Source organism: Silene latifolia, chromosome 10 (assembly GCF_048544455.1).
Source record: "Silene latifolia isolate original U9 population chromosome 10, ASM4854445v1, whole genome shotgun sequence".
Classification (NCBI taxonomy): domain Eukaryota; kingdom Viridiplantae; phylum Streptophyta; class Magnoliopsida; order Caryophyllales; family Caryophyllaceae; genus Silene; species Silene latifolia.
In genome coordinates, this window is record NC_133535.1 from 14,439,213 (window position 1) to 14,507,333 (window position 68,121).

General features: G+C 34.8%; 3 protein-coding genes and 1 long non-coding RNA gene across 7 annotated transcripts; 3 read left to right on the forward strand and 1 right to left on the reverse strand.

Annotated features, from left to right (window-relative positions):
- Positions 1-7,719: 7,719 nt before the first annotated feature.
- Positions 7,720-12,314, reverse strand: LOC141607149 (uncharacterized). Its single transcript, XM_074426508.1, has 5 exons — positions 12,134-12,314; positions 10,662-10,785; positions 9,504-10,557; positions 8,088-8,159; positions 7,720-7,932 (listed from the first exon to the last, which is right to left on the reverse strand). Exons 3-5 carry the CDS (start codon positions 10,410-10,412, stop codon positions 7,720-7,722), a joined length of 1,194 nt encoding a protein of 397 aa, XP_074282609.1. The 5' UTR covers positions 10,413-10,557; positions 10,662-10,785; positions 12,134-12,314.
- Positions 12,315-25,266: 12,952 nt separating this feature from the next.
- LOC141607614 (uncharacterized) lies at positions 25,267-29,595 on the forward strand. The gene is made up of 7 exons (XR_012526934.1): positions 25,267-25,375; positions 25,611-25,727; positions 25,828-25,905; positions 26,180-26,276; positions 26,397-26,527; positions 28,104-28,154; positions 29,303-29,595. It is a non-coding gene; the product is annotated as an uncharacterized LOC141607614 (long non-coding RNA).
- A 2,522-nt stretch (positions 29,596-32,117) lies between these two features.
- LOC141605223 (E3 ubiquitin-protein ligase BRE1-like 1) lies at positions 32,118-49,560 on the forward strand. 4 transcript variants are annotated; one of them, XM_074423913.1, is made up of 16 exons: positions 32,118-32,455; positions 38,681-38,835; positions 39,943-40,134; positions 40,209-40,292; positions 40,419-40,538; positions 41,361-41,547; positions 41,675-41,835; positions 41,909-41,980; positions 42,623-42,699; positions 43,705-43,899; positions 45,949-46,021; positions 46,106-46,192; positions 47,503-47,640; positions 47,722-47,924; positions 48,053-48,215; positions 49,168-49,560. In XM_074423913.1, the coding sequence occupies exons 3-16, from the start codon at positions 40,048-40,050 to the stop codon at positions 49,300-49,302; spliced, it is 1,782 nt and encodes a 593-aa protein (XP_074280014.1). In that variant the 5' UTR covers positions 32,118-32,455; positions 38,681-38,835; positions 39,943-40,047; the 3' UTR covers positions 49,303-49,560. The 4 variants fall into 4 exon arrangements, with proteins under 4 accessions (XP_074280014.1, XP_074280013.1, XP_074280015.1 ...); XM_074423912.1 differs by lacking the exon at positions 32,118-32,455 and adding an exon at positions 35,182-35,753; XM_074423914.1 differs by lacking the exon at positions 32,118-32,455 and adding an exon at positions 36,506-36,933 and having other exon boundaries at positions 36,991-38,835.
- A 1,131-nt stretch (positions 49,561-50,691) lies between these two features.
- LOC141605224 (uncharacterized) lies at positions 50,692-53,307 on the forward strand. Its single transcript, XM_074423916.1, has 2 exons — positions 50,692-50,921; positions 51,224-53,307. Exon 2 carries the CDS (start codon positions 51,321-51,323, stop codon positions 52,680-52,682), a length of 1,362 nt encoding a protein of 453 aa, XP_074280017.1. The 5' UTR covers positions 50,692-50,921; positions 51,224-51,320; the 3' UTR covers positions 52,683-53,307.
- The last annotated feature ends 14,814 nt before the right edge of the window (positions 53,308-68,121 follow it).

Here is a 68,121-nt window from a genome sequence, read left to right on the forward strand (position 1 = left end):
ACTCATAATCAATTTTAACATGATTATTAAAATATAAGATGATCAACATCATTAATAAACCATTAATCACTCTAATATTCATGTGAACATAAAGTTATTGCATATTAATAATCACAACGAGAAACATGAGCAAAATTAAACCAAATGATCAAACAAACATACGGAGTATATGTTAACAAACATATTCAACATGATATACACCATTCATGTTTAATAATCAACTTTTATCCAAGTTTGAAACTAATACCCATCTCATTGAACATTCCTTAAATAAGTTACAAGGACTAACAACAATGAGATGAAAATGACATAGAATATGTCCCTTTACATGGGTGATTCTCCAACTTCTCCTATGATTAACCTAGGGTGTGTCAAGTCACCATGAACCGAAACTTGACACCACCGTAAATCGACACTATGCTAATCAGCCATACAAGATATTATATGATCCGCTCAACCCGCAGTCTCGTGTATTATACCAAGGATGATTTATTAGAGATATTTGCACCCATCTTGTACATTCTAATAGTAAACCCACTATTATATATTATAGTACACACATTTCACACTATCAATAGTAATAATACTATTGTAACATAATATGAAATGCAAATCAAACAAGAGAATTACCTCTCAATTATGTCATATTATCAAGAGACACAAATAAACAACCACTTAAAATATAAATTTAATCAGTCATGACACTAGTGTCGATACAAAAAAAACAAGCAATTTTCAATGCAGAAAATCAAGTGGCGATATCCAAAACTTCACCCGGCATTAAAATATATAGATGTATTGGATTTCTCCATAACCATCAAACGTAATTGTCAAAACTGAAACTAAGTAGTAGTATGATTTATATGCGTTAAAACGGATTTTATCATACTTCATTCAACAAAACCCACTAGATGAAGGTATATAACACAAAAAACCAATAGCAATCAGTGATGTGAAACAAAAGTACACATATCACCCAAATAATATTCCTGTATTTGTGGCAATCACATATTCACATGCAGGTTATATTTGTGATTCAGAGGAGTCTGACCACTATATCTTAATAAAACTAGTGCAAAAATATAGTAGAAAGACGGTCAATTCATCACTACCATCTCAATATAAATGCGTCACTATCGATCATAATCGATCATAATAGAGATGTTGTAACAGTGCATCAAAGTCCATAGAAATGAACCCACATGAAAACATTTATATAAAGAAAACAAGTGTTCAGGCATTAAATTCCACTGTTAATCACCATGCATGATGTATGAAAAAACGAAAATATGGTGATAATAGTACTTCACAAACCGTTTTAAGCAAAACAAATAGTACAAAGTAACATTTGCTTTTCTCGCAAAAGAATTAGGTACCCAAAACATCACACATCATACAATAGCATCAAACATATAAACAAACAATGAAAAATAGCGAACTTATCATATTTGTGGTATTTCAATGCATTGTTTCACCATTTCCATGGCAGCAGAGCAAACCCATTATAAAACATCATCATCCATAATGTACGTAGGCATCAAATAAATTAGTAACCTCGCATAATTATCACTTACACATTCGACATCACAAATCGGTTGCTTCCGACATCAATTTTGCTTGTCGACATTTGCCCAATTGCCCGTCTTAATATTTAAGACGGATACCTTGTCTTAAAGAAGATTTTGTGTAAGCAAATAAATCATTTGTAAACAGAATAATCAAATCAATTAGATCATCATACGAGTATCTGTGATGCTTACTAAGTTATGGATTAAGGAAATATTTAATGAATACTTATCCATGATATCAACAAAAGCCAATGTAATCAAATACCATCAGGAAAAAACATGGACAACATATAAGTACTCAACTACTCATGTACACAAATCAATATATAAAATAACACAAATTCTCATTGAAGACGCACCATATCCGTCACAAGTTGAAGACGGGTCAAATAGTAGGATATCCGTGTGATTTGGGCGGGTGGTTTGTCTAGTGGGTTGATTAAAATATTAATCAACCTCTCTTTTCTTGTGCGCAGGATACTTTTGTATTTTCATCCAACCCCACCCAAACCCAAGCCATCAAACTTTATGTGACATCTTACCCTCCCTATCACTCTACACAAACAACAATCACCATGTCCTTTCCGAAAAAAAATCATTCAAGCTCTCATGCATCTTCATCTTGAAGCTCTAATGTCTTGAAAAAAAATCACCATGTCTTGAAAAAAAATCACCATCTTTTTTTTTAAATCTTAATCACTAAGAAAAAATAATGGAGGAGGAAGATGCTCTGTTGGCTTTAGCGACGGTTGTAGAAGAATCTATGGGTGCTGTGGATAACGATGATAGTCTAGTTCCTATCGTTACTGACGAAGAAATAATAATGGAGGAGGACGATGCTCTGTTGGCCGTACCAACGGCTGTAGAAGAATCTATGGCTGCTGTTGATAACGATGATAATCTAGTTCCTATCGTTTCTGACGACGAATTTGTGACCATAATGATAAATAAAGGTTTGTTTTTTGCCCTTTTTATGAATGTAAGTCTTGTTATGTTTTATTTTTTGATAATATTTAGGGCAATATAACTCAATCTAGTGTAATATTTGTTGTTGTGAAATTTTTTTTTGGTTATTAAACCTTTTTCAATAACGAAATTTTGATTATGATGAAGCTGTGACGATGCTGATAATTCGCTTAACATTCACATATTTTAGATGTTGTGTTCTTCAAAAATCTGTTAAATGTTGTAGCTTTCTTTGAAATCTTCACATTTTCATGTTTTCTTTACTATAGAAATATTAGTTTCGTAATTATGTTGCTGAATGTGCCACGGTTCAGAAGTTATATAGTATCTGCATATTAACTTCCATATTAGGTTTTCTGAGCTTGTAGTATAAATGACTTTCGCACACTGTTATTATTCTAACCCAGTCAGACGGACTTGTCACAGGTACTGATTTATCCGGTTCTCTTCTTGGTATAAAAGCAGCGAAATGGGAGCATATTTACGCTTTATATATTAAACATTCGCAGCACATTGGATTTAGTGTCAAGAAATCGACATCTCGGCGGTGTAACAAGAAAGACAGACCGTTCATTGAGCGATACTTTAGATGTTCTTGCGAAGGAAATCACGGGAACAAGAGAAAAGGTAGTTTAAATGGTGATGTTGAAATTTTAAACAGCAATTTGAGGAAGGTTTCAATTACTCGTTGCGAGTGCAAAGCCTGTGTTAGGACGCAAGTAAATGACGAAGGTGTATGGGAGGTGCTGCAGCATGAGATCGAGCACAATCACCCGTTAACCCCCCCTCAGTGGCAGCATCACCATAGGTCTGAGCGCAAGGTTTCAGGAGCGGAGGGCGAGTTAATAAAGGCAATGACTGAAGCTCATGTGTCCCCTTCGGTTCAATTCACAGTTGCTGCGGCAGCTGCTGGTGGTGATGCATTCGTCGGGCACACAAAGCGAGATCATATCAACTATGTAAACAGATTGCGGATGAAAAAAATCGAAGGAGGTGATGCAGCAACACTGATAAACCTTCTGACCAGCAGGGTAGCGGAGGAGCCGGGGTTTTTCTTTCGCGTTCAGTTTAACGAAGAAGGAAGATTAAGTAACATATTTTGGCGGGACGCAATGATGAGAGAGGACTATTTGTTGTACCGAGACGTAACCATATTTGACACTACTTATCGTACAAATAGGTACAATCTTATTTGTGGAGCCTTTGTCGGTATCAACAATCATTGGTCGAATGTTATGTTTGGGTGTGCATTCCTGTCGAACGAGAATCAAGAATCATTTGAATGGTTATTCAAAGTTTTCAATGAATCCATGGGAGATGAAATCCGACCAGTCTCTATCTTTACCGACCAAGACCAAGCAATAGCAAATGCCATCAAAGAGGTTTGACATTATCTCATTAGAGTTGAAATCTGACCAGTCTCACATATATATTAACAGGGTCACATTTCTTCATAAACTGATCACATTTTCCAAATGTCACTATGCCTTTATATATATGTTATGAGTTATCAAAGGCAACCAAGTTTATTAATTTACCATCTAATACCCACATTGGTCACATGTTTCAGGTAACAAACATGGAAGGGTCACATTTATTAGTTAAAGTGGTCACATAGTGCAGATACAATGGTCACATATATAGTTTACCATCTTTTTGCAGATAAATTGAGCACATTGTCACCAGTTTTAGAGTTTCACACTTTGTATAAATCATCCTTGTACTGCTTACATTAAGCTTTAAACTATCAACATTTATGTTCTTAATGAACATGTTGCTATCTCAGCTCATATATGTCGCCAGCTGTGCTAATCTTTAAACTATCAACATTACTTTCTAAGAAACCAACTTTTTGTAATTCTAATATATGTCGCCACCTGTGCTGATATATGTTCCTCCTTGTATGGACCTGATATGTGGTTACATATTTAGCATTTTACACTAACATTGTACGAAATTTACCAGATGATACCATGTTCACTAATAAATGTTGTCTCAGATAAGATATTGACACATAGGGTTATCCAAAGTGTCCAAAATCTAAAACTGGTGCCAATGACAATTGAAATTTGAGAAACCTGGTAAAAGGAAGGACATTTATCAGTTTAGGTGGTGACAAAGTTATTTCAATTACAAATGTTGATAGCTTACACAACAATGTAATTCAATAATTTAGGGTTAAATTGATAACATATATATGCATCAATGTGATCAATTTATTTCAACAAAATGGTAACCTATATATGTGACCATTTTATCCCAATAAGTGACCACTTTAACTACTAAATGTAACCCGATATGTTTGTAACCTATAAAATGCCGAGTTTCTACATTACGATTATTTAACATGGTTACATTTACGTGAACCCATAACCAGATCAGATGTGACCATCTTATTTTTTATTTTTATGGTAACATTTTTCACTAGTAATGGTTACATGATCACAGGTTTATCCCACAGTAAGACATAGGCTATGTCAGTGGCACATTCAGCAAAACGCAATATCTCACTTTGGGAAATTAAAGGGTGATCGACCGTTCCAGAACTTATTCAACAAATGTCTCAATGGTTGTTTCAATGAATCAGAATTTGAGGAAACTTGGCGCAAAATGATGAAAGACTATGGGTTAGAAGGCCATCCATGGTTTAAGAGACTATATAAACATAGAGCTAAATGGAGCACTGCATTGAACAATGAATTCTTTTCTGCCGGGTTATTGTCGTCTCAGAGGAGCGAGAGCACAAACCATGCCATGGGTTTTCAAGCTTCGAAGACCACGTCGGTGGATCGCTTTCTTTGGTATATTTGAAACCATGGTGAGAAGATGGAGAAGTGAGGAGGAGCGGAAAGAATTCAACGGCATAAGATCCACGCCCACCTCCGTTTACCCTCTTGCTGACCTGTTGCTTCATGCATCTCAAGTTTATACTGTGGAGTTGTTTCGCATTTTCGAGAGAGAATTCGCTCTTGCAATGGGAACTCGTGCGACATACTTGCCAGTTGATGACCCTTTGTTGGTGTATCGCGTCCACCCTGCTGCTTCTGAGGAGGGGGCACATCATGTCACTTATGATTGCTCTAATCGCTTAATTGAATGCGATTCTTAAAGTTCCAGGTTATGGGTATGTTTTGCAGTCACATAATTCGGGTCCTCCACATGCATTCTGTTGGGTAGATACCCAACAGGTACATAATACGTAGATGGACTAAATTCTCCAAGAAAGCTGTTTGGGAGAGGCTTCTTCCAAGCGACGTTCGCAGAAGCGCTGCCAATGACGCCATAAATTGGCGTCGTTCAATGTTGATTGCTACAAACCATCTTATCAGTAAATGCCATAATGTTGCTGAAGCTAGACTTATTTTCGAGAAGTTGTGCGTGAAGGCCAATGAGGAAGTGCAGTTGTTGTTGTCCAAACTCAGTATGGACGAAGAGCAACGTAATGAAGATCTACCCAACGTACACCCGGCTGGGCCTCCAACTCTAGATCCAGTACGTTGTACGACAAAGGGTCGTAGTGCACGTAAAAAAAGGAATTTGGGGCCTAAGAAGAAGGCTAAAAAAGCGACTGAACAAGGCAGTACCATGTACACACCTGTTCCACGCCTGATTTGATCTACTTCGCCCCACATGACATAGCCGTGTCACATATTTTCGGGAAACTTTTTGGGTAATATGGATTGTTTGTTAGACCGGTTTATTTTGGGTGACGAGTGTTCTCATATAAGCTGTAACATATATGAAATCAGATTGAAATATCTGCGTTCATACATGTTACCATATTATGATGCTAGAAACTGGTCACAAATAGGAAACAAGGTGGTGACATTCTTAGTTATCTATCAATGTCACCATTTGTAGTCATAAACTAAGTATTTTGACTTTAAGTTTCAGTGTTATGTTGTTTGTTTTCTACCTGTGAACATGTATCTTTTTGTTGTAAATATGGGTTTCCTCTTAACAGTTCTGATGCCAACTTCTAAAAATGTTGCTACCTTAAGTATGAATGTCACCATTTTTAAGTTTTCAACATACACCTTCATATCATGCAAATATGGTCACATTTGTACGAACCACACGAATGTAATCATATTTGGGCTAATTGTCATCCTTTTTAATACACATCAAACAACATGCTCACATTTGAGGACTCAATATTTTCAGATATGTCATTTTCACTATTTTTTTCATACTCAAATATTTATACTTTTTCTTGAAAAATGTTGCTACCTTAAGTATGAATGTCACCATTTTTTAGTTGTCAACATACACCCTCATATCATGAAAATATGGTCACATGTATATAAACCATAAGAATGTAACCATATTTACGCTAATTGCCACCCTTCTTGTAATTTTTAACACACATCAAACAACATGCTCACATTTGAGGACTCAATATTGTGAGCCTTTTACCTTACTTAAATGGTTAAATATCAAATCTTCACATAAATGGTAACATATTTTATAAAGCACAAATGTTATCATTTTAAGGTATAATGTGAGCCTTTTACCTTACTTAAAAATGGTCACATATGGATTTACGATTGTTGCCATTGTGTATAATGTGACCATTTTATAAAGTTGTGTTTTTTACACACGTTTTGACACGTTATAAAGCACAGATGTTATCATTTTAAAATGTGACCCCTTTAACTTAAATAAAAATGGTAACATATGGCACTATGATTGTTGGCATTGTCTATAATGTGACCATTTCATAAAGTTTGTGTATTGTAATCAGGACCTATAATGTTTTTTAAAAAAGCTCTTACACATTTTATAAAGCAGAGATGTGTAGTCATTTTAAGGTAGAATGTTACCCTTTTACCTTATAAATCAGGAACTATAATGTTAGTTATAAATGGTAACATATGGCTTATGATTCCTGACATATGGAACTATGATTGTTGACATTGTCTATTATATGATAACACCTGTTAATAAAATTGGGACATAGTACTATAACTACATTACTATTAATAAGGTCACCACACGAGTCTTAACAGGTCATAGGACAGGTAGTCCAGTAGTTGCTTACAAAACAAGGACTGTTTTACAGTTCCTTCACACCCCGAAGCACAAAAAGTGCAGTCCCAAAATAACACATCCTTAACACTACGACAAACTAAAAAGTCTTCATTATTAACAACCGACAGTTACATTAACTTAACGCGACCCCACTTCATTTCTTCGGTTTACCGCCCCCAGGCTTTGGTACTGGACGGGGTTGGGCACGGCTGACATCCTTAGAGTTGGTGTTAACCAGACCTTGTGGACGATCTCTAGCACGAGTGTACCTGAGCTCGTACGAGCGGCCCGGAGCCTGTGTGCCAATGTCCTCTATCCCCAAGGAAAAAGAGGGCGGGAGAACCACCTTCTCTAAAGCCTGGTCCACCTGATCAAGCATGGCAATAAAGTCGGCATAGAATGCGGGGTCGCCATCCAATTTCTGCGTAAAGGTCTCTTCCACTTCACCCGCTGCTTCACCATCTTCGCTCTGCTTTGTCCCTTTCTTTGAGACAATGGAGGATCCGCCACCATTTCTCACACCGCCACTTCACGATGTAAGCGCGAAATCAACCTCTGGTTCCTCTTTGTCTGGTACCATTTCAGTACTCGCTCCTGTACATGGATAAATATGACTTTTTAAACACATTGAACATTGGCACAACATACCTAGCTTTTAATATCACTTTTTAAGACAGGTGGATATCACACCTACTATGCTCACATTTTAACATTGAATCAAAATGTAACCAACTTTAGACAGATTGTCACCATTTTAAATGCTCAACAAACACCTACATATCACATCTAATATGGTAACATGTCATCGGTCCACAGAATGTCAAATTTAGTCACTTTGTGACCATTTTGAGTTTTAAACACATACAACCTTCTGTACTTAATGAAACTACATATCACAACGACCGTTGGCACATTTTAACATCAATCATTATGGAACCATCATAAGTCGAAATGTAACCATTTTAAACAGATACCCACAGACAACTTTCTCCCCCATTTCATACTACAACACCTACATATCTGACCGATGATGGTCACATGCTCACAGTCCATAAGAATGGTTACATTCCTTATCAGAATGTCAACCTTCACTGTATTAAACAAACAGAACATGATGTCATATTTTAATCTAAAAGAACTACATATCAGAACTACCAGGGTCACATTTTGAAAGTAGATCAGAATGTAACCATCTTAAGTAAAAATGTGACCATTTATAGTTTAAAGACACACTACATGTCCTCACATTACATACTATAACACCTACATATAACAACTACCAGGGTCACATTTTGAAAGTAGATCAGAAAGTAACCATCTTAAGTCAAAATGTGACCATTTTTAGTTTAAAGACACACTACATGTTAATATTCCATAATAATGTAACCATGGTTTGCCAAAATATCACCCTTCATAGTAAAAAACAATCAGAACTTGATGTCATATTTTAATCTTAAAGTACTACATATCAGAACTACCAGGGTCACATTTTGAAAGGATATAAGAATGTAACCATCTTAAGTAAAAATGTTACCATTTATAGTTTAAAGACACACTACCTGTCCACACATTACATACTATAACACCTACATATCACAACTACCAGGGTCACATTTTCAAAGTTGATTAGAAAGTAACCATCTTAAGTAAAAATGTGACCATTTATACTTTAAAGACTCACTACATGTTAATATTCCATAATAATGTAACCATGTTTTGCCAAAATGTCACCCATTATAGAAAACAATACACAGAACTTGATGTGGCATTTCATTCTAACACAACTCCTACATATCAAAACTAAATTGGTCAAATTTCATAAGTAAACCAGAATGGGCGCAATTTTATCAAAAATGTGACAATTTCAAAGATTTCAAGACATAACATGCTATCAAGTTTCAGACTGCAACAAACATAAATGGATGTCGTCGGACTTACGTCATTGTACAGACGGCGCAGATCCTCATCTGAAGGAAGGTCATCTGGTAGTGCGAAAGACACAGTCCTACATCCCTCGGCCTCGGCAGTCGAACCTTTCTCCGGCGGAGGAGCTTCGTCCTGCCTGATATCTTCCGCTTCTTGGTCGTCAATCGTACTTTTCTCCGCCGGACGAGCCGCTTCCTGCCTGATAGGGTGGGGAACATGATCAAGTCCTTCAACCGGTAGTCTGTAGAATGATTTCTCCAGATGAAGGGATATATGATACGTGGTCAGGTCCAACACCCCTATCCCGAAGCCCTTATGGATGGTGTAAGCTTTGCACTCCTCTTTAACTCGCTTCTTCACTACCTCATACGGCCAATGTTGTATCAAGGGCAGTCTTCTGGCCTCAGGCTCACCCCTCCAAATCATTCGGTGAAAGTAGACTAACTGAAAGAACATTAAGCAGCCCCCAATACTTTTGGACTCGTTCCCTTTCCATGATTCAACAGAAAAGTCAAACCGATCCAGTATGTAAGAGCACCAGTCCAGCTTTGGTATGGCAGCAACATCCTCCACTGCCCCAAGCAACCTAGTGTCAACACGATTGTGAACGGTTGGGACCAAGAACGATCCCATCGCAAACAAGACAAACATTTTCTTAAATTCTGGTCCACCTTCCACCAATTGCAGCATCTCACCCCGAACCTTGTCCAACACTATTTCTTTGTTCGGTAAAGCACCGAACCTCTTTCTCCATCCGTGCAATAGCTCCTTATCGTCATTATTAGTTGGCACATCCTCACCCCCACATGGTAACATAAAGACATCATACACATCATGTTTACTGATTGAGAAACGATCAAACCTGTTGAATAACATCAACCTAGTGTGCGTATCGTAGCGCTCCAACAACCAATCAACCATGGTATGAATAAACTTAGACGCCTTCAGCTCTAGAAGACCTCCGAACCCAATATCTTCCACATCTTTCCTCTGAGCTGACGATAAATGCTGTATGACATAATGCAGGGACGCTGGTTATCCATGTCCCTCGACCGCCTTCACTTTCCTATGATAGGACACAAACAATTACTCGTTAAAGAAAAAAGATAACATGGGTAACATGAAGTGAAGACTGTAACATGAAGAGAAACAATTCGATGGTTAACATACGTTCCTTCCTTCCTCTGTCGCTTCTTTTTCTGAACCACTGCCCCCTCGGGTAACTTTCTCTTCGATCCCTGACCAACCTCCATCTTGTTCGGTCTTTCGACAACAGCTGCTACTTTTCGAGAATCTGGTGCAAAAAATTGGTCAAATTTGTAAATTTCAAAAACATGCCACCATACTGCCTAGTTATGTTACCATTTTAGCATGCAAATCTCCCCAAACACAAACATACATATTTACATGTAAGATGGTAACCACACAACATATTACAGATGTAACCATCTCTGAAGAATAATATAACCATTTTTGAATGTCTACTATAAGGCAAGATGGTTACAGCTTAATGCTAAAGTATATGTTACCATGTTAACATTTATGCAATATGGTCACATAATAAAGATTTTATAATATCACCATATGTTACCATGTTAAGATCTTTAGCCTTCACCAAGGTAGTCACATTTCTACGAAAAACTGGTCACATAATATAGATTTAATAATGTCACCATTTTTATTCATGTGTAATCATCTAATGTCTATTATGTTACCATGTTAACATATTTACAAATCACCAACATAGTCACATTTCTTAACAAAAGTGGTCACATCATATAGATTTAATAATGTCACCGTTTTTAATATAGATGTCACGATGTTAATTCATGTGTAATCATCTAATGTCTATTATATTACCATGTTAACATATTTACAAATCACCAACATAGTCACATTTCTTAACAAAAGTGGTCACATAATATAGATTTAATAATGTCACCACTTTAAATATAGATGTCATGATGTTAATTCATGTGTAATCATCTAATGTCTATTATATTACCATGTTAACATATTTACAAATCACCAACATAGTCACATTTCTGAACAAAAGTGGTCACATAATATAGATTTAATAATGTCACCACTTTAAATATAGATGTCATGATGTTAATTCATGTGTAATCATTTAGTGCCTATCATGTTACCATGTTAACATATTTACAAATCACCAACATAGTCACATTTCTTAACAAAAGTGGTCACATAATATAGATTTAATAATGTCACCACTTTAAATATAGATGTCATGATGTTAATTCATGTGTAATCATTTAGTGCCTATCATGTTACCATGTTAACATATTTACAAATCACCAACATAGTCACATTTCTTAACAAAAGTGGTCACATAATGTCGTCACACTTTAAAGATGACAAATATGTCACCTTGTGTTAGCATATCTGTTACCCTGTCAATATTAGTTCAGACCAGCCTAACAAACAGTTACATTTATTCATCACAACAAATGTGGATACATTCTACAACTGTCAAAATTGTGATAAGTCTTATGCATATCTGTTACCCTGTAAATATTACCTCAATTCACCCTCACAGAGCCACATAACGCTAACCAGGGCACATTTATCAATTCAATTGATCACATTCGTCAAATAAAATGGTCACATATGAAGCTTACCGTTTACCACGGATGATTCTTCCTGCGTCTTCTTCTTTACACCAAGAGCAGCGGCCATTTTGACGACTTTTTCAAGAGCGTCTGTCAAACCCCCATCCTCTGACTCCTTCACATGCTTATCTTCCTCATCACTTCCTTCTTCCTCCTGATCACTGTCTTCCATGTCCTCCTCCTGACCACCGCCTTCCTCCTCCTCACTTTGTTTTTCCGACTGCCTCGAAATCTCCTCTCGAACCATCAATCTCTTCATTTTCTTGCGTATCCACCGGATCTCTAAAGGAAATCCCCGATTTCTCTTTTTCTTTTCTCTTCAAGGTCGCAATCTTCCTTCCCTTTACCTTTCTTATCACCTACTCATCCATCAATAGTGGAAATATTAGATTTTGTAAAACACAATAAATTATTCAACCAAAAATTTACATGCATGCATTATTCAACAACAAAATAATTGTAAAACCCTAATCATTGTTTATTCATCAAAAAATATGTTAAACCATAATCGACAAAGTGTTTTAATCGACACTTCATAATACTCACATTTTAATCATCAACAACAATCATGATGAAGACGAAAATGTCATAATACTCACATTTTAATCAACAACAATCTGTTTATTCGGTTTATTAATAAAAACTAAACATTTGCTTTATTCAACAAAAAACATGATGAAGACGATGAATAATGATGAAGACGAAATTGTTTATTCGGTTTACTAAAAAAAAATCAACATCCCGAAACAAAAAACATACCATCCATTGCTTTCTTCGACGGTGTCCTTCTAGCCATTTGTTTCTTGCCCATTCTGATGAAAACGATGAATAATGATGATGAAGATATTGAATATATTTGCAGATCAGGGATGATGAAGACGATGAATGATGATGAAGATATTGAATATTTGGGTTTTTCTGGGGTTTCAAGAGAGAGGGTTTGGATGATTAGAAAATCTGATGAGAGAGGGAAGGAAATTATTTGACTGGGATTTTCAATGCGGTTTTGATGAGAGAGGGGATGAAAACCGTCAAACTTGGAAACCCAACCAACAACAAATTCTTTTTTTATTCAAAATGTCAAATCCCGCCTCTCTCTTAAATTTTTTGTCATTTCCAATGCTAGACGGGTCAATTTCGCCCATTTACAACAATATGGTATGAATTTAACCCGTCTCTCCGTTGTGACGGATACCTTCCGTCACAAGGGAGACTAATTGATAAAATAATGCACATTTAAAAGTGAGAAGCACTTATCTCATTATCCGTTTTCATGCACAATGTCCTTTTCCAACAATCGACAGAGCCCAATTCTTTGACCCGCAGCGGTCATATAACTCTATATTTCAATCCTATTGCCTTACTAATCCGGTATCAACCGCTTTGATTTATAATCGATCTCATAAACCACAACTGCACGCCTATTCTTATAATTAAACACAAATTGCTTTCAAAAAACCAAATTCAGAAGCTTTGCACACCACGTGATTCCATCGTCATTGCAAACCGTGAATATTCATTGTCATTTCCTTAGCATTCATCATCTTCAAAGATTTCGAAAATGTTCTATTAGATTGTTAGATATTGAGTATGCACGAAACCGGAATTGACAATAATAACACCGCACCGAATCGCTATGCTTTCCTAATAGAACAATTCGACCCTTACTTTAGTGCCTGGGTTGTATCGAACTTTCTATTGAGATAAGACGGTTGCCCTCTGTATTCGGCACATAATACAGAGATATAATTAAGAAGTATTTTTGAGTAGTTTGTGTTCTTCGTTCAGGAACACATAAGTTATATTTTTTCTGTATTTTCCTTCTGTCCCTCAAACTCTATTTATAGAGGAGAAGAATGGGAAAGCAGAGGGAAAGGGGAATGAATTCTGAAGGGTTGCAACCTTTCATATTTTCTGTTGGATTTAGAAAATTCCGACAGGCCCCCGCATAGTTATTCGAACGAAAACTATTCCGTAATCCCGTAAATAATTATGCAAGCGTACACTCCGTACTTCCCGAACTAGCATTTTATTATTTAGAAATTACCCATCCTTGAACCAATCTTTAATTACGTCAAATGAACCGGTAATTACACTTAAATCACCAACAATAACTTTGATCACGGACTCTGACAAAAAAAAAAAAAAAAAAAAAAAAAAAACTTTGATCACGGACATGAAAAATTCCCTTATATTTAAAGAACTTCAAAGTGAAGACAATGTAACCTGACTTACGGAAGTTTTAGCATAGTAAAAACGATGTCAATATTCAAATCTTAAATAACACTTTGTAGATTTCGCCTCAATACATCATACCCAAATATTCGTATGTGTTTTGCCACCTTAATAAGAACTCCATTAACTAACCTTCATTGCAATTCAAGTTACTTTGGGAGCTCACATAAACCTAACAGAACAACAAAATAATTATCCCGTATTATTTAGCTAATACTCCGTAAGTCGTACACATGATTGCTTCTTCTAAAAATATACTTGCAAATTTTTTTCATTGTTGTTTTCTTCTTTCTCTACCTTTTAATGCATTGAAAAGACGCTCAAGTCGAGTATTCCTCAATTTCTACCAAGCCCGTCTGCATGAGTACTGTGTAAGATTAAGTGTAATCTTCTTATTTTCAGTTATTGTCAGTTTTTAAACCAAATATCGTAATATATGCTAAAAAAACTCCAACAAAAATAAGGGAATTAGTGTTAATATTGCGTGTTGAAATCCATAAAAAGCATATTAAATTGAATAAAAGGTTAACAATTACCCCCATAATAGACGATTAGACTGTGAGAACTCTCTTGGCGGTGATTTACGTAAAATTTTCGATCAACCAATCACAATTCCTGGAAAACACAAGCCAAAAAATAAATATCAAAGCCAATTAAATTAAAAATTGCTATAATAATAAATAATAAGAATAAATAAATAATAAGAATAAGAAGAAAGTTAATATAAGAAGCAAATATGCAGCAAAAGAATTATTAGACGGGATATGCCATGCCTGTGTATATATACACAATGAACTAAGTTTGATCTTAGTATAATTTTATCTTGCATTGAACTCTATATAAGAAGAAAGTAAAAAGAAAATAGCTTTCAGGAATTAGAAATTTTATCTTGCATTGAACTCGTACTTGTTATCGTGCTAATTATATGATCGTAAATGTGAGAGTTTCTCCACCAATCGTTAAGTAATAAAGAAAATAGCTTTGTACCGAGATTATTATTGCAAATGAAATAAGTATTTTTCCTGGTTTAGTGCAAATAAAATAAGTGACCTTTTTTTTTTTTAATTTGCAAATCACGTATTAATTATTGTGACTGCGGATTTTATGTGACCTTAAATTATACTCTAGTCTCTAGTACATAGTATAGTATAGTCAATGTAATATTTTATGATGCTGAGAACTTTCAAAGCGATGTCTTGACAACACGATAAAGTTTTTACCATGTGATTGCTTACCAAATACCAACACACATGCGGGTTAACCAATAATACCAAATAAAGAGTCGGGTGATGACAAAATAAAATAAAAAACCATGATCAACATACATTAATAAGGGTATACTACAATGATGAACAAATAATGTTACGAAATAAAACAATTTTGAGCTTGTTGCTTATTTGAGAGTGGATTACTAAGCTTTTCTCCAAATTATCTACCGATGTATGTTGAAGTTCAAACCAAACGTCCTCATATGGCTCTGGAAATTTTCCAACTAAAAGACTTAAAACAACAACCGAATTAATGAGCGTATATATACAATCTCGTATACTGAGTAATAACTAACTTTATTATACATGAGTATTAAAACATACAGAAATTGTGTTGTATGGTGCCAATAAATAATAAATAACTAAATAAATATGTGAAACGTAAATTTTAGAAATACCTCTTAACTCATAGAGTTATAGTTGATACATAATTACAAAGTTATGCATGATCACCGCATCATCAAACTACGTTAAACCTGCAAATATTTGCAACGATTAAATTCAATTAATGATAAATCTAACCAAAAACACATTCAAAGATGGGGATATAACGCACACAAAACCATAACTGTACACACTACACAAATAATAAAAGAAAATAGTAAAAATAGTCTTGACAAATAAATATGCAGCTAGCAATTTGACGGAGTCGTATATATACACAATTTGTGGAGTCTTACGGTTATACACAATTTGTGGAGTCTTTGGGTTTGATTGTAGTTGTCGTGGTAGTAGAGTTTTACGTATTCTCCTCCTACAAACACAGTAATAATATTTTATTATATCTAATCACAAAGTTTTTTATCTTTGCTTTTAAAATTGGAGTAGTTTATAGATGTTGGAGACCCGAAAGTCTTCCGCGTACGTTGGACTCTCTGTAATCGCTCGAAAAAAGCTTTCTTTAATAATATAGATAGATAGATAGATATGGGCCTGTTGTACAATGCTACCGTACAACAGGTGGTAGAATCTTATTTGTGCATTTTCTACCCCCTAATTGTAAGTTGGCTGGCTTTATTTACACTAAAGCCCCTGTTTACAATGTTTTTTTTTTTTAAATAAGCGCATTATGTCACGGATAAGAATTATACCCGACTCTAACTTTATGGTTGACGTAAGAGATTATTATTTTTTATTCTTAGTTCTATTTTAAATTTTTAATTCTTTGGTGTACAATTTCAAATGATAAACACTAGTTATTACATGAGACTGTCTCGTCTAATACAGCCAATTGCACTAATGATAAGTTATTGTCATCCTCGAACGAGGACTACTAACACCTTTTATATATAACATTAATCTTGGTTGAATATTTGTTTTAGTAATCTTTAGGTGAATTAATTTACTAATTCGCTAATCTTGGCAATCTATTTTTATATGTAGTTTGTATTAATGTGATGATTACTTCAAATGCACCAAAGAGTGATTTAATAATTTAGTGTGAAATTATTATATGATACTCGCTAACCATTGCAATTTGGTTTGACATGAAATAGTATGTATTACTTTCTGGTGTCCATGGATTACTTTCGGCCAAACCTCAGAGATAATTGACACAAATACTATCTTACAACCAGTTGTATATTAGCATTGTACAACAGCCTCAAAATTGTTGAGTTCTTTACACAAAGTTGTCGAGCTATTTTATAAGTTATTGAGCTAATTTAAAAAGTTATTGAGTTTAATAATTATTCCTCTTAAGCTCAATAACTTTGTATTGTAACTCGACAATTTTGTTAGTAAAGCTCGACAACTTTATAACAAAACTCAACAACATTGAAAAGGTTGTACATAAACTACATACAACCAGTTGTATAATCTACTAATTGGATAATTGATAGAGGAAGATCGTGTAAGTCATTGCTAATAGCAAAAACTAATCTTTATTTTAATTTTTATAGCTTTATTTTTTTACGTAATTATTCATTCACAATACATGTTTTACAAATTTACTCTTTTGGTCTTTCACATGCGTTTCTTCATTAAATTTACATACCATAGTCGTGATAAAATCTTATACAATCTTATAAAATCTTATATTTTAAAATCTTATATACTTCCCCTCAACCGATAAATTATACTCCCTAAAACCTGATAAAATCTTATATTTTGTATTCTATTTTACTCTATTGTGTTCCATTATTTAAGGCTCTATTTGACAACATGTTCTAGGTAGATAATTTGATCAAAGTAACTTATTTAACAAAAAATTTAGTTACCTTATTTTTTTTTTTTTTTTGAAATGTCATTTAAGATAGCATTTGAGAAATAAGCTACCTGATCTTGTATTATATTCCTTTTTCAACCAATTAATCTATAATATTAAATAATTACTCCCTTTATATCAGACCAATGGTAATACTTACCTAATACGGCCGTACTGCACCAATGGTAACATTTCTTATTTGACCCGCAACATTACCAAATTATTCTTATACCCATTTGATATTTACACAAAATATCATTACATACCCCACCTACCAACCTACAATTACATACCCCACCTATTTTTTCCATGTTTACCCTTACTTTTACCCTCTTTTCTTAAAAACCCATTTTTTTACCATGTTACCATTGGTCTGTTATGGAGGGAGTATCATATACTTTTACGCCATTTCACCAAAAATCAACTACTTTTTCAACTAATTTGTCAAATATTATTTATATAATCAGTTACTTTATCAACTCTTAATTTCAGGTAGCTTATAAATTACATTTTCAAGTTTTGGTTAGTTTTTCAGTTTTAATTTACTTTTTCAGGTTTCAACTACCTTTTTAGTTAATTTTACCAAATAGAGCCTTAGTATCTATATGTAAGTTTAGCCAATTTATTTATTTCACCCGCATGATCTTATGTACCAGGTACTATTTTATCTAAGTGTTAATAATTACCATATATGTTCAATAAACCATTTGAAAAATGCATGACATGTAGCTTGTGCAACAAACGGAGGAATGTATGCCCTAATATGTTTGTTTACGGGGTGCCAATTTATATACGCAAGTATATATAGAACCAAGCTCAAACAACAATATGGCATGCCTCATGATCAAATTGAAGATTTTTGCGTCCATTTTTGGTGCCATGGATGTGCCTTATGTCAAGAATTTCGTGAGCTCCAACGACGCGGTCTCGAACCGACTCTAGGTACGTTTTCTGTGGTAAATGAAATAGTGCTAGCACGTATTATTGAGTTCAGTAGTCTACACTCTACCCTACCATAATGACATCACACTCACATTAAATTATTTTTTTTGAATGATTGACTATTTAATATGAAATAAACTTTGAATTGATTTTGTAAAACAGGATGGTATGGCAATGTAGATATGATGAACAAAGCTACTACTGCAGCTACTAATCCACCCGTGGTACCACGCGGTATGACCCGTTAGATAAATAATCATTTACTTCTGAAATTGGAGATTGATTTTTACCGGCCTTTATTATTCTTCTTTCCAATTATTTATTTACCTCGGTTAATGTAAATTTTATTATGCACATTGTGATATCCTATATGTAAAATATCATAATTGAATTATTGTTTGTTACGGAGTACTTATATGTCAGACAAACATTTTTCTTCCGTGCGTGATTATATTATCAGAAGTTATACTGCGAAAATGTGTGTTGTTGATTGTTTATATTTAATTTCCTTTGTAAATAAAATGAGAAATTATTTATATTGAGTTTTTGTAATATTGCTATAATATTGGTTTTTATTAATTTGGCTTATCAAGCATAAAGTAATTGATATTAGCTCATAATCTAAGTTTGTTCGGGTGTCTGATCATGTTATTCGCAACAACTCATCAATTTATCAAGATATTAGTAGGAAAATATATATGTGTCAGCGATCATTATCTCATGTAATAGTATGAGTAATAATCTTACATAACTAACGAGGTGAACCTTAATAAATACGATAAAAAAATATCACACCTAGATTTTGAAACATTTGATTCGTGACATTCTAATAAACCTAATAAACTCGACCTCATTCTGATGTTAAGGAAACTTTGTTTACCTTGATTGGGTCGGAGGGAGTAATAAATTAGGCGTGCTTAGTTCGGTTTTTGTTTATAACCTGACATTAACATATATGACTGCAAATTCTAAAGTTTTTATCTTAAATAGAAGTCCTGTAAATTTCAGAGATATTCGTTAATCGTTACAGATTGGTAGTGGTTGCGTGGAAACGGTTCCTTCAAATTAAAGATAGAGATCGATAAGATAATTTGCGATAAAACACTTTTTATTTACCATCATAGATAATTAGAGATTTAACATAAAATGACTAATAATTATGACAAGAATACTTAACAAGCAACTATTAAGTCTAGAATAATAACACTTTTCCTAATATCACCATGCACACTGGGTGATTTATTCAAATATAGTATCCTATAATATAAATTGCTAATTTTGATTATAAACTCAATTAATTCGATGCTTAAGAACTCGGAGCAGAAGCACCAGAGCAGTATTGTGAGACAAGCCTTTGGATAGGAGGGATCTTGACGTCCTTAAGAGCAGAGCAACAACCAGAACTCATCGAGTACTTGTGAGACGACAAGAACGTACGGAAATCATCCACGCACGGACTCAATTTACCGTGTGCGGGAACTTGAGGAGCGGACGTTGGCGACAGAGACGGGAAATGAGGGTGTGGAAAGTGAGGATGATGAAAATAAGGATGTGGCACGAAATAATCATCAAAAAACAGATGTAAAATTTAGTGTTTTTTGTCTAACACCACCTTATAAAGAATGTTTTTGCAAAACACCACCTTTAATAAAATTTCTGGCATTTTGATACCTTTAAAAAAAAACAAATTGTAAGACACCACTGAATGGCCGGAAACTGAGTATTATTGTAAAAACTCCGGCAGTTTCCCTCCATTTTCCCCCTTATATTCCCAACATAGTTTTCCCTCCATTTCCTCTTCACTATCTTCTGTCTTCTCTTCCTCTCTTCTCATTTGTCGCTTCACTTTTCACTTAACATACTCATTAATAATCAAATGTCGATGTGAGTATTCCAACACATTTGAAGACATCAATAAAAGAAGCAAAATACGGGAAGAAGTTATATGCTGAATGACGGAGATGAAAAACAATGAAGAGGAAACTGGAACTTCATCTTATAACAAATACTTAATCAAGCAATTGAAAGCGCATATGCTCTCCACCGGAAAAGGAAAGCATATTTACTCAATCACCAAGTGACCAAGCACATATCCTTAATCATTCCCAGTTTCCGGCCGGAATTAATACACATATATTTATTTTTCAGTGGGACTTTTCACACTTAATTTCTTTGAGGATGTGTTAAATTGCTTAAATGTAAATGCATTGAAAGCACATATGCGTAAGCAATCATAATCTAAGTTTCATTAAGAAGACTTGTTAATAAAGCAGGAGCTAGATGACGAATGATGGAGATGATAGAGTGAAGAGGGAAAGAGTGTGATGAAGGAGATGAAGAAAATAAGATGGAAGAAAGGAGATTAGCAGTGTGGTGTTGAGGAAGTTTGGGTTTTGATTTAAAATTGTTACAAATGACGCCTGAGAATGTTAATAAGACGAAGTCAATGCCGGATTTTTTTCAATTTGGTCAAACTCCGGTAGTTTGGTTGTGTTTTACAATTTTTATTTTTTAAAGGTACCAAAATGCCAGAATTTTTTTAAAAGGTGGTGTTTCACAAACGACCTTATATTAAAGGTGGTATTGGACAAAAAAACCTATTATATACTGTTAATATAAATTTTAATAAAAAGAAAAAAGAAAAATATAATACATCAACAAAAATACACATCATAACCATAAGTCCATAGAAATATAGAAAATAGGACTTGAGTTTGAGACGAACACAATTGCTTTTAAGATGGGTTTCTGCAAGCCAAGTAAATACGGAGTAGTTAATTACAAACATAATAACTAGCAGCAGAATTGCTAAATTATTGTACACAGGAGACTCAATTTCCTATCACACTTAAAACATAGTCCCTCCTATTCAGCCTATAAGTTCAACTTTCTCTGATATATGTGAAGTATTATAATAAAAGGGGAATAATAGGCTGAATAGGAAGGAGTATATTCTAGTGCAGTGTTTGGTTGGGCGGATTCCGGGGAATCTAATACCACAGGCGGCGGAACCGGACCTCGTGTTTTGGCCATCGAATTTATAAACTTTAGTAATAAAGTTCAATATAAAACCTCGAGGTGTACTACACTTATACATTCATATTTGGGGCCTCGTTTTTTGTGTTATGCACCAAGCCTCCATTTACTTTAAGACGCCCCTGAGCAGATTTTTTTTTTTGATAGGTTAAAGAAACTAAGTTGATAATAAACCAACATATACCATCCTCGCGGATGAGAAAGATAAACGAAATTCAAAGAATTTCAATTCAATTTATCAAGAACGAACCATAAAAAAAAAGGTACAAAGAAAGGGGATTAGATCTGATTATAAATTCAAAGAGGATTATAAATTTCAATACACATCCTTACTCTTTAAAAAGAGAGGAGTTGCGGTACTGTAGCAATGAATAGTATCTGTGCATTGTACATCGTCGATCTCTTGCCTTCAATCTCATCCGTCCATTCTAACTTAACCTATCTTTCAATCTTTCATTGCTTTTGCATGCTGCCGTTTCATCTTCCTCCTCACTCTCTAACTCACTCCACGGCTTCACCATCAACAATCTTCTTCTCAATCCGCGCGCCAATCAAAGCTTCATCTTCTTCGATCCTCACCCTTGCTTCAACACTTTACCTTGCTTTCTTTTGCTCCATTCTTCTAATTTTCATCCGTCTCTTGCTTTTCGGCCGCGATCCAGTTTCTTAATCAAGACCAAGGTATTAAATTCTGATCTTAAATCCTATTATTTGTTGATTTTTCAAACTAATCGGGTTACTTTCTCGTTTTAACTTATTGTTAAGTGGTAAACATCTTGCTGATAGTGCGCTGAAAATCCTGTATGCGTAGTTTTTATTGGAGCTTAGGATTTGTTTGACACGATTTGGAATGGAGTTGGGTTGATGTCTGTGATCGATGACTTCGGCGTACAGTTGTTTATAGTGTTGGTGCTGCTACTTTTGTGTTTGTTTGTGGTTATTAAAGGAGTATTATTAATGTTATTGTTGCTGTTGCTATGATTTTTATTTTTAATTTTTAGATTAGTAGGGTTGTTATTTTTGGTTCTTATTGTTTCCCGGCTTGTTTGTTGATATTACTTTAGTTGTTCTTATTGTTGTCGTGAGCAAAACATTCTGTTTTGGGTTTTTTGGTGCTCCTGTTTGTGTTTGACTGTACTTTCTTTAGTAGTAGTGCTGGTGTGTGCGATCATTTGTTTGTTGTGTTGGCCCTTTTGGGGGTGTTGATAGGGGTGGCCTGTCATTTGTCTGTGTTGCTTGAGCAAACGAGTTTTTAATAGGGTTATTTAATGGCAATACTACAAACTATGAGTGTCCTTCTCAAATTACTCTAAACTTTAATTTAACTAGCATTATACCGAACTATTACACCTATCGTCTCGTAATAAAATTGCATTTTTCTTAACCTGAAGCAGCAAGTTATTTCCCTTCCGCTCCCACTTACTTCCTTTAATCCTACTTTATCTTCCTCTTATTCCCTTAACCTGCAACTTTCCACCTCTTCATCTTATTTTTTTTCTCTTCTCTCCCCTTAAAATTTCCTCCATTGTCATATTAATTTATTTCAACCTTGGATTGCAATAGCTATGATGTCAGATTTCTAATATTTCCAACAAAAACATCATCTACTCCTCCAACTTCTTGTACACGATTTATCCCACAAAAAAACAAAAGAAGAAGCTTGTGTCAAATGATAAATCAAACGAATTAATCCAATGAACTTAAGGATTCACGGCTATACAAAATTATAGTCTCTAATTTAATTGAGGTTGTGATAGCTCACTACAACCCTTGATTACAAAATGAGCAGAATAGGATCAATTGTAATATTAACAATGGGTAAGATGTTCCTCAAATATAGTGTCCAAGATTTATGACTGTGGTTGTCAACGGTAATGGTGTATATATGGTTGTTAGGTTTATGACTGTGGTTGTCAACGGTGTCAAAATAATGGTGAAGAAATTGATGTGTCGTTAATGGTGAAGAAAGTGATAATAATGAGGTAGTTTTTATTTAGATGACCTGATCAACGGGTAGTAGGTCATCCAAGTCTATTACGAGAAGAGAGTTTAATAGTTGGTTTTATTCTGAAATTAAATAAAGTTGGGAGTATTTTGAGAAGACCACCCATAGTTTGGAGTATTCCTGTTAAATAACCCTTTTTAATAAGTTCATAGCCGTAGTTTTTTCAGTGTCCTTGGCTGATTTGGAGGTTTAGCCTTCGGTTTGCCCGACATGGTCATGTAGATTGCATATTGGAGCAGGTGTTTTACATTGATGTGTTCTCGTTGGTAGCTGTCCCTTGGGATAGTTTTACGGCTCACCAATTAAGATTTCGCCATATGGTCATTTAATTTTAAAATGATGCGCTGTCTGGTTGTCCTAATCTGCTTTTGTACTTTCAGGTACTCGTGAGATCAGCAAAATACTAAATTACTACTACAATTTTTGCAAATAAAACAAAGTTGCGCACCTTTTGAGTCATATCTACCAGCAATCTCTCTATCTCGAATTGCGTCTTTCCCAAACTCAGGTATTTCGTGACTACTATTTCTCATCAATTTAGGTTTCTCTGTCTTTCATTTTGAGGTTTTTGCTCTATGCTCGTTACACTTTAGCCAAATAAACCATTATACAATTTCCCCTCATATTTCTCGATTCTCATTTTGCTGGTCAAGTTCACAAGCTCTTGACGCCTACTTCACGTCTTCACCTTCAAAAAACCTCTTCTCACTCCGCCGCGCATCAATCGCAGCTTCATCTTCTTCAATTCCCATCTCCTGTTGTTGTTTATCATCTCTCTCTTTTTCATCTTTTCTTTAGGTCTTCTTTCAGTTATGTATTACTCTATTAGTACTAATCTGTTCTATTTATATTTCTCTTTTTCATTTTTATGCTTTGAGCTGCCAGCATTAGATTTTCTATTCAATTTGTTGTATTTTCCAATATATAACACTCCTTTCATTCTCCTTTTACTGTTTAATTTGCTTTATAGTTTTGGATCGTAATTAATTGTTTCATATAATTCCTCAAGAGTGAATGGAGTCATTGCCAGATTGCATTGTTCAGTACATTTTATCTTACCTAAACAATGCCAAATATGCGGTATGTTGTACTTTTGTTTCCAAACAATGAAAAGAGTCGATGCCATTCGTCAGAAACTTTTACTTCTCTAGAAACATGTTTGATTCTGCACTTAAAGACCATTTTGCTAACCCAGATCAACCCACCAGCTGAGCTTGAGAAGAGGAAGCACAAGCTCAAGCGCCTAATGGTGAGTTTTTTTTTTTTTTTTTTTTTTTTTTTTTTTTTTTTCCCATTTTTCTCCTTTGTTGTACATTTGTAAAGTTAAAGTAGTTTCGGAGTACATTCGATTTTTATTGTACTCCATTCGATTCCTGGCTATTGATTTGCTTCATTTTCTTCTTTCGTTGTTGATTTAGTAGTGTCCCTGGTCTGTTGTTGCAGGTGTTATTATGCTTGTTGTTGGACTATGTTGTTTACTGTGGCTTGATATCGCTTGCTGCCACTTCTGGGATAGTGCCCTGTCAATTTTCGAGTTGTGTCGCCGCATTTTACTACAGGTATTTTATTGTTTGTTCTAGATTTTTTACCCATTTGTTTAGCTTGCTCGATTGTTTAGTGGAGTATGTATTTCCGTTGCTGTTTACCCTCATTATTATTTATTATTATGTTATCCTTTACATTTAAGGTTTGTTAGTCCGTCGAATGGATCCGTGGAAATGCTCCCGAGGCTGGAATTGCTTCATTTTTTTCTTTCGTTGTTGATTTAGAAGTCTTCTTGGTCTGTTGTTACAGGTGTTATTCCGCTTGTTGTTGGGACTATGTTGTTGATTGTGGCTTGATATCGCTTGCTGCCACCTCTGGAATAGAGCCCTGTCAATTATAGAATCGTGTCGTCGCATTTTACTACAGGTATTTTCTGGTTTGTTATGATGGTATTGATCGAGCTAACGAGTGTACTGATGGTCCGTTTACCCTAATTATTGTTCGTTTTGTTGTCATTTAAGTGCAGGCCTTGTTAGTTCCGATCCTCAGGATGGAGTCGTGGAAATGCTTCTGAGGCTTGAATTCCTCAAAGTGCTCGTAAAAGGTTAGTGAACTCGCAAGCTGTTGCCAAATTTTTTGTTGTGTTTTTTTTCCGTTGGTACTGATTTTGAGGTTTTTCCTAACTTCAACTTTTCCCTTTTACTCTGTTAGTTATTACTTTGTACCCTGTTAAATTTCAAGGTTTTTCTAACTTCAACTTTTCCCTTTTACGCTGTTATTTCGAATTTATTTATTTAACTGCCGGCAGGTTTATTTTCCGTATACCCTGTTGAATTTTATGTTTTTGATCCTAACTCCAATTTTCCCCTTTTACATAGGTTTATTTTCAGTCTGACGAGGCCATCTTCGAGACTCATATGGTTGATTCTCTTCTACTTTATCCTTCTCTCTCTATTTCCGGATGATTATTCGGGGGTGAGTTTCCCGATTTTTTTTGTACTGTTTATTCAGTTCGATTCATATTTAGCACTTTATCCTTCTTTTGGCTTTTTATATCATGTTTTATTAATTTAATCTATTTACATTGTTGTTTAGTTTTAGGGGAGCTATTCAAATGGGTGGCTATTCGAGACGGCGACAAGGAAAAGGTTGGATTTATCAGGTTAAATAGGTGATTAATAGGTGGTTCTCAAATGGCCAGCCTCACCAAAAGGAACATTGAGGAGGTAATTAAACTGAAGTGTGTATCTTTGTTGGTTTAGTTTTGGTGTCACCGTATAAAATATTAGTACAGACCGTCTTAAGCTTAACAAGGCTTCTTTTTATGTGATGTGGTACATTGAATGCTAGCTTAAATGACTGTATTGTAAGCTTAAGACGGTCTTAAGCAACATTAACCCCTTTTGAATTTATTGTTTTATTATGTTTTGGCATCAAATTGTGGGATGCTACTTGGCAATTTTTGCCAATTATCTGGAAATGCTTCTTACGTTTAGTGGCCGATTGGGAGGTTAGGGGTTGGATGCACGACGTGTTACCCATGTGTTGTTTCTTATTGTTGGATGATGGTAAAATGCTATGCTAGAAGCAGTAGCAATTAGGATAACAATTTAATGTTGTTTCGTAATATTAAATCGAAAAAGAAATAGGGAATCTTAGACTGCGAACCTGCTTTCATGTTGTTACATGGTAAAAAATATTTCTTCGACCTCCATTATCCCCGACTCCCATGTTTATTGTTGTACTTTATCAAAATGATTACAGAATGATTACGATGTTACGGTTCCAGAGAGTTGTAAAGTACTGAAGTAGAGTGTGGAATGTGCAGCACTGAGTTTTTTAGCACGATGTTGGTTGTAGGATTTGGGGTCGGGGTGTTTCTATGGTGTTATGTTTGAGTATCTATCAACGGAGTTACGTGATTTGGCATTGTTGCTTTGGGTGGTAGCGATAGGTCGTGAATTAGTAATCAGCTAATCAATGTTACCTCCATTGTGACGCTTTGTATGCATCACCAACATCTCATATATGGGTGTTGATTAAAGTTGTTTTCGTCATTTGGGGAGCCATTGATGTCACAAACGACTGATATTTTTGAAGTGGCTCTCGTCATTGGGTCGTGGAGATAGTTCACTGCTGCAACTTTAAGTACTCGTAATTAAGTTGCTGGGTGATGATTAACTTGCGTATTATTTTTTGTACTGTTATGCTGGATGTTGTTAATTTTAATTGGTTTTTTTGGGGCTGTCATTGCTGCAGCTTTAAGTACTCCTAATTATCATTGGTCATTGAACCAGTCTTTTGCAACTTAATATGTTGTTAATCTCTTATGTTATTAAATGAATTGATTTATTAACAACTCTCTTGGATAAGGTTTTATTATAGGATAGCGTGATTTGATTTTTGCCGTATCAGAATTAGGCAGTCAAAGTTTTTGGAGCATCTGCCTTAAACATTGGACTTTAAACTCCAACTCTCCGAGCAATGTTGTAGGTTTTTAGCTGGCAGGGTTTGTATATAGTTTTGTGATTTTTTTTTAGATTCAGTCTCAATTATTTGAGAACTTCCGTTAAAATACGTTTGAGTGAAAAGGCGGGAATATTTGTTGTGGACCTTTTATGGACTAGGGTGTTGTATTGGTTTGATGTTGGACATTTGATGGTTTGGAAATTAGCTTGGTGTGTGCTTGTATTTAGTTTGCAACTAAAAATATGAGAATTTTAGATGCTTTTGCTGCGATGAAATTCAGCTGTTATATATAGCGGACAAGTTTTTTTACTTTAGATATGATTTTATCTCTAGGTGTTGAAATGTGAATATGCTGTTCGCGGTGAGATTGCTACTGAGGCCGAGGTATGACGAATTTGAATCTATTTTTCTTATGGTTACATTAGCAGATTGAAATCGTCTATTTGCTAGGAGTTTGTTATTAAAATTACTATAGATGAAATAATATATAGGTGATTAAATATGTTGGAAGAAGTTGTAGTGGTAAGAATGACAATTTGACTGAGCTATTTTTGTGTTCCTTACATTAGCTGATTGAAATCGTCTTGTTGCTAGAAGTTTGATGTTAGATTAGTATAGACGAAGTGCTGAGTTTGTTTGCGTCCCTGTCGGAGCTTTTGATTCTAAGCTTGTCAAATAATCAGTTGAAAGGGCCATTTCCAGATTCAATTGGCAAAATACACACTCAATACCCTTATACTGTCAAACAACAAGATTTCGGAGTTACTGGCGCTCTAGGTAGCTTAAGTGGGTTTAAAGTACTGGACTTGAGGAGGAAATAGTTGGACTCGGAGCTAACCAATTTTCCTCGAGGTTTATTCATGCCTTTGCTGAACAATAACTCTTTTACTGGAGAAATACCAAGAAGTTGTAATCAATTGATTCGACTAGAGCACCTCAACTTGTCATTGAATCATCTTATGGAAGATGACCAATGTTCCTTTTCTCTCTGCCTCATATTTATGTACCATTTTTTCATTTAGATTTACTTTTGATTGTGTGCAACTGGAATGTTATGTATGGCAATAATGTTCTCATATAAAGCATATCCAATTTGCTATCCAAGTTACCAAGTACCATTCGACTAATGTGTAGTGATAATTTTCTCCCATTTGATGCTTATCATCATTAGTTAAATACATATATTTATTTGATTCTGGTCTCCTTGCTGTCCCAAGAATTAGTGATATTGAACTGAAATCATATATGCATCAAATAGGTTGGCTGAGTTCTGGAATTTGCATTAGTCTTCACTTTCAAGTTGCAGGATAGTGACTGGGAAAGTTAATTACGGACATCACATGGTCTTGAATGTCCCTTCAGTAATACCTGTTGTGGGTGTCAAGTTTTGCGACCAAAATTAATAATTGGGCAGTAAGTTAAGGGAATCAAGGAAGAACATAAATGATTCTCATAGGGTATCTAATAAGAGCAGTTACATATTATCATTGGCTTTCTTTTGAGCTTTAAACTTACATTGTTTTTTGCTGCAGGTTCACCTACTATGGAACCGTGTTCGTGATGCAAGCATAATACTACTGGCCTACCTGTTTAAACTGTGTCAAGACATTTTTCCCCTTAAATGTTCTTCTTGTTAAATCTTGTATCGATCTTGATGGAATTTGCATCCTGAATAAAGTTTATTTTCCAGAACATTTAGATAAGAAGGATGCTTTATGTGTTTTTGAGAATATACACAACCTTTGTATGACATACCTTTAATTTTCCAAACAGCCTCTCTTTGTTTTACTATGAACTTAGGTTTCTGGAATACTCGCTTTTTCAATGTTTTCGGCTATAATACATTGAAGCTAAAATAGCGAACAACTTCTACGAAAGAGTTTTAAAGATATCCCTCTCATTCCCAATTCGAAGTTTTGTATCAAAACAAGTCTTCAGGACTGCATTGTCAATGTTTTCTTAGGATTGTGAGGGATCTTGTAACGTTTCAAGTATTTTCACAAGGTTATAATGACCATTTCCGACCAAAAATGAAAACCAAATCTTCAAGTAGCACAGTAATCTTCAATTAGGGCCAAAAACATATAGCTTAACCCATCTAGAATAGCCCCGATGTTGCCTAAATATGCGGGGAGGAAAAAGGGAAAAGAGGTCCATGGTCTACGATTGATACTTAAAGCACTTACGACTTAAATATACATTCCGAGTAAATAGGCCAAAGTGCAAAACCTTTACAATACAGCCAAATGTTTATCATCGCCCCAAATTACGAGTTCTAAGTGAAAAAATTACACAGTAAATCATGTGCGTACTTATAAGTTAGGAAATGTTTCAGATGATATTTGATGTTCCGAAAAATATATAAGTTAGAATTATTTTTAGATTATGCGAATCATCGTAAGAAGCACTACATAAGTATCGATCACAAAAAACAATTTTCCCTACGATATCCACTAATGCGGTAATATAAACGATTTACCGAATTGGGGCACCGCGCCCGGTAGGGCGCGGAGCAACAACTAGTTCATGATAAACATAGATAGTTAATTTAGAGAAATCAATAATAAATTGGTCAATTTATGAAGTTTCTCTTAGAAAATTGATGTTAAATCCTTGATTTAAACCTTCTCTAACTAAGATGGAAGACTAAAAAATGCTCTTCTAGGCTAAAATGGAGAACAAATTAAAGTCAAATCTGAAAGAAGGAGAAAATCAAAGATAAATGCTGAATTTTTTTCCAATATGAGACTTTTTTTTTAAATTAGGTAAGGAAATTAGGTTGATCCTCTAGGGTAGGGGACCAACCTATCTCATCCTTTCGAATGAATGAGGTAAGTTGAAGCCACCGGCTATCAAACCACCTCGAAAGATTTGGACATGAATGTCCAATAGTAGCCATGAAGTCAGCAACCTTGTTGGCTTCACGAAAGCAAAGTTTAATTATCACTTCATCGAAAAAATGAAGGTCTAATTTCACTTCCTTAATAATACTAGAAATTTCCCAAGGAATTTGCCAAGTTTCTCGAATTGAGTTAATAACACATAAATTATCACCCTCCACAATTAACTTTGAGATTCCTAAGTATGTAATTAGCTGCTAAAATACCTTTTTTTAAAGCGAGAGCTTCCGCAACAAGGATACTATTGGATCCGCACTTTTTTGCTCCCAACAAAACGACTTTACCATTGTGATCTCTTATAGAATATCCTAAAGAAGCTTTATTGCCTTCTATTCTTGATCCGTCAAAATTTAGCTTTAGGAAACCGTTTCTAGGTTTTTCCCACAAAATTTTTTTCTTACTAGAGTTGTTTCTAGCTGACTCTTCTATCTCGGGATTGTTGAGATCCTTAAATCTAGTCACATTCCAGGTCTTAGTGCTATTATTACATAAAGTAATAAGTTTGCTGATACTTAAATTAACATTATTAAATATAATGTCATTTCTATGAGACTTAATAAGAGACTAAAAATCTACCATTTTCTTAAAAAGGGAAGAAGTTGACTATAAGAAAAGGTGATTAAACAAAAGGACTTGAAAGAGATTAGAAAGCCTTTAAAACCATTTCTTATTTTTGGTATTTTTTTTTTTTTTTTTTTTTTGCTTTATAGAGTATTCTCTCTTTTTAAAATTTTAGAGAGTTTTTCGAAAATGAATGAAATCTATTCTAAATTTCTAGTGTTTGATTGAGTTATATTGAAATGAAGTTATAAACTTGGTCAATTGTAACTAAACCTTAACCCATAGGAATCTAATACCCCTTGAAGTTTCAAATTCATTATCATTCATAGAATTATAGAGTGAACCAATCAAAATTAATATGTTTCGTGTTCTAATCCATTGTCTCATGATATCTTTTCATTCAAACCTTTTAAACTAAACACCCCTTAAGATTCTGCTATAAGTGTTTATAGAAAATGTGGTCAATTTTAACATTCTCATTAGATAAGGCGTACGATAACCTAATATATGTGGTTGACTAGAGGATTTCTCTTCCTTGAATTAAGGTTTTTTAGTGAATATCATTCAATTTCGTCCAGATTCGAGTAGAGTAGAAAAACCAGTAGGACGATAAAACTCTCACTTTGACAATACCCATAAACTTGGCAAACAGGTCTACCTGTCGGGTCGGTCGGTATCATTTTGGGGTTTAATAGAATTGGAGTTGGGTTGAGTCAATTTAAAGAAAATGGACTATGTACAACAATAAACATTCATATTGGGTCGTATTAATCGAGTCAATTCGGGCAACTACTAAATTTCAGGTTAGTTCTCATTGTTCTCATTGTTCTTCACCAAAATCATTCCATTCTTTAATCTTATAAATCTTTAATCTCACTGTCAACACCAGAAATTGGGGAAATTTAGAGTTATCATTCTTAATCACTGATAATAATTCAAACCTAAATTACACTTCATCCCTTTCAATTCATCCTGTCTGAAATTAGGGTTTATATTTGTTACTCCTTCCATTCCCTTTGATTCTATACGTTTATGGATTATATTTAATCAAACGTATCGAAACAAATGGAATTGACGGAGTATCGTCTACAGAAGTTAGGGTTTATGAATGGCGAGCACAGGGAGGCGGATCGAAAGCAGCAACAATTGAGCTCTAAATCGTATACAGAAGTTATTGCTATGGCGAAAATGCAGCATTGCTGTCTTCTTTCTGAAGACAAAAAGGTGAATTCTTTGATTTAGTGACTGGTTTTACTTTGTGTTATTGTTGGATTGGTGGTAGTGTTGATTACTTGATTTTGCCGAATTCGTTATGAATATGCTAGTTACGCCGAAATTTCAATGGTTCCTTAAAAGAAAATTTGGGGTTAAACACCCTTTATTAATCATCATAGATAATTAGAGATTTAACAATAACATGACTAATTAAAGTCTAATACGCAGTAATAATTATGACAAGAATACTTAATAAGCAACTATGAAGCCTAGAATAATATAACTTTTCCTAATATCACCATGCATACTTGGTGATTTATTCAAGTATAGTATCCTATAATATAAATTGCTAATTTAGATTATAAACTTAATTAATTCGATGCTTAAGAACTCGGAGCAGAAGCGCCAGAGCAGTATTGTGAGACAAGCCTTTGAATAGGTGGGATCTTGACGTCCTTAAGAGCAGAGCAACAACCAGAACTCATCGAGTACTTGTGACTCGACAAGAACGTACGGAAATCATCCACGCACGGACTCAAGTTACCGTGGGCTGGAACTTGAGGAGCGGACGTTGGTGGTAGAGACGGGAAATGAGGATGATGAAAATAAGGGTGTGGAATGAAATAAGGGTGGTGTCGGAAGAACCATTGTTGTTGATCATATAAATCGTTTTGTGTTTGTGCATCTACTTGTTGTTGTGCAAAAGCAACACATGATAGGGCTAGAATAGCCAGGACTACCATCATGGTCTTCATTGTTTTCGTGTTTTGAGGGATTTTTGAGGTTTGTGAATCGGAATTGATTGCAGAGGGTTTGGGATGAGTACATGAATGAAGGGGTTAGAGGGGTTTATATAGTAATCGGAAGGGAGAGTTTGAGATCAAGTTTTAAGTTAATCATAAGAGTTGGTGTTCTAATAGTCTTCTGTTCATCAATTTTTTTTATAGAAGATTAGATAAACTTGGATGCTTGATTAACGTATACTAATGCATGGTTTTGTTTTTTCACTAAGGATAAATTTTGTATCTGTTTTCGTTGATGATTGGTTATACCGTTATGGTAATATTATTATATACAGCTAAGATTAATTTTGATAAAGAAAGTTAATGTTAATGATGACGATTATGCAAGATTAATATAATACATCAACAAAAATACACTTGATAACCATAGAAATATAGAATAGGACTTGAGTTTAAGACGGATACAATTGCTTTTAAGATGGGTTTCTGCAAGCCAACTAATACGGAGACTCAATTTCCTATAACACTTCAAATTTACAGTAGCCATATTGCTGGTAGAGACGTGTATTTTTATAGAGTTGTAGACGGTAGTCTTGTAAGTTCATGGAGGTTAAATGTACGTTAATCTTACGGCAATTATTATATATGTACCTTGGAATTTTACAGTAATTATTTTATAAGATTATTATACTGTATAACTAATCAAATAATGTAAGATGATCTTATATTTTCGAATTTGTAAATCGTGATTAAACAAAGCCTACACTTCATGTTATTCATTAATGGGTCATTATTTCATGATCATTTAAGAAAAATTATAAGGTACATCAAGTGTATAAGATTATCGTTTACCCCAACTAATGGGAAGCCTTAACTTTTATTCTAGTGGGTGTTTGGTTGGGCGAATTGGAAATGAATGAAATGGATTTGCTCTATTCTAGATTTCCAGTGTTTTAGGGGTTGTTTGGTTACCCACTAAAGAATGTAGGAACTTAAGTTCATGTGAATTGTAAAATGGATATGTTGTTTGGTTACCCCAACCCATGAATTCCAATTCCCCCACAATAGAGGAAGTTGCTTACCTAGGCCCCCCTAGGTAAGTTAGAATGCCTAGATGAATTGCACTTCCTTCATGGCAACCCCCAAACATTTTTTTGCAATTCACATGAATTCCAAATTCACGTGTTTTATGATTTCCTAGGCAATACAAATTCCTATATGCAACCAAACGACCCCTTAGTGTTGAGTTATAATGTTATATTGGAAGAAACTTGGTGAATTCTAACTCGAACTTAACCCATAGGAATCCAATACCCCATAAAGTTCCAAACTTCATTATCATCCATACAACTTTAGAGTGAACCAAACAAATTAATATGTTTTCTTACCCAATAAAAAAAAAATAATATGTTTCAAGTTCTGATCTAAATTGTAACCAAGCATCCCCCATCAATAGCCTCATGATATCTTATTTTATTCTAACCTTTTGAACAAAACACCTGGCCCCTTAAGATTTTGCTACAGTTGTTAGAAAATGTAACATTCTCATTAGACAAGGCATACGATAACCTGATATACGTGGTTGACTAGAGAATTTCTCTTCATTGAATTAAGGTTTTTTAGCATTCGCTTTTTGTCCAGATTCGAGTAGAGTAGTAAGACCATTAGGACGATAAAGCTCTCCCTCTGACAATACACATGGACTTGGCAAACGGGCTTACCTGTCGGGCTGGGTCCTGGCTCCAATCATTTTCGGGTTTAATAGAATTTGAATCGGGTTGGATCGATTCGGATTCAGGTCAATTCAGATTTATTGTATAAAATTATTTAGAGAAAATAAACGGTGCAACAATAAACATTCATGTTGAGTTATAATTGATCGGGTCAATACCGGCAGCAACCACTAAATTTCTAGATAGTTTGGGCGTCGTATCGGGTACTGGACAACCATTGGAATCAGGTGCAGTACAACAGGCAAATATTCTGCTCATTGTTCTTCACCAAAATCACTCCCATTCTTTAATCTTTAATCTTTAATCTCACTGTCAACACCAGAAATTGGGGAAATTTAGAGTTATCATTCTTAATCACTGATAATAATTATTCACCACTACAGAATCATAATTCAAACCGAAATTATACTGAATTACACTTCACCCCTTTCAATTCATCCTGTCTGAAATTAGGGTTTCACATTTTATGCGTAATAGGGGTCCAAATTAGGGTTTATGTGTAGCAATTCTTCATATTTGTTACTCCCTCCATTCCCTTTGATTTTATACGTTTATGTAATATATATGTGAGGTGTATTTTAATCAACGTATCGAATCAAATGGAATGGACGGAGTATCGTTTTTGTGCGATGATTTGAGAACCTCTGACAATTTTAGGTATTCTTTAATGTGACGTATTTGTTTAATAAGGTGTCAGGGTTTATGAATGGCGAGCACGGGGGAGGCGGATCGAAAGCAGCAACAATTGAGCTCTAAATCGTCTACAGCAGTTATTGCTATGGCGAAAAGCCGAAAATGCAGCATTCCTGTCTTTTTTCTGAAGACAAAAAGGTGAAATCTTTGCTTTACTGACTGCTTTTACTTTGGTGTTATTGTGTTTATTTAAACGGGAAAGTATAGATTTTTTGTTGTGCTGTTGTGATAGTGATTGTTATTCTCTAGTTTATGTACTCACCGACTCGGTGTTGGATTGGTGGTAGTGTTGATTTTGCTGAATCCGTTATGAATATGCTCGAAATTTCGATGGTTCCTTTCATAGGGATCGATAAGAAAATTTGGGATAAAACACCCTTTATTATTCATCATAGATAAATTAGATATAATTAGAGATTTAACAAAAATATGACTAGTAACGTTTCCTAATATCACCATGCACTAGGCGATTATTCAAATCTATCCTATCATATAAACTGCTAATTTAAATAAATAAACTACATTAAAATATTAAATCGATACTTAAGAACTTGGAGCTGAAGCGCCGGAGCAGTATTGTGATACAAGCCTTTGGACAGGCGGGATCTTGACATCCTTGAGAGCAGAGCAACAACCAGAACTCATCGAGTACTTATGAGTCGACAAGAACGAACGGAAATCATCCACGCACGGAGTTGAACTTTCCAAATATTTCACTTTAATCTTCTATTGTCATTCTCAATATTTGAACAATTTTTTTTTCGAGTTGATTTATTTTTTCTATAGACGTCATATTTCATTTATTTATCATTTTTTTAATTATGACTATTAAATTGATTTTTGTAACCTCTTAAAAAAAGAAGTCCTTCACTTTTTTGGACTTTGTTTATATAGACTATTTATCATGTTTTTTTTTTTTTATATTTCTTCCGTGACCTCAAATGTTTCAAACGATGATTTATGTTATCCGACCCAAATCATTTTGGATTATGGCAATGTAGTTGTATCACAACCTGACCACCTACCATGTAGTAAAGCTGTTGGCTTGATATAGGAGTGAATTACTATAGACTATAGCAACTTTATTGTCACAATTTGACCCGTAAGCATAGGCATAAAACCTAATCTTCTGCACACGGGATGATTTTATCTTCATTCTTGACTTACTTTTATTTTACGTGCATTGTTTATGGTTTCTGTAAGTTTTTTATTGTCTCTTCCATTGTTAGGCCTGTCATACCTGAGATCGGTGGTGTTTATGAGTGATTTTCAGAGTCAGACTGGTGTTAAAACACATGAGATAATTTCTGTTTAGAAAGCCGACCCCAAATCATTTTGGGATTAAGGTTCTGATGTTGTTGTTGTTGTATTGCAGATCTTTTTTTTAATGCTTCTCATGGTTTTTACTTTGATATTTAATAGTGTGTAGATTAAAAGATGCCAAGGGGGTGACGCGTACGTAATCAGAGACAAGTTTTTATGCTTCTCAGATTGCGTCGTTAACCTTTTTTCGTCATGATTAGGATTTACTTTGGTTTCATTTTGCGGCTTATTGATTACTTCGTACTCCGTGTCCGGTTAGATCAAAGGGGAAATTAATAATATTCTCTTCCTTGATATCTCTCCTAGATCTTATAATTCGTGTTTCTTGGTATTGATTTTTTGCGCCATTTGTGGCAGGATCCGGAGTATGTGTTGGTTTGTAATTTTGTCCCTTCTTTAACATCTGGTTTGGTCCCCAAAATTATGGTTTTCTCAGGGCCTATTGTGACTGCAATGTTTTGAAACCTAACTATGATGTTTTAATTGGTGGTTGTTTATTTCTTATTTGTATAAATTGGACCATCTACCAGATGTTATGCTGTTTTCCCTGTTTTCCTTGTTTGAAGTAGGTGACCGTTTGCCGGAATTCGTTTTGACTATTCTTTTTCTCATAATGCTTCTTCCTGATGGTTGAATTTGATGTACGGCCAAAACAAGATGTCAATATGTCATCTTTTTTGTAACTGGGGTTATGTGGATTCCCTGAAAGTGTTGCTACTTAGCACATAAAGAGGTCTATAGATGACCCTGTTGGCCTGTTCCAGTGGGAGAGATCTTCTTCAATCAAAGAACCCAGAAGATAGCCATAAAATCATAATGCTCATTAACTTTGTTCTCTACTTTCCTTCCTAGCTCGATAGATCAGTTTTTCAGTTGGTCTATTCTTCCAGAAATACAAACTTAACTTTTCTGTAATCCCAACTCAGGCCATCTTTGGGATTTGTTTCCATAAAGTTCAAATTTAGCTATTAGGGTAGCTTTAGAACAAATTGGTTGGTTGGGAAAGATCAGCCATTAGATTTGGTCAACCATGATCAGCATTATGTTTTTTTAAAGATATCTTGCGTTGTTATCTTTGTTTCTTGATTTCTCCACTCAATGATAGAAAGTGCATGCCTCTGCCACACTGCTAGTCCCTTAAGCCACATGAACTCTTAAGTTCAGACTCTGAATATGAATCTGTGTTGTGCAACAAGTGAATTTTCTCTTTCTGAATATGAATCTGTGTTGATTATTTTCTCGTTCTAAATATGAATCTGTGTTGTGCAACAACTGAATTTTTGCTGTGGATGAATGGCGCTTTATAAAATCCTGTTATCAAAACAGTTTGTTCTTTGGCCTGAGTTAAATTCCCATGAACTCTTAAGTTCAGACTGCAACTCATAGCTCCCATCAACTACTTTTATTTATTTATTCTTAAATAAAATTTATCTCTGCTTTTTTCATTATCCTTTCTACTTGGATATAAAAGTATTTTGATTTTGGGTCTCGGATAAGCAATACACACATTTTTCCCTGATGCATGTTAGTGGACATATATAATTATTTATTCGTTTTATTTTTCAAGGGAGAAATGGCTATGAATCTTTGGTTTTGGTGTATTTCTTCCCTTCGTCAGACTGAGATATAAAGCTTTGTTAAATGAGCAACGTTGTCTTCATGACACATCAATTGATCTCATTTCTTATACTTGGATAAATATTAAGGCAAGTATGCTGATTAATCTGCTTTCCATGCTGCAGGTTGACCCGGCCGTACTGCAGTTTCAAAAACAGAAGCTTATCTCAGAAGCTAGAAGCCAGAAATTGGAATCTGCCCTGGAAAATAAGTTGTCTCTAAGGAAAAAGAAGCAGCATATGACAGATTCCTGACCAAAGCTAGTGAATCTTGTTAAAAGGTTTGATTAGACTTTTTTTTTATTGACATTTTATTTATATGTTTTAGAGCATACTTGTGGTTTCATTTATTTATTTTTGTTACAATGTAGAAGCATTAACGATTTCAATTTTTTTTTTCTCTGTTTCATCCCATTATTTTTTTATATATACATCTAGCATGTTCATGACTTGGAAGCTCGATATGCCCACATCAAAGATCTGGTCAGGAGTGTCAAAAAGTTTGATCATTCGGTAAATAACAATGGCAAGGGTTTGTTATCTTGAGTGATCCAATAATCTTTAATCAGTTTTTGTTGAGCCTATTGATATTTTTGAGTTGGCATTAATCTGTGCAAAAATGCACATGATCAATTCATGCCGTCAAACAATGCTGATGTGACCGGAGAGTAAAACTTATAATACTAAAGTGCTAGTATCTAATGGAAGCTTTACTAACTCCCCGTGTACTTTGTCGATTGTTGAACCTGAAGTGTTAAATTCATGTGACTATGTGACTATGAGTGGTTTAGTTTCTGAATACTATTAGGAGACGTATATTGACGGTTTGAACTCTGGAATCTTGTACTAAGTTTAAATTGCCTCACATAAGTTGAATCCATGGCCAGCATGGTGTATTTGGTCATTGAGGTACTCTGCCGGCTGACGCCCCTCATGACTTATTGGCCACCTTGTTCAGCGGCAAGCTACAGTCGAAGTTTATTGATGTCTTTTAACACTGGAAATGACACAATGATAACCTCAGAATGATGGAAATGTGAGAAAATTATTTGTAGGGGTTTCTATTTTGTGGGCATAGATGTGATTATATTGGGTACTAATGGAAATTAAGATTCTTGTTTTCTGTACCAGCAATATATATATATACTTGCAAGAGCACTAATTCTACTCTATTAAGTGGAAGAGAAGAATATAGGAAGATAGTGAAACCTCAACTGAAATTCACTGAAGTAGAATTTTCATGATTCTTTCCTTGTGGTTTAGTGCTGTTCCAGCTTTTCTCTTCAAATTGACTGCGGCAACTTTGTAAGGAAAGCTAGGATTTACTGCCCATCAAGTATGTGCTTTGTTGCAGGTTTGGTGATATTTGTCCATATTTTTGTGTGTAGACGATCTTGGATATACCATACGTGAGTTCAAAGATTGTAACCAACAACTGTCAGTTTTGAAAGTGGCAAAGGTGCGACTAAGGGAGCATTTTCCTTGTGTTGAGTATGGGAAGTAAGGTTTCTGGTGATGAGGGATCAACAGACAAACATAAGGATTTGAAAGAGATGGAATCACGTTTGAAGGAATTAAGTGTAAGCAACTGGTTGTTTTGTGTTTTCTGATAAAGATCAAGCTGAATAGTTAAATTTGCAGGCATATTTTGCAGGCTCTCTCCTCTTTACGGCTACAAGAACTTAAGCGCGTCCATGAGGAACGAGTAGAAATTCTGAAAAAGCTCTCTGTTTTACAGGTAAGGGGCTTTGAGAAACCTAACAGAAATATGGAGCTATGCTTGATGCTTATACCCCTCCCCTTGGGGGATAGTGAATCCCCAATCAATATAATGATTAATTTTCTATAGCTTGCTTAATTACAGGGCACTTTGAAAGATGTGAAGTCTATATCTTCTGGTGAAGCTCTTAAGATGGTGAAAGAAGAACTTGAAAAATCTAAAACAGATGCCATCCATTATCAGTCCTTGTATGAAAAACTTCAGGTTGAAACTGGTCAATGCAATTTTTTTGGGAATTTTTTTGCGGACATGCTAAATCCAACACACAAAATACTATATCCTACACACTTTTTTCATCTTTTTCCGACTTTACCCCTCCCATTTCTCACCAAAAAAAAAAAAAATTAACAAAAATTCCAAAACAGAAACCTACGGGCTACGAGTAATTCCTCACTTGCCACCCCGGCGGCGACCACCCTCCCCAATGGCCAGCGCCGACCACCCTTCCTCCTTCCTCGCTCCTCTTAATGCAACCGTCCCTTCCCTTCGCCTGCCACAACTGACGCCCTTCTCAAAACTGTTGGCTGCCGCCTTCTTAAAACCACAACTGCCATACAACCACCGCCTCAATCGTCTGCCACCCACCACCGCTCTCCCTCGGACAGTACTTCGACCACCCTACCACCGACTAATTCGCAACCACTCACAACCGCCCTCTTCAACAACCCATCCAAACCCTAATTGTTTGAAAAAACTCCTTTTTAAAAATAAAAAACTCATTCAATCGATTAAAAAATGTGTATTAATAAATTTGTTATTAAAACGAAGAAATTAATTGTGATATATGCGAATTACGGTTTATAATTGTCAAACCATTACAAATTGTGTAGGTGTTGAGAGGGGAGAGGGGAGAGAGAAGAGAGAAAGAAAACTTTTTTTACTCCCCGTACTTTTTTTGTGAAGGGTAGTGATGGAAAAAGAAGGTAAAATGTGTAGGATTAAGTAAAACGGCGTGCAGGATTTAGCAATTACGTTTTTTTATTCATGGGATGTTTATGATGAGCACATTTGTACCAATTTACCCAGGTGGAGAAAGATAAGGTTTTGTGGAAGGAAAGAGACACAATACTTAGGAATGATGTGGGTGAGAGTTATTGTAGAATTTTGACCGCTGCTGGTTCCAGCATAGATGAGCTTGAGGGGAACTTAGAGAGGCAAAAAGATCAATTGAAAAAAATAGAGGTTATGCGGGAAAAAACATCTGCAGAGCCAGGTTAGTGTATTTAATTTTTATTGGGATGTTATAGTATAGGCAGTTTTCCCTCATACTTGTGGAAATTGCATTTGATGCTGCATTAGTTTTTTTTTTTTTTTTTTTTTTTTTTTTTTTTTTGTTTCAGGAAGAAAAGAAATTATTTCAAACTTTAGATTATTGGCTACTTCTTTCCCGGAAGACATGAGTTCTATGCAAAGGAAGCTACAAAAGTACAAGGACACAGCCTCAGATGTTCATTCATTGTCTGCTGAACGGCAGATCATCTCCAATGTTCTTGTCAGAAAGGTTAATATACAGCTCAGAGTTTATCTAGTTATGTGTGTATTTCGTTTTGCTCATGTGCTATCTTGTCTTTCAGGCAAAAGAGTTGGTGACACTATCTAGTACATCTACTCATCAAGATTCTGAAATACAAAGGCTGCAGGCTGTGGTATGATGCTTGAAGTTTTCTTTTTTTTTTTTTTCCCTTCAGTTTTCAAATCTCTTTTGCTATTTTTTATTTAAATGCGTGTTACATCTCAGATGTGCTTACTGAGTTTTATTGGAAAGTGCTTGATTAAAATGGGACCATCAGCCTGTTTAGTGTCCAGACAAGCAATCTCCAAAAGAACCAACTCAGAGAATCAAAATCAAATAAATCATAAGAGGTGATCTATAATTGTTCCATGTGGGATGATGTTGCGTGGAATATAGAGGTTCCTCTGATTAGTACTCTCAGTTTTCCTCTCACCACCATATGTAAAATCTCTCTTTATAGGGGCGTGTGCTTGTTACAGATATATTGTTATAGTAGTCGTAGTTCATGCTATATTTGGGCTAGACGGATATGAAGCAATCCATTTGCCCTTCTACAAACATAATTATATGCTTCCGGCTTTGGAAAGATTTGGAAGGAAAACACCATTTTCCATTCTCGTTCCCTTTCTTTTCCCTTCTCATTTCTTATCCAAACAAGGACTAGTTTCTCTGCACATATACTCTCCTATCTGATGTTGGTTTCCTGTTCTGCCTAATAAAAATGCTGTAGTTCACAAATCAAGAACTAAGATAAAATCTTGACAAAATCTTGCAGGTTGAGTATTTGAAAAAGTGTGATATGGATTTAAAGCAATCTGTGGAGATGTATAGACGTGAATCTATTTTGCCAAGGTTGGAGAATTTAAAGGCGAATATTCTTAGTAGCCATGCCTATTGCTGGTTTTACATTGATATTTTGCTTGTCAATGTCTTGCATATTTCATTTTTCTTGTTAACTGATTCTTCAAGCCTTTATATTTACTGAATATGAAGTGGCCTCTCATTTTTGTTCCCTTTTAACAAAATCTGCTATTTGGTCTTCTAACTTCCTTTTGTGGGGTCCATGTGGTGGAGGATTGAGTTCAACTTCTTTCGCTAGTGTTGACTAGTTTCTGTCATCCCATATAACTTTAGATACCAAGTGCATGATTCAAGCATTGATGCTGTGATGTAATCTAATTTTGATCATTGTTTCCCTGACAATAGATTGGCTTCAAGGGTCTTGTCAATAAAGGTCAAACGTGTACTCGGTCTTTTCTTGTAGTAGCTGCATGAGGTACATCTCAATTAATGAGTCAATTTAAAGATAGAAGCTTCGCCTTGTGTGTAATATGTAGGTGGGAGAATATAGTGATAGCCCTTTGTCAACTATCCTAACTTGTGTGTTAATTTTCCAGAAGGGGGGTTTTCAAGGAGGCAGTTCGTTTGTTTAGCTAATAGAATCAATCCTTTTTTCGTGCCCTGATATTTCTGCTGAACAAAGAGGGTTCAGCCTTCAGCTTTTCATTCAGAAGAGAACTAGTTGCTAACCGTCCTATATGATGCCAAATTTTTGTTTTTGACTTGTTAAATCATCGGATTTTACAAGGTCAAAATTACTTCAAATATCATATGTCACATCTATCCATGAATGTTGCGACACTTTGTATCGATATTTTAGTCTTGGGGTAAGTCCGAGCCAATTGGGGCTGAAGTCTATTGGCAACAAGTTCATAAACTATGTATTTCTTTTTGCATGACATTGTATGAAATAGTATTACATGCGTATTCTTACCATGGGTTTTGATTGCTTCTTGTACCAGTTGTATGTATGCATGCTAATAGACTTCTTGAATAATGCATATTTATTTATTTCAGCAATTGTTTAGAGGCAAGGGATAAGGAATTGAAGGCATGGGCTCATGTGCATAGCCTAGAGTCATCCCTTGACGAACACAATATGGAATCACGTGTTAGGACTGCTGTCGAAGCAGAGGCAGTATCTCAGCAACGCTTAGCTGCTACAGAAGTTCAAATTTTAGACTTGATAGAAAAATGTGAATCTTTCAAAAGGTTTGTTTTTTTTCATGTAATTATTTTTCTGATACATCTTTCCTGTGTTTAATGCAGCATCTTATGATCCTCTCATTTATTGTTTGAAGCCTTTGAACGAAATGCTGTGTTGTGGCATTTGCAAATCGTGAAGTTTTTCTGTGTGGTTAGGAGAAAACAGTCAGCTTCCTGTTTACTCCCTAAACTGTTGTATATACCTTGTGCTTGGTGTCATGCAACTATAGTTTTTTCCCTTACCTTTAACACCAGCAACTGCAGGTCAGATGTGTGTACTCAATAAGCAGGCATGTCTGAGTGACTGAATCCCTTCTACAGAACTTGAACCGCAGAATGGTTAATTGAAGAAAAAAGAGGGAGAACTAGGGCATAAGAAACTTACTCTAGCTGTTGGCCGAAAGAAGAATACATTAGCTTAGTTTAAGTAATCGTGTTTGAGGCGCACTAAGGCACCAGCAAAGTCGCCTCAAGGTCTCTGAGGCACATGGGATAAAGGCGCACGAGGCATGACTAGTGAGGCACACTCGAGGCACATTCCTGTCAAATCCTAAATATTCTTAATATTTTATTCTACCCTTCTCTTCCCCCATTATGCTTAATTTCCACTTATAAATTCATGTTAGCCCTCCTTAAAAACAAGAAAGGGATTGTTGTTGCACAAAAAAAATATTCTAAAATATAAATGTTCGTTTTATAATCAATGCGCCTTGTGTCAATAAGGCGCGCGCCTACGCCCCATTGCCTCAGTGCGCCTTGTGCCTTCACAAACTAAGGACACTAGTATCTTTTAAATTGAAAAACTCCCAAACTAATACGGCCCTCCATTTTGTTTGCCTTTGTTCTGGGGAATGGGGCCTTAATAGGAGTTAACAATCCCTCAGACAACATTATCCTTGTGCCTTAGAGCATAAGCCCTTGAATATGGCGGGACAAGGGATGTAACCAGCTTTTTCCTGCATTGAAAACACAAAGGAACCATCATAAAAGTTGCAACTTTAATTGCCTCAACAATCTGAGTCACATAAAAAATGGTGGCTATTATTGTTCTGCTTCACAATATAAATACTCCCTTAGTTATTTTTTACTTGTCGTTTTTGGAGATTCCACAACTAAGAATTTTTTGTAAAAAGCTCTACTAATAAGTAGGTGAAATGAATGACCCTTGGTAATTGTAATAACTTTTTACACCAATCAAATACCTAAAAACATCTTTTTTCCCCTAATAATTGTTGTTTTACGAAATGCAGACAACTGTAATACATGAAAAACGGTAAAACGACAAATAAAAAGAAAATTTTGATCTTTTCCAAAACGACATAAAATGAAACGGAGGGAGTACTGCGTATACTTTATTGAGCCATTTTGCTTTATTGTATCATATTGCATAGGATAGGAGGTATTTGGCTCCCATGAAAATTGAATATGCCTATGGCTCTGCCTGAAGTAAACTTTATTCCTCCTGACTCTATATTCAATGAACGGGCTCTGAGAGGACAACCCTGACTTCACGTTTGGTCTGGTGGCTGTGTGATTGTCGCTCTTATCTTACGTGCTAACCTTGAACTTTAAAGGTCTAGTTGGGCACATGGCTTTAAGCCGCGACGCCAAATCCCTAACTGATTTATCAGGGTTGCCACTACCACATTTGAAGGTGGCATCTCCTGCATTTATCGTGAAACGACCGAGATTGGGCGCGGCGACCTTTTCTATGATCAAGTTTCAAACCGAGATTTAACATCATGGTTGGGCCTTTTGTAATGGTAGTGAGTTTTGAGTATTTTCCTAATGAAATAAATGATTAATCCTTGCTCTTAAGCTTTGAGTTGAAGGAGAGAATCATCTCTTTTTTCGTCCTAACGTGGTGTAAATTTATTCTGTTTTGTGTTGCTTTATTGCGCTGTTGAATGTTTTCCTTTTTCATTTTATGATAACGCATCATATGGCTTATGCAGCTTAACCTTTCTTTCGCTATATACCTAGTTGAGGGTAAGTTATAAGATTACTGGTTTGAAATAAAAAATATTAGATTGCTGATTTGAATTTGTATTTCAGGAATAAGTCAAAGCTATCTAATGATTTGAAATCTAAGCATGACGAAAATGAGGCCTACTTATCTGAGATTGAGGTTGAATTTTAGATCTAGTTTACTGTGTTCTCGACACTAATTTTTGTTAAAATTATTTATCTTTTCTCTTTCATGCCTTTTCAGGCTGTTGGAGAAGCTTACAAGGACCTGCAAAATCAAAACAAGCAATTAATGAAGCAAATTACTGAGAGTGATGATTATGATAATAAGGTTCTCTCTGCATCTATCCTAAGATTCTTTCTATTTGTACAGTATCCATGTTTGAAGCCCTGACATATGATGCCTTTTTTTTTTCTTGAAAGGTTAGATATATGTCATCGTCTCCCCACTTTGTTTTGTCACTGCTTAAGCCTGTAGGGATGTTATCTTTAAAGCGCATTCCATACTTGTAATGATGATACTTAATCTGAAATCTCTCAAGTACACTTAAAAGGCCTTGGTGTGTGTCCAGTATTCAAATAGCAAATCACTAGATAGTTGGACATACTATGTTTCTTATGACAACTATGAAACACCATAATCCATTAGGCTTTTTGAGTTGTAGCGTCTAAGGTAGGTCAGATGTATGTGTTGTAATTAAGGTAATGCTGTTTTTTGCCTTGTGGAGCTAGTACAGCTTTAAGCTCTTGAACATCTTTCCTTTAGACGCAGGTGTTTCATTGAGGTAAAACTGTAGAAGCTTATTGTTAGTTAGGTGAGTCATGAGTGCTGTCTTCTATGTTCTGTACATTCTTCATGGTCATGTGATTAACACTGTTTTATCTCTACCCAGTTACAATGTTCCTTGTGAGGGAAGATGGTGCAAATCAAAGAACCATTTGATCAATTACCAGTCCTCATATCACGATTTGAGTGTGATAAACTTTTAGCCTCTAGGGGTCATTAGGTAGGTAGCCAATCACTAGGTGCACCTTAATTACGAGGCGCAGTGAGGCATCATAGAGCGTCAGTGAGCCTGGGCTTAAGGCACCTCTGCGCGCTTTTTAAAACTGCACATGACGTGTATGCAAATGGGCAAATATCATGTTTTCATCAGGACAAATTTGTGCTCAAAGTTACTTGGTAAGGAATAAGTGAAGTGTGAAACTTATTGTGAGATATCCTAAAAGGAAAATGTGAACCTGATTCTGTGACTGCATACATCCAACCCTCTTATCCAATGATAGTCCAGAGCCTTTGAGAGGCATTGAGGATAATGTTGTTACTTGTTAGTAATGTAATAGATGTTACAATAGCTGTAATTTTCATCTGTGTTGACAGTTTGATATGATATTGCTGCCAGCTGCTTAGTTTACGGAACAGATTTATGTTTCTTATGCAGCGCTCTCTTCGCTTTTCCCTCTTACCTGAATATGATTTGAAATGACTGTGCCTTAGTTCTCTGAGCTGCTTGCTGTTCATTCTATAGGATTGTGATTCTCTGAATGTGACATTAATAGTTCAAATTTGTGGTAATTTCTGTGTTTATCTATACCCATTTCTATTCAACAATATTTTTTGGATTGCTGTCTGTATTTCAGCTCGTGTTGGAATGTCTAGGGGATAAACAAACACATGATTCACTAATGATGGAGAAACAAGTTCTGCAGAAGAAGATCCAACAGGCAAATGTCTGTAAGGACGCGCTTGAGGTGAAAGCAATGCAAATCGATGATCAGGTAGGCTTTAGATTTTATGTGAGGATCATTTCACATTTTCTTTTGTTTTAAGGAGTGAAACATGATTGCCATCTTGCACAGGTCAAAAAATGTGCTGGCCAGATCCACAGACTTTCAGAAGACAGATGCAAAAATACGATAGCTTTGGAGAATATCCAGGGGAGGATGTTTGAAGCAAGGAAGTCCTCTCAAAAGGGTAGAGAAACATTAGATGAACTGCAACTAAAGGTCAATAATAGTCGGTTGGACCTCTCTAGGAGGAGGATAGAACTAGAGAGAGAAAGGTACTCTCCCATATTAATCTTCATTTCCTGATACTGTCCTAAAATTATAATAGAGAACTTCCCGAAAAATGTATTTAACTGTCATGATCGAAGTTAAAAAAAACTGGCTACTAATCTGTCTTTTCCAGGTTTGAGAAACGAAGACTAGAAGAGGAATTGGAAGCCGTCAAAAGAAAAGACCATCGTCTCAGAGCGCAGAAACAATGTTCAGTTGTGGGAAAACCTCATCTCGAGCTTCAAGAATACAAGGATAAACTCAAGTGTGGTGTTTGCCTTGACAGACCAAAAGAGGTAAATACTTTAATTCTAATGCTTGATGGTACAGTATGGACTGGCTACGTGTCATTGTTCGTGTAGTGGAGATTTTGGCCTGAGTTTCGTGGGAACTTTATGTGATAATTGCTCTCTGGGAAAATAAACTGTTGGAGTTGACGAGAGATCAATCTGAGAAAGCTTATCATGGTGTTTTGCTTAGAGCGCTCTTTTTTGTCGGGGTTTTTTTGCATAACTTGTTTTGCAAAGCTCTTAAACAAAAACATATTGATTTAAGTTGTTTTCCCTTTGTTTTATGGAGTGATTTTCAGATATACATTTATTTTCCGGAACTTAATGTCGTTGCATTATGTCAAGAGTGAATTTCGCAAACTACGTTTTGTAAAGTTTGTTTCAAAAATAACAAGATGTGTTTTTCTGGATTTCAATGTCATTACTCATTACTTCATCATCATGTTCTTGATTTGTGGATCTTTATTTTACTATGGCTCTATTGCATAGGGCCATCAATATTCACTGTGGTCTTGGAGCCATATACTCCATCCTAATCGAAACTTGACTTTTTTATTTTTTGTTAGATAAGATTATGCATGATAGTTTGAGAGCGAAATTTCCCCCCTCTCATTTTTTATATGGGCGTCGCTGATAGGATGTAGTTTTGTCTATGGTCGTCACCCCCATGACCCCATCGTGTCTTCTTATATGTGGGCGCTTCTTCTATGATATCTTTTGTACATGGTTGTCACACCCTTGGTGTTCACTTAATTAATATTATATCTTATCAAAAATCAATATTCACTGTGGTCACTGCCTCAGTGGACCATGGTAAAACGTTGAGTGGACATGCCGCGTTACTATATATACTTCGTTGCTGTGCTCATATTTGTTCTACATATTTCCTTGATTGTTCTTGAGACATTACTCGTGTTTGCTCCTGATTAATGGTTTTAAACGACTAAACCTTGTTCAGGTTGCCATCACAAAATGTTGCCATCTAGTATGCAATCCTTGTGTTCAGAAAGTGCTAAGGACCGGACATCCGAAGTGCCCCTCGTGTGCTGCAAGCTTTGGGCCTAACGATGTTAAGCCTGTTAACATTTGTTAAGTGGCAGGAAAAAAATTCGCTACATCATCTATAAACCTCACAGCGCATATTTTGGATTGGAGAGTTCTGTTTTCTGGGTAGCTCACTATACTTTCAATAAGATTTATTTTCAGTTCAAGTTACTGTCCAATTGGAATCTGAAATACCAGTTTTTTTTTCTGCCCTTACATTTTCCACAGAAAATTGAAAAATGCATAATTAAGTCGTTTAGGGAATATAATTGGATTGATTTATAGACCTGTTTGGTTTTCCTTTGAAGTTTGTTTGCTAAGGATGTGAAAGCTGTATTCCATTCCATTTCCCGGAATTGTGGTGACCTATGTTTAAAGGTGGTTGATATATCGCAGACCTGATGATCCGGCTCTGTAGTCGGAATGACCAATTTGAGCATGACCCAAAATTCAGATCTTGATTTGGCTCTCAGTGTCTCCCGTTTTTTCTGAACTTAGTATTGACGTAACTACAGCCGCTGGCCCAAAATCCACTGATTTGGAAAAGACCTAATTGATCCAGATTGAGGAGAATTAAAACTTTTACAGCTGGTCTTACCATCAGTCTTAACTAATTGTCAAAAATTGTATTTAGTGAGATGCAACCACAATTGAACTTAAACTGGTAAAGTAATCGGAAAAAATCGATCTGATAATGAATTGATGAGCTAAACCAAGCAAAAACCCAACCTAAACCCAACAAATTATCAAAATTACTCGACCCAAAAATGAATCCGGATAATGACCTGATAGGACCTGAGTCGACCTAACTAGACCCGACCCAAACGACCCGATTGCCACCTCTCAAGAGTTCGAAGTTTTATTGGCCGAGAATTCGCTTTCAAGATAGACCTATCAAGAAAGTTTAATATGGGAACAACAATTGCTAATGAGAGAATGACATATGATACCAAAACCATTGCTCGGGGGAACGATGTTTAGGGGTGAGCTAGCTTAGGTTTGGATCGGAAAAATGGACTGGACCATTTGGTTTAGACCGAACACGGAAATTTATTTAGGTCTTGTCCTCGGTTCTTATTTTTTGAAATTAGTCTTAGTCTCGATTAGGCCAAGATCGGTTAATTTATAAAACTATGAGTACAACTAGGATGTATATAATAAAAAAAAAAACAATAAAAAAAACGTTCTTATATTATTAACTCGTGAAATAACTCTTCAACTTACGTTGAAACGATTATACTAAGAAAATTAATTTTCATATCAACACATATAATGCACACTAAGACTAGTTATAATAATTATTATAAATGTTAATTTTACCTACACTCGATCAAAATTCGATCCACCCAAATTTTAAAATGGGCTAAAAATTCCTAAACAGAAATAAAACATGGACCAAAAATTAAACCGAATTCGATCCATATTATCATCCTTAATTAGTGGAGTAGATATTAGATTAGATAAACAGTGTAACAGCACGAAGAAAACACAATAACACAATACAGACTTTTGAGTTGTAAACCCACGAGATCTTCTCCCAATAACCAACGCACTACATACCAAGATACGATCCTTTCCCAAACACCGTCACCGCCGCCGACCTCCTCCTCTCCCACCGCCTCCTCGCCGGCATCATCATCTACACCACACGCGAATTCTGTCTCCCAAGTAATGGTTTTTCATTTTTCCCCAAATTTCAAGTTCTTCAATTTTTACTAAAATAAAACCTAATTATTGAGTTATTTACCTTCTGTTAGACTTATTATTATTGTTAGGTTGTTAGTCTATTTGTGATTATAGTTGTTTGGATTGGATAATTGCTTATTTAACTTAATTATCTCGTTTTTCTCAAACCCTAATTTCTGTAATTTGGGGTAAATATAGATGCTTTTGATTGGGTATTCACTATTCATGATAAGTAGATAATTATTTGAATTTACGTTAGTAATGTGGAGATTGTTTGTTGGTAGATTGATGACGAAAATCGAACAAAACTTGAAGAATTGAATCTATAGATTGCGAGAAACAGTGTTTTAGCCTGCTCGGAAGCTAATCGGTGATAAAACAATGAGTATGGAACCGTTTAACAAGTTGGTGAAGCTTGCGGCAAGGGCGTTCTATGATGACATCTCGACGAAGGGGGATAATCAATTGAAGAACAGTCGTGGTGATAATCGCGGTATGGCGGTTGTTATTCTTGATGCTCTTACTAGACGTCAATGGGTTCGAGAGGAAGATTTGGCTAAGGATTTAAAAATTCACCTCAAGCAACTTCGACGTACTTTGCGGTTTTTTGAGGAAGAAAAGCTGGTTATGCGTGATCATAGAAAAGAGACAGCGAAAGGTGTAAAAATGCATGCTGCAGCTGTTGCTGCTACAGCTGATACTCATTCCTTCACTAGAGAGGGGGAAGAAAAAATTAAGCTGCATACTCACTCATACTGTTGCTTAGATTATGCACAGATTTATGATGTAGTTCGGTACAGAACGCATCGTATGAAGAAAAAGTTGAAGGATGAACTGGATAGCAGGAACACGATCCAGGAGTATATTTGCCCCAACTGTAGCAAAAGATATAATGCTCTGGATGCGATAAGATTGGTGTCCATGGAAGATGAGTATTTTCACTGTGAAAGTTGTAATGGGGAACTTGTGGCAGAGAGTGACAAGTTAGCTGCTCAGGAAGTAGGAGATGGAGATGATAATGCAAGGAGGCGTCGTCGTGAAAAACTAAAAGAGATGCTTCAGAAAATTGAGGAACAGCTCCAGCCATTGGTTGATCAAATCAATCGAGTTAAAGATTTACCAGTTCCAGAGTTTGGAACTCTGCAAGCTTGGGAGGCTAGAGCTAGTGCTGCTGCACGTGGAGCAGGTGGGCACAATGATCCCTCTAATTTAGCTCAAGGTGGGACGACGATGCCTTTTCTGGGTGATACGAAGGTTGAAGTTACTCTTGATAAGGAAGACTCAAAATCTGAAATTACTAATGCACCCATGAAAAAGTTGCCTCCTTGGATGATCAAACAAGGTATGAACTTAACAATAGAGCAACGTGGTGAGATGAAGGAGGAGGTTAAGATGGATGGAAGCTCGGTTCCTTCTGGTTTCGTAGATGATAAGAAATCAACTGTTGGAGACGGAGGAAAGAACTACCAGGACGAATATCTGAAAGCGTATTACGATGCTCTATTGAAACGGCAACAAGAAGAAGCAGCGAGGAAGCAGGAGTCTTTTAATTTACCTAGTTCTGATCAAGGCACATCATCAGATCGTCAAGTTGGCATGAAATCAAAATATGAAGATGAAATGGAAGAGGAAGATGAGTGGGAAGAAGGTGCCCCTTCAGGCGGCGTTGATTTGAATGTTGAACCCAAAGCTCCGGAAGAAGATGGCGATGACGATGATGATGTTGAGTGGGAAGAAGGCTGAGAGCTTCACATTAAAAATTCAGGGATAACTAAAAAATCAGATATATTGGGTAGTGCAGCAATATTTGGACTTTTTCTTGGGTGTGGCCTACGCCCAGTTATGGAATTACATGGTCTCAAAGCCCATGGTCATGTGACCTGGGCTGTAAGGCTAAACTGAGCCAACTACTTAATGGGTCCGAAAAGAATGGCGTTCATATATGTTATTTCTGTCCCACATTTTGCTGAGGATCCAAGTATTGACAGTGGATAATATTGTTGCTTTACAGATTAGTGGTAACTGAAGTAGTGAAGGAGTTTTTTAATAGCCTCTATGTTACTGTCGATGCTTCCGGTAGCTATTCTTTATGGCATTCAGCGTGATTTGTTTCCTGGTAATACTTCAAATCCCTTCAATTGGCGAATTATTATAATTTTGCCGATGTTCCCATCCAAAAAACTTATCTGAACAAGGAACCTGTCCATGTTGTGTTGTCAGTTTTCTATCTACTTCTTTTAGCGTATAAGTTGTCAGATATTTGTTATATTAACTGTGCTTCAAAAGTTTCTCATATAAAGCATCAATTGAGGTGCATGCTTTTTATCCTCGACATTAGCTTGAAATGGAGTTTAATCATCTTTTTTTTGATAAGGATAAGTACTATTGTGTTCCTTTTGTCTCTTGCTATGCATCTTTCTTGTCAGTGATATCTGTGTGTGAAATTAATGTGCAAATGAAAATCTCGTCTTCTTATAGGTGCTCATATATGATGTCGGAGCTAATACAATTGTATTTTAGAATGTAGAATGATGGCCTTCTAATGTATATACTCCCTCTATCCCAACTACCCTTTGTTCTCATTTGGCTAGAGATATAGTGCTGAAATTTTCTTATTACCCTCGACTTAGAAAGTTTTATGTAGAGACACGACATTATCCCTGCCATTATGTGATAGAATACTTAACTAGGGATGGTACAAGAAGTTTGATTTTTAATTCTACGAGATACAGAAATGGGGCAATTAGTTTCGGATGGATCTAAAAGTAAATGCGATAAAAGTGAGATGGAGGGAGTAGCTATATTTGCACGTTTATGCTTTCAAACAGTGAGGAGACCTAAAGTTTTACTTTCACATCTTTTTATCCGGTGATGTTCTGTAATCTGTACCCCTGCTTTTCAAACAATCACTCCACTTTCCCCTTTATATACAGGAGAGAACAAGTACTAATGAGTAATAGTGAGATAATTTGGTGACATGATGGTTGAAGGTTCTATTGTAGGGATTGCGAGGAAGAATACAAAATGTGAACAGAAAGTGGAGGTGCAGTTTAAAGCTTTAGGTGACAAGTTAGAGTGCATTTTAATGGCCACAAACTCTTGTTTTTTTTTGGTTTACGTTAGTGTTGGATGATATAATATTGCTTTGGGACTGTTATTTATGCCTACCAAGTTGTAAAGACTCAATCGGGCTTTGGAGAATTGATTGGTCATGTATGTGTCGTTTTAGCGTCTTTTGTCTTCTACTCTTATCCCTATGTCATCTATAGTTCTCTATGCATAATTCAGATTTGTGACTCGACTTGTTTATCTGAACTGTAAGCCTTAGGTCTAGGATTTCCACAGTTCTGAGCTACACTGATGATATTCAGACTTATGAAATATAGAGTCTGAATGAGCTTAGGGTTGGAACTGGGGAAAACAGACACATCAATACTTAGCCATAGGATTTTGACGAAAGTTTTGCTTTTGCAAGCTTCAGTCTAAGATATTTGAAAGTCGAGGCCATATAATAGTCTCTGTCTCGACGGTGTGATTGAAGCTGAGCTCTGTGACTAAATTTGTTTCGTGTGTCCTAGTCTGAAAATTCTTTGCTTTGCTGAACACGCTGTCTGTTCTACAAATCTCAATAACCAGGACTCATGGGCGTGTTGTGGCTCTTGGTTTTGTAGCACAGTACGCAATTGTGTAGATAATGGAGTATTTGGATGTCTGATTTACCCAAGATGGTTTAGCGCCAGTGAGTCATGACCACATACCTTTCGGCTTACATTTCACCGTCTCCTTTAATGTTCTCTAGCTTGGACAGTTCTTGAAGGATTAGTTTCAGTCAGCAGTTTTTAATTTAGTTTCAGTCTAACTTCTGCCTAAGATGTTTGTCCCTGTTGCAGTATGCTCAAAGTTTTTGATCTAGAAGTACGCGTTTTTTTTTCTTTTCAAAGAATCAGTTTTCCCGAAAGAGGTGCAACTCCTTTCTCTGTGAGAGACTTCTGTGATTTCTGTTGCAGGAGATGAGTAAAATTTGGTTGATTATTGCTGCTAACTACGACTACGACTGTGAATACTGAAATCTCCCTTTTCATCTGTCTTTTTCATATGATACGAGTAATTAGCGTAAATCCGTCCATCTCTGTTGTTATAGGCTATATGGTACAAGGGTTTTCATCTACATGGTACATAGCTTTTCATAGTCTCACTGCCTTTTCTTGATTACCCCATTCAATCAAATGAGAAATCGTTTCGAAGACGCTGCCAATGTTGTTGAATTAATGATTCTGGATTTCTAGTAAATTGATTGCAACATTTTTTTTTTTTTTTTTTTAAACTGTGGATGAGGTGGTCCTTGAAATGGAAGCTGAGGTTAATTTCACTTGTGAGACGGTCTCGTACGAGGCTTACTGTTGTTCTACTATGTCTAGTAGATTCATCCACCCAATGTTGTTGAATTTCTGACGATAGATTTCTGGTTGGCTGATAGTAACCGTTCCTTTCTTTTTAGTGTAGAGATAAGGTTTTGTCTCTTTAAATAGGAGCATGCACAAGTGCACAAACTCAATTGTGGAGCAACTTTTAACTGAGAAGTGATAACTACCTCATATTCACCCATGTACTTTTATATCATATGATCGTATCTCCTTGACTATACCTTTGAACTTTTTTTTATTAATGAAAGGATGAATCCAGAGACTAATAATTCGTGTATGACTATATCTGAACTACACAAATACTATGGCAATACTATCCTACAACTAGTTGTATAATAGCTATGTACAACCGCGTCAAAGTTATCGAGCTCTCACACAAAGTTGTTGAGTTATTTTACAAGTTATTGAGCTATTTTACGAAGTTATTGAGCTTAATAATTATTCTCATTAAAATTCAACAACTTTGTATCATAACTCGATAATTTTGTTAATAGAGCTCGACAACTTTGTAACAAAGCTCCACAACACTGAATAAGTTGTACATACAACCAGTTGTATAATACATTAACTGTCTTAACTATGTTACTTCATAAAAGAAAATGATTATCTATATGAGTAAGGATCCTCTCCGTTTACTTCTCCACATTTTCCCTCTCCACTACTAATTTATAATTTGTTTTAATTTAATATTTCCATTTTCCTCGGGTTTTTTTTTCCTAAACACAATCAATATTTCTAATAAGAAATGAAGAGAATCCCGTTTCTATTTCCATACCCATAAAATGTATTCCTTCCTTTCCACAATCAACGTTATTAGTTTTTACGTTTGCTTGTGGTACGAAAACCAAGGATATAAAAGATGGCATGCTTTTAAAAAATACTCCCTCCATTCAACTCCACTTTACATGTTTGCTTTATCACGTTTGCCAACGCAACTTTTACACAATAAATATTTTTAGTTACGTATTTGCAAAAATTATAAAAGTTAGATATTTTTAATGTACTCTTAAAGACGAATCAAATAAGATCACACATGAATATATTTTAACTTATGTATCGAGAGAAAATTGAAGTTGAATGTCCGCTTGTGAATAGTGTGCAAAATAGAAACATGCAAAGTGGAGTTGAATGGAGGGAGTATAAATAGTGAAAGAGTAAATGGCATTGCACATTGGAAAGATTGCAATTTTCCCTGAGGTGTCACATTTTGCCCAAAATACCCTTTTTTTTATTCAGTAAACTTTAAGAGGCCATAATTCGTATTTACGAAAAAGTGACGATTTTTGTTTTCAAATCGATCATTTTTCCAAAAACTACGGCTTGAAAAAAAAATTTGTCGAGTTTGAAACTCGTGACCAAGAGATATGGTCGCTCAAAGTTTGTTCGTTCAAAAAAACTTTGACGTACAAAAACTCCTAGCCACGGGATTCAAATACGATAATTTTTTTTCCAAATCGTCATTTCTGGAAAGATGATCGATTTGAAAAAAAAAATTGTCAATTTCTGAACTCATGAACACGAGTTATGGTTTATTAATGTTTTCCGGATCAAAAATTTGGATATTTCGAGCAAATTGTGAAACCTCTAGATATCGCGTGCATTTCCCAAAAAAAAAAAAGGTAAAATCACAAAACTGTTTTTTTTAAAGCTTTGCATGAACACAACTACAAAACACATGGCTAATTGGTTTGGCTTGGAGCAACTCCAATGAACAACTATAATACGGTGTAGCTTGATTTGCCACATCGATTTTTCAAGCTACGCTACTTTTTCACTACATACCGCTTTAATGATGGACTAAAATATTTTGTAGTAGCTTATATGGGTCCACGTTCTTACTTTTATTATTTGAAAATAGTTGTAATATACTTTGTATATAACTTAAATCACTTTTTGTAAATCTATTTGAAAAATCTTAATACTTGTTCAACCTACAACTATGGTCAATATAATATTCGTCCCTATTTTCTAAAATTGTTTTTTTCCTTTACAGATATTTTAAAAAGTCGAATAATTTCAAAGAATTAAAGAGAGTACGCTCTAGACCTAGCAAAATTAACCAGACTCGAATGACTCGATCCGTACCCGACCCGACACCCGAACTTAAGACCTGAACCCGAATTAACCCGATCCAATGTAATCCGACCTCGAATGTTTATTATTTCACGCTGATTATTATCTATAAATAACTTGATAATAGTTGAACCGAAAATGAGCCAACCCCGAAATTACCCGTCCCGAAACCTGAACTCTTACGACCCAAAATCGACCTAATCCAATCTGACTCTGGCCCGTTTGTCAGGTCTACTCTACGCTCCTATACGAAAATAGATGATTCGAGTTTGATTGATTATATGTATGGTCAGGACATCCTTGATACGGAGGGAATAACAATGATGTGCCAAGATTCAAGTGTTTTGTGGGCCACTACACCATATGCTTATTTTTGTTACCTTTAAGATTTATCATCATTGGATTCCATATTTATCAAGTAATAGTACTACTCGTATATAGCAAGTACTTGGAAGAAAATGTATGTGCATGTTATTTAACTAACTGGAATGCAATTATAGGGCATCTATCCTTTGTGTTGGGGGACAGTACGTCTACATTTAACTAAAATTACATTGGTTCCTTTTTCTATTTATTGCCCCTACTAAATAAAAGCTCATATGGGAGGAAACATTACTTTCAGCATCATGTGTTTCTTGTTATTCCGTATCTTTTTTCATTTGTGTGGATTTTGTTCTTTTATGCCCTTTCTATGGTGCTTACTCGGTTACTCCTACAACACTTTTTTTGAAAAAATGTTATGCATCCATGTAATGACTAATGAGTGGGGGTAAAGGGGTCGTTTAACAATTTTTTTAGGCGTGAGCATAGGTTCAAATTCGGATTAGACAGAACTAAATTGAACTAGATTAAAGACCGAACAATAAATTATGTGGGCTGAAAATCGGGCCTAAGACCAGACCAATCCCGACTTTCGGTCCTGCACTAGACCAATCACGAATTTTTCGGTCCGATCTGGTCTATGACCGGAATAAACCAAAAGCTAAGATTTGCGTCGTTATTTTGTATACCATTATTGAACTTCAATTTCACTCGACTCAAATAGGTGAGTTATTTCAAATAAAGTGTAACTAAAATAACTGTATTATTAAATTAAGCGTAAAATATTAAATTATTTTACATTTTCAAACATTAATTGTAAGAAGCATAAATTCCTGTCCATTTGGCCCGGACCTAAAGTGTCCGTTCTTGCACCGACCGGACCAAAGACTGAAATTTCAAAATGTAAGGACCGAGGACCAGACTGCAAGAATTCAGTCAGGACCTAAACTTGCTCAACCCTAATTTAAGACGGGGTTGAATTTAAACGAGACAAATAGTCGGAACTACACTGATTCCAAGTTATATCGAGTCCTATATTTACCATTGTGGCTAGTGGGGCCTTAATAGTATTCTCAATGGAGATAAATATTTGGTTAGTTGTAAGCAGTTTTTTAACGTATGTCCTAAGGCGACATGATCCAAAAATAATGAGCTCCAAAGATCATATTCGAAGCTACTAATTTCAGGAAACGTCCGAGTGCAACTAGAGCACGAAATGCAGTTAAAGCACGAAATGCAGCTCTCGGAATGGAATATATAGAATATCGTCATCTTAATAATTTTATTATTATTAGGAGCATTAGAATTTGAGAATAAGTTAATTGCTAGTTTATTCCTAAGTTTCTTATTATTTTATTTCCTAGTTACTAAATTATTGAAGAAATTGTTAGCCATAGTCGGTTTAGGAGATAAAGTCAGTTTAGGTTGGTTCTTTAGCTGTTTTAGCTTGGTTTATTTAGCCTATATAAGGGAGTCTTCTATTGTATTATTTGATATTGATTGATATAAATTAAAAACCCTAGTTGTTGCTGTGTGCAATTGCTGAATTCGGTTCAACGCGTTTCGTTCCAACCCTAATTCTTGTTTGAAGCGTTCAAGCGTTAACTCTATTGTTGATGTGACCATAATTAGAGCACATTTAGTCCCCGAATTAGCCTTGTTCCCATGCTTTTTAGTGCATATTTGGGTCATTTATTGTCTTTAGTTCTTTGTTTTGCATATTCTTTGAGGTTTTGATCCCTTGGTAGGAAAGGAGTGCAAACCTTGCATTTTCATGGCAAAACGAGACTAAATTGATTGAATTCAAATGACCAAGCATCAAGGAGAGACAAGATTAGAAGGCCTTTGTACATACTATAATAGATGGGCAATGATGAGAAAAGATTCTTGCATCCCCGAGGAAATCCCCAAGGATCTTATGAAGAAAAAGGAAGAAAAGAAGAAGAAATGAAACTGCACAGCAATCCGTGCGGATTGTCCTGAAGACGCCCGTCCTCCACCACCAGAATCCGTGCGTCTTCACCCCAAGACGCCCGGGCAGCAGCTCCAGAAGACGCCCGGGCAGATACCCCAGATTCCGCCCATCCCGTGCTAAAGACGCACGGATTTCCAGGCAGACAATTTCGTTTCTTCAAGCTTCAAGAAAGATGCCCATACTTCCAAAAATACCGGCGTTTCCTTAAGTAGGGACTTAATCGTCATTTAAGCCCTTAGTTAACCCTAATTCCTACACCTAATCCCCACTATAAATACCCCATTAGTCTAATTAGAAGAGCATGTTCTTCATTAGCAATCTTTAGTGTAGTTAATATCAATCAAATCTCTCTTTAATATTGTAATCAACAATTAATCAAGTTTTAATACAAGTTTTATTTCCTTAATCTCTCTCTTGTTCATCCTTTATTTTGGGTAATTGAAGATTATTTGGGTTATTATTGGGAGATTGACAACCTTCCAATCAAGCATCAAGTACTTCTTTTATTCTTTGCTTTATTATTGGAATCATTAGTAGGTATAATTCTCTTAATCCCTTTTTAATTATTGCTAATTACTTTCATTTATTCATCATGTTTCACTTTGTTGGTATGATTGACAACCTTGCTAGCATGTTCAACATGATAATGAGTGGGTAGTTCCTTAGTTAGGGTTAATGGGTAATTAGGGGAAACCAACATGGGGAATGATTCATGCTTAAATTAATATGCTTTCATGGTTTATTTGCTTGCTTGTTATGATCTCAACTCATGCACATATTATGTTTGATGAAATGCGAGCCTATGAATCCTTTCATTTTTTACCCATCACCTATCTTTTCAATGAGACTTGTAAGATATAAACCAACTCGAGTCTCATTAGACCATGCATGTTGTTGAGTAGGGAAGACTAAGTCGACTTGTAGGTGTTGTACAATCTAATCGAATCGGCTCCGGGACCCAAACTTTCCTAGGATTGTAAGATATAAACCAACTCAATCCATCACAACAATAATTGCTTGCTTATAATTTGAGAACATGTTTGTATGATCAATTCTCATGAATCCCCTATGACCCCATGATACCCTAGTGCTTTTTATCAATTGTTTACAACCCTTTTAATTCATCTTGCTTGCTTACTTTCATTGCCTTTTAGTTTAGTGATCTTCTATTCAAACCCCAATTGTGACACCCCTAAGACATCACTAGTTGCAATAGAAATCTCATCTCAATTACCGTCCCTTGGGATCCGACCTTTACTTGCCTCTTTACTAATTGTAGAGTTGTTTGTGAAGCTATAAATTGTGTTTTGGTCTAGGTGCTCCTAACGACAAGTTACCGAAAAGATATAGTTCCCGACCAATCGTCTAGCAATAGGTCTTGCGAAAACAATCACCTTTAAACGATCTATAGGTCTAGTCGGTCAAATATCCCTTTCATTTTCGTTGTTCACAAAAATAAAAAAAAACCAAAAAATTACTGTTCACGGCACTATTCACGACACTGTTCATCTCTCTTTGTTCGTATTCATATCAGGTCTGGTCCGTTATTGTGTTCATTCGTTCGTATTCATAATATTGTTCTTCATCTTTGTTATCGTTATTGTTGATGGTCATATTCTTGTTGTTGTGTCAATCTCGCATAAAACTACAAAAAGACTCAAACTTGGCATCGATATTCAGTATTCGTGAGTCTATTAAGGCTCGTTGGTTTAAATTGCTTCCGCTACAATGAAAGTTCGATTAACTTTTGTATTACGACACATGCTAAAGTTGCTTAAATAACAAGTCATGACGTATGACGATAAATATTTCATTTTAACATGAAAAAGTGATTAAGTACTTTATTTTCTAAGATTTATTCTCACTTTTTTTTTATGTAATTTGACATAAGTCTTAACTCTTAAGGGCACATGTTAACAAAAACGAATTCTAAATTTAATCATTCACCTATGGTCTTTGTGGGTTGTCCACTTGTCCTGTTTGAGGCTGGTCCTATTAGACATGCTATTTATTGAATCACAAATTCTTGTTTTAGATGAACTATTTTCGTCTTTCTTAAAAGACGAGATTTTGTAGTCAGACTAGTCACTTTATGGTCAAATATACCACAATGATCCAGGTAATTTTACAGTTTATGATAATTTGTTTTTCAAAAGTAGTCACATTTAGCAGTAAAATGATTTTAAAATTCCGTCTTTTTGATAAATACCAAAATGATCCGATTGAAGGGAGATCAACTCCGTAACAATTATGAATTTGTACCTTTTTTTTTTTTTTTTTTTTTTTTATCTAACCCATAAGATGACAAGAGTTTGAGATAAACTAGATTATGAGGACATAAAAAATGTAGTTCTCAAACATAGTCTAAAATCAGACAGATATAACGTGTTTCGCACAATATGTTTGGCTTTGTAAACGTGCTCAAGGTAGGAGATGTGATGGAAAAGTCCTCCTCGGTTAATACTTAATACTAATAAAATATTTCCGCTTATATAATAAAGCATTGTATAATTACTATACATTTATCTGAGCTTATATATAATTTTTCTGAACTTTTTTAAATTTTATTTTTTTATATTTAAGTGGATGAATTCTTATACTTTAAAGTATAGCTCAGATTTTTTAAAACAATACTCAAAATCTTCAGTATAGGGCTCGAATTCTACACCATACAATTGGTGGTATACACTACTAATTCGTCCTTCTCATCATACCATAAAATATCGAGCAATGGTTTTTGCATCTTCAACTTTATTTTTTATTATGAAACACAACTATCGTTTTGTCATTGTCAACTAGGTCAAATAAATGAAAAATAAATACAAAAATGTAAAATCAACCCTACAAATTTATTGGATGGATCCCGTTCATAAAATATTAAAATACTAAAACAAATATTATAGTCCCTGTCAAATAATTTGAGTAAAACTCGTCCGAGTTTAGTTGTTTGTACTTTTAAGTGATTGGATTTATTAGGGTATAAACGTTGAGAATAGTAGGTACTTAAGTTAGTCATTCAATAGTTTGTTTACGTTTTGAAATAAGCACATAATGGTCTTACGACATAATTATTGATTGTATTAATATTATAGTTTTCGTGTAAAATGAAAAAGTAGGGTTTTCAACTCTTGTATAAGTTAGTGGCATATACTGTTGCACCTTCTATCGTTGATCTCTTCAATGGCGTAATTATTAATGTTATGAAGGTTGCGCAGAAAGATTCATCATCATATATATTTGCATACATTTAATAATAGTACCTAAATCGAGTGTTATATATATTAAGATAGTGAATGATGTCACCAAACACGATATCGTATACATTTACAGTGTCTGTGTTATGATTATTAAGGCTACTAGTGGCTTAGTGGATCCTATTATCAAATTGTTTACCAAATCAAAAATACTATATTTGGAGTATACATTTTTCATTAAGCAATACTTAATTGCCCTATTGGCATTGCTAAATATAATACCTTTACCTACCGAGGTTCGCTTAATTATATAAGTGAAGGACCTTAATTATATTTGGAGGGGTTCTGTTAGGAGGCATTCAGTTTTCGTTAGCTTTCAGATTATAGTGTTAAATTAGCAATTGGTGCCTCTTGACTCAATAACTCAGACTTAAATATTCACCAAAAGCTAATAGATTAAGACTCTGTTTCTTAGGCTGAGTGGAGTTGAATTGAATTGAGCTGAATTGAACGGAATTGATGAGCTGACTGGAGATTAACTGAATTGAAATTTGATAAGATTAATAATAGAGGTGAAATAAGCAGAGCCGAACTGAAATGAACCGAGCTGAATTGAACTACGTTGAATGAGAGCTGAAATTAAGCCGGAAAAAACAGGACCGCTCTAAACCTCGACACCTTTAGTCCAAACGCCTCTACACCTTACGCGAATATATATAAAGTACATTGCCAATCATGACATTAAAATCTTTCTTACCTATGTCGAAAAATATTTACAATTGATTATAAAAAATTAAGGAACAATAAAATAATTTAGTGAGATGTCATCTCTTAATCTTTCTCGAAACATCTTATGTGCATTATTGTTCTTATCATCTTTTTTTTTTTTAAATCTTGGAACATCATAAAGACATAAAGTTAGTGATATTATTATGTGAATTGTTATCAAATCCTAACAAAGATCTCCAATCTAATATTTATACCCCATTTGTCATTAAAATAACACGTACGATTACAAAATAAATGATAGGTGGCTTTCGCAAATCGTATATACAGGCGGCATACAGCCATACAGGAAGTCCAACTAGAAGGTCTCTTTGTGAAATGTTTTATAAACGAATACAGTATAAACTGGTCCTACTCATCCTCTATATACTTCCTCTATATACTAAAAGATTAACACTTCTCCAAATTTTCCCGCTTAAATTTCCCGTCTAGGTAAGATTCTACTGGACAATATTTATTTCCTAATTAATTAGTGAACGCTATCTATATTTACTGTATTAAACAATATTTATCTCCTACTTAATTTTATAACATCAATCATTGTATAACTTTACATAAATAAGGCTAATAAAATATCACCATGGAATTATATATGCAAATTTTGTACTCAATTCAAGATGGAAGTAAACTGCATTAGTTTAATTAATTGTCAAATTTTCTAATATATGTATCTAAAATACCGTGTATTTGCACGGGAGCTACACTAGTTGTGAGTAATTAAATACTTCGTATATAAAACAGAAAAATATTGTATGGGCTAAAAAATTTCGCAAACATCTCTCTCTCTCAAAAAAAATCCTCTCTAAAAACCTAGCCTCCATTTTTATTCGGGGGCTTCCATCGATCATCCATCGATGGTAAGCCCCACAAAAGCTTTCTTAAACAACTAATATTATGCAGATCTATCTTATTTTCAATAATAGTCTCCCTTTTGGTGAGATCTGTTGTTCCGTCCCTTTTTTCGGGGTTTTCCATTTTTTCGTGGGATTGTTATCAATATAATAAGTTTTAATCGACGGGGAGATTATCATATTTGTTTCGTGGATGAATACATCAAGACGGCTACACTGTTTCCCTCCATCAAGAAGGATGCAAATACATCGATTATTCATAGATTCAAGAAATTTATGATTTTGGAGCGGCGGCATTTACCGATATTTAGATAGTTATTTTGAATGTATTTTTTACGTTAGCAATCTTGATTTTCCTTTGTCTATTTGTTATCTTCATTGTAACCTACGCCTAGTTGATTATTAATGAGATGACAATTTCAAAAAAAAAAAAAAAATACTTCGTATATAGCTGCTTGAGGTAATTGTTATATACCCTTGTTATATTTTGAATAGTAGCTTAAGTTCCGTGTAAAATTGTATGGGTATGTATATAATATATATTATTAGTATTGGTGTTTGGCTTCGCCCGGGCTACCTCTACTTACCATTAATTTTTTTTTCATTAAATAAAATTACTTAAAGTTGCATAACCGATAAATTTATCATTAATATATTTTTCTCTAACATATCCTAAAATTACGATGATATAAATTTTGAGACAAATTCACTACTCCCGCTCTTAATATTTTATTCTTATTAATAAAACAATAGTAATAACATTTTACTACTTAACGGTAATCATTGTTACTTTCATTACTCCCGCTGTAAATGTTAAATAATTAACATCTCTATACATCTAATAAACTATAAATAAAGTTTAATAAAATTGAATAAATTTTAAATTTAATATATAGTTTTATGATGATTAATAATTAATACCATAAGTGTGCATATTTATACTAATTAATTATTTTATTTTATGGAAATTGACCATCTTCTAGTCTTATATAAATATTTAGGAAAATTAACAAGCATCTTCTTTCTTTTAGTCTCCTTGAAATTGATCATCTTAATTAATTATTTTATTTTAAGGAAATTGACCATCTTAATTAATTATTTTATTTTAAGGAAATTGACCATGTTTTAGTCTCTTACAAATGTTTAGAAAATTACCAAGCTTCTATATAATTTAATTTTAACTCAAACTATATAATATTTGCATTGAGATCCCTTAATCAGGTCCATCACACGGTGCTAGTGTTTTAAAACTATATAGTATAATTGATTTGTATAACTTTCCTTAATTACATTGAAGTCCATTGATTTTTGGATTTAATATATAGTACTAGTATTGGTGCCCGGCTTCGCCAGGGCTACCTCTACTTACCATTAAATTTTTTTAATTAAATAAATTACTTAAAATTGCATAACCCATAAATTTATCATTAATATATTTTTTATAACATATCCTAAAATTACGATGAAATAAATTTTGAGACAAATTCACTACTCCCACTATTAATATTTTACTTTTATTAATGAAACAATAGTAATAACATTTCTACTTGCCCGTAATCATTGTTACTTTCACTACTCCCGCCGTAATTATTGTCACTGTCATTAATGCCGCATTAATATTGATAATTTCACTACTCCTGTCATAATTATTGTTACTTTCACTATTGCCGCATTAATATTGATTATTTCACTACTTCCGTTGTTGTTTCTACCACTTTCACTAACCTCGTTGATAATATTATTACTTTTACTATTCAAATGAGTGATTACTATCATACTCCGTATAACTATATTCAATGTAACTACAATTCTTTTCTTCACTGACGAAATTACTTTTACTACTTAGGTATGCAATTTTAAGAGGATTATATATTTATATAAATATATTACATATATGAATTAAATTAAGTCGAAATAATTATGCAACATTATATATTATGGAATCTAACTTGAATTATTTATAACCTACTTATTATATTTTGTATGTTAAATAATTAACGTCTCTATACATCTAATAAACTATAAAGTTTAATAAAATTGCATATATTTTAAGTTTAATATATAATTTTATGATGATAATAATTAATACCAGAAGTGTGCATGCTTAATTATTTTATTTTAAGAAAATTGACCATCTTCTAGTCTTCTATAAATTAATTATTTTATTTTAATAAAATTGACCATATTTAGGAAAATTACCAAGTTTCTATATAATTTAATTTTAACCCAAACTATATAATATTTGCATTGAGATCCCTTAATCGGGTCCATCATACGGTGCTATTGATTTAAAACTATATAGTATAATTAATTTGTATAACTTATTTATTTACATTGTAGTCCTTTGATTTCTGGATTTAATATATAGTATTGAAATTGATTGATATATAATTATAAATAATCTTAGAAAATAAAATCTAGTTATAATATTATACAGTACTCCCTCCCTCCGTTCTGTTTATTTGTTTATCTATTCTACTTTATATTTTAGGAGGGATAGATGATTAACTCGTACAAAGTATGTATGATTTCGGCTTACATTTTTTTTTGGGGTTAATGATCAAATTAAAATTGAGCACCTTAGTTATATTTACAATAACAAAACGAATTATTTAGGTAAAATATATTGAAGATAATCTACACCGTTATTATTTATTTCTGTGGTTTTTTTTTCAAAATAATGAGGAGAAAGCTAGAAAATCAAACTTGGATGATTTGGGTTTTTGCTTCTTATTATAACAAAAAAAAAATCACCAGTATGTAAATTTGATCTAAAACTTGCTAAAATATAATGTTTAAAATCGTTGATACAATTCAAACTTCAATCTTATGTAGTCCCATCTCTAAGGAATAATTAACTTAAAAATAACCTCATTTTTGTTAGGATATTTGATTTTATTATAGCTACATGTACCGATAAAAGAGAGAAATATTTTATTGATACTAAGAGATACATATTTCAATTTGAGAATACTGAAACTATGATATGCAAAACCGCTATTTTGCTAAGGTAAAACGAGAGTTCACAAATAGAACTTTCGCCCAATGAGCTATCACGATAATCGTTGAAATGACAACTGAGTCGATTTAAGCCATAATCCAACAAATTGAGCAAAATCTATGAGAAAAAAAGTTCAATTTATAATCACTTTTACTTTACTTTGCTAAGTAAACTGTATCACTTTGTTGGGAATCTCCTTGTTGATAACACATAAGCAAGTTAGATTATATAAACAGTCAATCTCTAATAATAGCCTTAAAAGTGATTCAACTATTTAAGCCACTAATTAAAAGATGTAGGAGAAAGGGAGAAGGGAGACAGCATATTTTAGCAATAGGTTACCTTTTTATTTATTTACCCTTTATTTTCAAGATTCTTTCCCAGCTCGACAAATGGGGCAAAGTCTCATTAAATAAAAAAAATTATTGATTAAGATCATACTACGTTAAAATGGTACTGATAAACAATTTAAAAATAAAATAAAAGAGAATTATAAGAAAGTTGTACTTAAGACGACTTCAAGCAAGACATATATACATAGCCATGTTCTTTTGGAC

Excerpts from the sequence above, each read along its gene's own strand:
- LOC141605224 (XM_074423916.1), top strand. The coding sequence starts at position 51,321 with ATGAGTATGGAACCGTTTAACAAGTTGGTGAAGCTTGCGGCAAGGGCG.
- LOC141605223 (XM_074423913.1), top strand. The coding sequence starts at position 40,048 with ATGGGAAGTAAGGTTTCTGGTGATGAGGGATCAACAGACAAACATAAG. Across the intron at positions 40,135-40,208 it reads CACGTTTGAAGGAATTAAGT|GCTCTCTCCTCTTTACGGCT; the intron begins GTAAGCAACTGG and ends CATATTTTGCAG. Across the intron at positions 41,836-41,908 it reads CCAATGTTCTTGTCAGAAAG|GCAAAAGAGTTGGTGACACT; the intron begins GTTAATATACAG and ends CTTGTCTTTCAG.
- LOC141607149 (XM_074426508.1), bottom strand. The coding sequence starts at position 10,412 with ATGGTTGATTGGTTGTTGGAGCGCTACGATACGCACACTAGGTTGATG. Across the intron at positions 8,160-9,503 it reads TGCGCCGTCTGTACAATGAC|GAGCGAGTACTGAAATGGTA; the intron begins GTAAGTCCGACG and ends ATCCATGTACAG. Across the intron at positions 7,933-8,087 it reads GCTTACATCGTGAAGTGGCG|GTGGACCAGGCTTTAGAGAA; the intron begins GTGTGAGAAATG and ends ATGCTTGATCAG.